We start from the raw sequence: 70,152 nt of genomic DNA, 5'->3' as shown, positions 1-70,152 counted from the left end.
GCTATTGCTGTCAAGCTGTTGCCTTACATCATTTGCATGTTTCCTCAAGGACGCAAAGGTGTCTTCCGTAATGTATCCAACTTGAAAGCCATCTCTTGTGCCAAACTAATCCTTCCTCCCTCAATAAGAGCTTGCTTCAAATTACTGAAAAGCTGAGCAGGTGGCCTAATTCCTTTGTCCAACATCTCCTGGAAATAGATGCAGGCTTCTTCCAGCCTGTTCTCAAAGCATAACCCGTTGATCAACGCGGAAAACATGTGCATACATGGGAGAACACCCTTCTCCTTCATTTGGTTCCACACCTTCAAGGCCATATCAACCCTTTCATTACTGCAGAACATACCAACCATTATTGTATATGTGTTGATCTGAGGTTCACAGCCACTCCTGCCCATTTCCTGGAAAACATTATAAGCCTCGTCTATCTTCTGAGATTTTATAAGATACTGCAGAATAATATCATAAGTCCGGGAATTTGGTCCAATTCCACTCTTTCTCATCTCATCAACCATCCCAAAGGCATGCTCAAACTTTGAGGATCTGCAGTAAGCCCCAACAACTGCATTGCATGTAGGTACCTCCATGGGAAACCCGCTGGACTTAGAAAGCTCGAAAAACTTCAAAGCTTCATCCAGCCTCTCCTCTGAACCAAGCCCGTTGATAAGCATGCAGTACACATGAGGGCTTGGCATGACACCAGTGGCTTCCATCTCATGGAACACCTTGATTGCCTCGTCACATTTGGCGGACTTGCAAAAGGCACTAATGAGCATCCCGTACGCCACGACATCAGGCTTAATGCCTGCATCCAGCATTTCTTGGTACACCGACTTGAGCATCAACAAGTCCTTCTCATGGCCCCAGCCTTCCATGAGGATAGTGTAGGTCTTCAGATCAGGCACAAACTTTCCATCCCTCTTCATGTCCTTAAAGATGGCATTCGCCTTCCTGACTTGCTTGGATTTGCTCAGCACATCGATCAGCCAGTTGTAATCTGACAATTCTGTTTTCAGCCCAAAACCGCCCATCTTCTCGAACGTCTCGACGGCTTCCTTGACCTTCCTTGCCCGGGCATACCTCCTGACGATGAGCCTGAATGTGTCCTTGGAAAGCAAGCCGCGGCACCGCATAGCCTCGACCAGGCTCCACACCAGCCTGAACTGCTTTATCTTGCCGAGCGCTTCAATCAGGTTGTGGAAGCTCTCGGCTGTGTACACGAAGCCTTCCTGCCTCTCGGCCCACCGGAAGAAGGTGAGGGCTAGCACGCCGGCGTTGCTCAGGTTCTTGAGCACCTCTGCCACCAGTTCCCGCGACATGGGCACCCCAAGCGCGTCAAGAGCCGGCGCCACCGTCGGTTCCGGCTGGGTGGAGAGAACGCGGCACACCCTCTCTGCCACCTCGGAGAGGTCAGAGCCCGGGACCACCGTGAACTGCTGGTCCACGGCGACGCGGCAGACCCTCTCTGCCGCCTCGGAGCCGTCGGAGCCAGGGACCACCGTGAACTGCTGGTCCATGGCGAGCTCGTGGGTGCCGGCAGATCCCGCCTGGGTGCAGAACCACGAGCCGCGCATTCCGTCGAGCATGTGGCCGGCGTGCACGCGCGGCGGGCGACACAGGACGGTGGTAGGCGGAAGAAGCATTTGGTCGAACGCCATGCGGGCTTCATTGGCGGGGACAGTCCTCGCGTGGCAGAGCAGGTGGGCGGCTGTGCGGCGGAGGGAGCGCATCCTGGTAGTGAAGCTTGGTGGCGGGCTTGTTTTTGTGGAGAACGATTTCGGAGCGGTGTGACCTGTGAGGAGAGGAGAGAAGAAATGATCTACCAACTGAGCGGCGGTGGCAGGTCAGGCGGTACAAAAACAAAAAGTTAGACCTAGGTTTTCTTTTTGAAAATCAAAAACTTAAATTTTCAATCTCGAAACATCCTGAAAAATATACAGGCTTCACTACCAGGATATAATTAACGAGCTGTATATTTTTCTCGGATATATGTGCTCGTGTTATTTTCTCGGATAAGAAGTTGCGTGAAATTAAACATGAAAATATATCTAGCACATGCTTTAATATAGTACAGTATTTCCTTTTTTATTTGAACATGGAGAGGCCCCCGAAGGGCATGAATACCACTAATTAACAACGACGGGTGCAACGGACAAGAGAAAATGAAACTATTTAAAAGTATTCCATAACTTCTACATAGAATACTCTGCAAAGATCCTCGAAAATGCAATCAGGTCCTCCGCCGCTACCGAAGAAAATGGGAATCGAATCATGACCATCTTCACCGGTGTCGGGGACAACACCAGTTGGCTTCGAGAAGATGGGAGCTTCGCCACGAGTTGCTCACAAGATCTCCACTTGGAATGTTGAAGAAACGTTGGGAATCATCATCACATTTAAGAGAGGCCCCACCACAAGATGGAGAAGCTTGCATAGCATCATCCGCATCCGAAGCCAAGCCATGAACACATGCCAAATTGTTGGAGTCTCTGACAACCCTACTTCTGATAGCCTTTGATACCCACCACGAGAAGAAGTATTGCCGGCCAACACCGGGCCCGCCCTAGGGAGCCCAATGCCATCCTCCCAACATAGATCCAAAACTCACAAAAAAGCTAAAACAGAACCAGGAACTGCGTCCGTGAGGATGACGAGGCGGGGTCTTTTCTAACAAGAAGTACAAGAAGTAGCTAGTTTAAAATTTGTTTGTTCTCGCGTTTGTTCTTGCAATTTGTATGTTTAATTTGTTTGAACTTGTTCGATTCGACTTTACATGGCATGATCAAACAATATATCGATTCTACTTCGTAGTCGTGCAAGCAATTTAGGAAGGGGTTCATGCAAGTTTCTCCAAAATGCATCGGACCTCTGGGGTAGCCTCCCGACGCAAACGAACAATTTACACCTAGCGACCATTTCGGCGTCCGCGGGGCCAGGCAAACGGACACGCGCGGACAATTTAGGCGTCCGAAATGCGTCGTCCCGTTGGAGATGCCCTGAATTCAGAGAAAGCAAGGCTCTTATTGTATAGCCAATGTGGATGAGGACGGGAGGCGAGATAGACGCGGTGATCATTGTGTTTGAGGCCGACTTCCGCTCGTCGACGTGGAATGAGGTGAGCGGCGCCGCCGTCCACGACCAGGTTTTGCTCGTTGGGTGGCGGTCCTCCAGGGCCGTGCGTGTGCAGGAGGAGCGCCCTACGAAGTGGGCACACCACACCTTCTTCCTGGAGAATGGCACAGGCGAGGAGTGACGCCTGAGGTCTCTGCGCTACTCTCTACGTGACGAAAGGAGTCGATTTCCCATGGTGCTGGAGGGAGAGTGGAGTCGCTTTTGATGTTGATGGTGTCGATGGATGGAGATATGGCTTGTCGGCCACATGGATTTTCCATGAAATCGAACAAAATTAGGCGTATCAACAATGGAAGTATCAACAATGGAAGGCACTCTGTGGCTACTAGGAGCACCGCCTTGAGTGCATCTGACAATGTATCTTTTATACTTCTGCTACCTCCATCCCAAAGCTTAAGGCTTATATTATTTTTAGAAAGTCCAACTATGTCAAGTTTGGCTAAGCTTTACCAAAACCATTAACATGGAAAATACCAAATTAATATCATTAAATAGATAATAAAATATATTTTCGCATAGTATCTACAAAATATAATATATTTTTATAGATTTTTCTAAAAGTTTGGTCAAACTTTACTTGATTTGATATTTTTTTTAAATATAAGCATTAAACTTTGGGATGGGGGTAATATATTTTTTTTCGATAAAGGATGCTTTATTACTTTTGTGGAAGCAATTACATCCAGCCTCTGCATAACCAGGATGCACACAGCCGTTTAAAGTGTCTGGATTCAAAGTATATGAAACTAGGCGGAATACATATCGGAGCGATGAATTATATAACGCCTAAGGTGTGGGTGGTGCTGCAATCCGTAGACTATGCTGCCACCCATGTTGGGAAAAAGTATCCCTCGCCGTAGCCTCCAACCGTGTACAGACCTCCGTAAATAGGTCTTGGTTCTCCATCCGCTGAAGAGGTAACCACAAACGGAGAATACCTGTACATCCGTAGATGACCTGCAACAAAGAACAATTTTTGTCATTAAAAATCTTGTCATTTCTACTTAGCCGTAGTGCCTGTGATAATCGCTAGCGCCCCACCCTAAGAAGCAACTTAAACCTTGAATCGATACCGTGAAGCCAGTTGCCAAAGACATTGGCTACACTAGTAGGGGGATACAGGGTAGATGCTACTTGGATGACTGACCAAATAGATCTCGCAAAGTGGCACTGAAAAAAAAGGTGTTTAATATTTTCGTCTTGGTGACAAAAAACACACCTAGAATTTCCATGCCAATTCCGCTTGACAAGATTATCTTTGGTAAGAATAACTCCGCGACGAAGATACCATCCAAAAATTTTAATTTTTAATGGTATTTTCATCTTCCAGATTTTCTTGTTATTATCGACCGGTATATCAGAATGAAGAATCGCATTGTATAAAGATTTGACTGAGAAAGTGCCATCTACATGAAGATTCCATCTAAATTCATCCGGTTCAAAAAAAAATATGTCTTAGAAGTTCGTGTTTCTCTGTCTCAAAAAAGAAAGTTAGAATTTCAGTCGAGAAAAAAGCGAATGACTGCTTTTAAAGTTTAATGTGCTAGTCGAGAGATCATCATGGGAGGAAAGCCGAAGAATCATAGCACTCATAAGGAAGGAAAATAGATGGTCACTCAATCACACACAGGACAGAATTCTTTCATAAATTCTTGGGCTTCTACTTAGAAAGAGGATACCCGGCCCAACAGGATGGTAGTTGATGGAGCTAAATACGGAAGGCCAGCGCCTAGCGGGCGCCACTGCGCACTAACACATAGTGAAAGAATAGTACCACCTCGGAAGTTTACGGATGATTAGACCAGCTTAAATAGCGGACACCACAAGCTACAAGCACGACCTTACTTGAACAGGATCTGTTCTATAGGATCGTACCGTTGCATCCTTGACTAATAAGGAGGCAAGCACTTAAGCCTGGTTGATGAAGTCTGACCTGTGGGCCAGAGCGTGATTAACGGCTCAGATTACACCCGTCGGTGTTGGTCTATGGCTGTAGATGATCGTTCCTGTTCAGCTCTGCTGGTTAGGGTGGCCCACAGGTTGTCTGACAGGTCATAATATTTTTTGCTATGTCCTAAGTTTCAGACTATCCTTTTGTTCCCATTCCACAATCTTGTGTTTTAGAGAGAGCTCACACTTTGAAGACATAATTAACGATGGACATAACAGACTAACTACAGGCTGATGAATCTTTTTACGACCAGTCCATGCATAGCCTTTGCAGAAGTCTGGCTCAGACCAGATGTAGGCAAAGAAAGATCATATGGAAAGAGATGGCAATACTCACGCAGGGACGAATTCACATCGGAAGTAAAGCCGTTTCGTCCTGGGCTCCCGCGAGTCCCAGGGCGAAACCCTAGTCCGCCGCCGCCGCCAGCTCCGTCCTCCTCTCCCCCGCCTCGCCGCCGCCAGGAGGCGCCACCGGGCGAAGCTCGGTCGGCGGCGGCGGGGCGCCTCTCTCCTCCTCGCGGTGATGGCGGCGCGGGCGGCATCGGCGAGGGAGGCGCGGCGCCGGGCGGGGGCGTGGCGGCGCGGGCCGTTCGACGGCGGCGCGGCGGCTCGCGGGATGTGCGTGCTCGGGCGGCGGCGGCTTCCGCGGAAGCTTCGCCACGGCGGGCGGCGCGAGCTCGGCCCGATGCGGTCCGATGGAGGCGGGCGGCGCGGCGCGAGGGGCGGGCGTCCACGACGCCGGCGGTCGGGCGGCGGCGCTACGACCCGTGAGTGGAGCCGGACGGGCAGCGCGGCCGGGCGGCCGCCTCGCGCGCGGGCCGTGGCAGGGCCCGGGCCCGGCCGAGCCCACCAAATCCCCGGATCTAGTGCCACAGTGCAGCCATGGGGCTGCGGTGTGCCGCTCCGGCCACTTCCGAGTCCGTGGTGGTGCTCGCTGGCCGACGAGCGCTCATGGAGGCGGATCCCTTGCTATGTGGTCCTCCGGGCTCCCTCGGATCTGCGGCGGGCGGAGTTTGGACGCCGGGCGGCGGCCCCGGACGGTGGGTGGCGACGTCGACCGGAAGGCGGGTGGCGTTCGCGGTGCCGGCCGATCTTCTTGGCCGTGTGGACGGTGAGGAGTCGGTGGGTGGCCGGGTGCGGCGTGGTCGTGCTCCGGCGCGTTCTTCGTCTCGTTCGTTGGCGTCTCCACTTTCCGATCTCTCCGCGCCGTATACGGCATGGTTGGTCCTCGGACCGCCCGCTCTGCGTCCGTGCGAGTTTGGTGGGGAGCTGCCGGGGAAACTCTTGGCCGGCTCGGTGCCGCCCACATCGGCAGCCGACGATTCTATCGCCGTTCTCCTTCTTGAAGGGCTGGTGAGGTAACCCTCCCCTTTTCCTCTTCTTCCCGGGTGAAAACTCAGGCTACGGCCGGGCGACGATGGCGCAATGCGTCGTTCTCCTCCTTGGAGGCGCCGCTTTGGGTTGAGGGGACAGAGGGCTATCGGTGTGGTGACAATGACGGTGGTGCGGTTTGCGTGTGTCTTTGGTGAGGCCTGTGGCGGCAGTCAGCAAGTTCAAGGCTTTTTTGGGCGCTCAACCACCTCTATGTTCTGTGTTGGCCGATGAGATGGGAAGGGTCCCTCCTTCGGCGGCAGCAAGGCGAGGCGGTCTCGGAGCCGGATCTTCATCTTTGACGCTGGTGCTTCTCCTCTTGGCTTGGCACGTCTCTTTCCGTCCGCGGCAGTTCTCCGTAGCTTGTACTTGTGGGCTCTTTGGTGGCGGTGCCGAGTGGAATTCTCTGTAGTTCCTCTAGGGCTTTGCCTCTTTCTTTTACCTTGTTCAAGTTTGTGTAATCAGCACCATTGTATCCTAGCCGGTTGATGGCTTTATTAATTTAAAGCTGGGCTCTCGAGCCTTATGTTTAAAAAAGAGATGGCAATAGAATATCCACAGTTAAATTTATAGCTTACTGACAAAAACTCAATTCTTCATGGAAAACGGGATCCCAACCACTAAAACCTATATACCCTAAAGCAGTTTTCTCCAACCTTTTTCTTCAGATTTTTTTAAAATGAAGTAGAGAGACAACACTAGCAGTAGCAAGATCATTTTTTGCTGCTCTTCTTGAAGCCGGCGCCTCCGAGGGCGCCCTTCTGCGCAGCTTTGGCCTTGAGCTCCTTGAGAGCCTTGTCGCAGATCAGTCTGCAAAAGAGAAAGAACAGGCTCGTCAGTATTTTAGCCTAACTTGCCTGCATGCCATTCTAGTCTAGCTATAGATTCAACTCGAAAACAATGCAAAGTCTGGTCTCAAGCTTTGTAAAATAAGAGTGCCTTCTGTAACAAGACGCGCAACTGAATTATACACAAAGTTTTCTTATGTCTGACTTGTCTCTAATCTTTCTGCACTTCATAGTATATGAATGCATCGAATGAAACCAAAGCGAGGCAGAAGAGCCCAATTCTCTGAACCTAATGCAGGAGCAAATCCGTAGGTGGGTCTCTGAAACTATGTACAAGCTTGAAGCTTTAATAACTACGCAGAAGCAAAACAAAAAAAAATCCTGCTACTTTAATTCTTCAGGTTTCATAATTTTATAGCAAGGTACCAAATAAACTATGGATTGCAGGGATACGTCGGAGTCGGACGGCTCATAAGACAGGAAGATTTGCTCCACAACAAGTCAACAACGACAGTAACTAGTTGAATGCCCGTGCGTTGCTACGGTCCAATAAAGTTACCATCATCACCCGACATCTCCTTGCTCCTAATGACTACCTCCCGCTTTTCAAACTTTTGTCCTCTCTACACATTTAAAATAATGCACATGAAAATTGCATACTCATGCTTATGCAGTTTTTGCTGATTGCGACCTCAATTTTATGTCACTTATGTTTAAGTATATAAACGAAATATATGTCTTTTACTTGTGAATATATTTAGGGTGTCCTTGTTCTCATATAGATTTCCACATCCTTTTATAACGGATAATTTGTCTGGTAGAAATGCAAGAGCCGAGGAAATCCATGTATGAAACGAATGTCGACAATATACCTGTACATGTTCAGTGAACAGAAAAATAAAAAAATTCAGGACACACCAATGACCAAACTGGTTGCTGCTAATACAGTGGATATGACCACCCTACCATCATGTATAGATAGAAAAAAGTATATTCTTCAAGTTAGTGTCGTAAGAATTGTGAACCTTATCAATCAGTGATCATCTAGTATCTATTACAAAGTTATTAAACAACAAATGGTTACCCAGGATATTTTCTATCAGGCTACTTGACGGCCTATTAAGAGATTAGATGATGCCTAGTTTGCTTAGAAGTTTTTTCTTTTTTCGATGGTTGATTTTTATATCGACTCGTTGATCCTTCAATTTTAAACTTTTAAATATTCAGCTTCTTAATAAAACGTTGTGTGCATCAACCGATGCAGAGGCCGGGGTACACCCCATTTTGGAAAAGAAAACTATTCGCTGAAATGTCGCCAATTTCCATGACTGGAGACATCATTGGAATCATCAATATTTTCAGGTCCTCTTCATTCATGCCAACTGAGATGATCTTAGATACATTTCTTATCATTAATGCAATCAATTCTAAGGTTGCGAAGGCTGTCGCGGCTGCACCATCACAAAAACGTTGCATTTTACAAATTGTTTGCGCCGATTAAGAAAGATCCTTTTGTACAACGATCGTACTTGCAGGATTTTTTTGTTTGGCGTGAGAAGAGATGAGTAGGGAGGATGGACGGGATCTCGCTCCCTTTATTTGGCAATAATTTTTTCAGCGGAAACAAGGGATCACATCCCATTTATGTGAAGGCATGCACCTTGTGTAAAAAGGAAAGAGACGAGCGGTGGAAAGGATGGGATCTCGCTCCCTTTATTAGGAAATAATAATTTGGTTAGCTGAAACAAGGGAGTCACATGCCAATTTTTATTTGAATACATGCATCTTGTGTAAAAAGGAAACATACGAGCGGGGAGGAATGATGTGATATTGCTCCTTTATTAGGAAAAAAAGAATTTGGTTAGCGGAAATAATGGGATCACATGATTTTTTTTTTTAAAGACACATTGTGTAAATAGGAAAAAGCTGATCACATCTCGATTTTGTTTTTGCGGACGGTAGGATAGACAATGAAAAGATCGGACGGGCCAGATGCTCCCAATGACGACCATCAAACGCGTTGAGTGTTAAACGACCAACTCCAATTTAATAGTAAAGATTAGAGATCGTCCAACTTCTGTAACAGACACAAATAAGTCGGATTAGTGCGATATGCTTTGCATAGATTAGTTAGTTATCATACCTCCTTCGTACTCTTTCTCCGGTGGCATGGCTTACAACGAACAACGAAGTTACAATTTCACTCTAGAAAAGAGCAAATGACTGGTTTTTTGTAGAATGGCTCATGAGTTTAATGTGCTGGTCGAGAGATCATCATCGGAGGAAAAAAAAAGGCAAGGGATCACTCATACGGAAGGCAAAAACATGGTCAATGAATCACGACAGAATCCTTCCATAAATTCTTGGGCTTCTACCTAGAAAGAGGACCCCCGGCCCAACAGTATGGTAGCTGACGGAGCAAAATACGGAAGGCCAGCGCCCCGCGGGCGCCACTCCGCACCAGCAAGTGAGCAACTAGTGAAGAAGATAGTACCACCTCGGAAGTTTACGCCTTATTTCACCAGCTTAAATAGCGGACTCCGCAATCTACTAGCACGACCTTACTTGAACAGGATCTGTTCTATAGGATCGTACCGTTGCATCCTTGACTAATAAGGAGGCAAGCACTTAAGCCTGGTTGATGAAGTCTGACCTGTGGGCCAGAGCGTGATTAACGGCTCAGATTACACCGGTTGGTGTTGATCTATGGCTGTAGATGATCGTTCCTGCTCAGCTCTGCTGACCAGGGTGGCTCACAGGTTGTCTGACAGGTCTAAATATTTTTTGCCATGTCCTAAGCTTCAGACTATCCTTTTGCTTCTATTCCACCGTCTAGTGTTTTACAGAGAGCTCACACTTTGAAGACATAATTAACGATTCAGTGCCGCCAATCCAACTACTTACATGAATGAGCAATGTCTATTCTATCAACAATTATAAATGCACTTGCCACTTAGCAAGGTTTGTTTGATACATTATAAACAAACACTTTTAACCTATTGTACTGTTGGTGTTCTGACATAAAAGCAATGCCCAAGATGCATTTGCATCGCAACAAATTTTAGTTTTATATAAGACTCTTAGATGTTTCATTTGGAAAGAAATATATAAACATCACATTCTTACTTTTCGAAATCAGTCTACGGTCTCTCACCAGTTAGAGCAGGTCTAACAGGCCCCTTATAACCCGCCCACCCCGTAAAATTCCGGCGACATACGGGGCAGGCGCGATTTGGGCCGTCTAGCAGGCCCCGTATTCGGGCCGCCCCGTTTCGGTGGAATACGGGGCCCAGGAAATCGGCCCCTCCGCCCACTATTTATATCGGCCGCAGGTGCGAGTGCGGGGTTAACCCCTCACTCGCTACCCTAGCTCCGCCGTGCGCCGCCGCCACCTCCACCCTGCTCCGGCGAGCAATTACTTCCTCCCCCGCGCCGCATTCGACCCCAGCTTCGGCATGGACGCCCGCGGCCGCGATGAGCGCCTCTCCGGCGAGCGGATCGAGCGATCCCGCTCGCCGGACAACGTGGTGGACGCGTGGCGCTTGAAGTGCAAGCGCTCCGCCGCGGGTAGCCGCCGTGCGGCCTGCAAGTACGCCGCCGCGTACTACATGCCGGAGTCGCTCCGGGACTTCGCCGCCGGTGGGTGGTGGTACCGACAGGATCCGCCGCTCAAGCCGATGAGCGGCGCCGACTTCGACGCGTGGCGCGCTGAGTGGGAGCGCGACCACGCGGCGAAGGCGGCATGGGCGGCGCGCATCGGCAGCACGAGCGGCGGAGAAGGCGGAGGCCGCGCGGAGGAAGAGGAGGCGGCAGCGGAGGAGGAGGCCTACCGGCGTGCGGTGGCCGAATCCGAGGCGGAAGCCGCCGAGAAAGCTCGGCTGGAGGCAGAGGACCAGGCGGCGGCCATCGCCGCCGTCCAGGAGTTCGAGGCGCGGAAGGCGCAGGAGGAGGCGGCCTCCATCGCCTTCATCCCCGTCGTCATCCTTGACGAGTAGACGTAGGTTATGTAGTATGATCCGTAGTATGATCCGTAGTATGATCGGAATGTTTGTATGATCCATAGTATGATCAATGAAGATGAACTTCCCGGGGTTTTTATTTTTGAAAATACGGGGCGAAATACGGGGTCTGCTAGACGGAATGGCTCGAAATGAAGCAGTTTTTCGATACGGGGCGAAAAGCGAGCGTTATACGGGGCAGCGGAATACGGGACCTGTTAGACATGCTCTTTCATGTGATTCCCCTTCACTCTTCGCTCTGTTACGACACACCGGACATAACAGGTTAACTACACGCCGATGAATCATCTTACAGCCAGTCCATGCATAGGATTTGCAAAAGTCTGGTTCAGAACAGAGGTAGACAAACAAAGATCATATGAAGAAAAAAGATAGCAATAGAATATCCACAGTTAAATTTATAGCTTTACTGACAAGAACTCAATTCTTCATGGAAAAGGGGATCCCAAACACTGAAACCTATATATCCTAAAGCGGTTTTGTCCAGCCTTTTTTCTTCAGAAATCTCTAATTAACTAGAGGGACAACACTAGCAGTAGCAGCATCATTTTTTGCCGCTCTTCTTGAGGCCGGCGCCTCCAAGCGCGCCCTTCTGCGCAGCCTTGGCCTTGAGCTCCTTGAGAGCCTTCTCGTCCTCTTTCTTCTTCTTCAGATTCTCGAGATCAGTCTGCAAGAAAGAAAGCACAGGCTCGTCAGTGCTTCAGCTTACTTTTTTTTTTTTGCATGTGATTCTAACTATATATTCAACTAATATATACTGTATATGAAATCCTCAAAACAATACAAAGTCTCGTCTCAATCTTTGGAAAGTACGAATGCCTTATTCATAACAATTTTCAGAGTTCCTGTATAAGGGGCGCAACTGAATTATAATATCTCTAACTCTCTGCACTTCATATACGTATGATCAACATTAAGAGGGGCGACTACAAACTAAACATGTATGCACTGAATCAAACCAAAGTGAAGCAGAATAGTCCAATCCTCTGAACCTACTGCTACAACAAATCCGCCGGTTGATCTCTGAAACTATGTACTCCCTCGTCCTATAAAAGATATCTTAGATTTTTCAAAATTGTTCTGCTATTTCAGTTCTTCAGGTTTCATAAGACAGAGGCCGATTTGCTCGACAGCAACTACGGTAATTAGAGATCGCCCGACTTGTGTAGCAGACAAAAATAAGTAGGATTACTGCAATATGCTTTGCATAGATTATTTAGTATAAATAATCATACCTCATCGTACTCTTTCTTGGCCACCTTGGGCGCCTTAAGAGGCTTCTTCGGCGGCATGGCGTACGACGAACAACGAAGTTGTCGAACTGAACGAACCAAGCTCTCGTCTATATCGACGAAAAAGATCTTACTAATACGCGGCGGCAGGCGATGGAACGAACGGGAACTGTGAGGCGATGCAGGCTAGGTGCGCGGACGTGTGTGTATATATGCACGGGTTGCCCTAAGGAATTACGACTCGTGTCGGACACGTACGCGTCACGGCAGGGGTACCAAACATGTTTCGTCACGAATTCGGAGAGAGGGGGCGTACGATCGGTCATATTAGGGCCCATCTTGATCAGCGTCATGGCTCGTGAGCCTTGGGCTTGACCTTGGCCTGTTTAAAGATCGGCAGTAGTTCAGAACTTAAGGAGAGCCCAAGGCCTCTAAAGAAAAGTATTAGTGTGGATCTATAGTAGGGATGGAAACGGATTGGATGCGGATAATGCTCTTCCCATATCTGTTTTCATATTTTTAAAATGAATACGGATCTGTTGGTGCTTGACAGCGGCAGGGAGGAGGTGCTGTGGCGCTCTTGGTTGCGGTTGTGCGGTTGCAGGTCGTCGCCTGGCAGCTCGGGTGGTTCGAGGTGAAGGATCCTGGGAGAAATCCTTGTCCGGGCTTTGGTTCGGACTGGCGACGGCGACACCTGTGGGTGCCGTTGACTTTCTTGGAAGCGTCGTCCGTGGCTCCTCTCGTCACCTCGGAGTTCCGCCTCCGGAGGGAAACCTCGGATTCTTGGGATCGGATGATGGAGGCGCTCACGCGTCTCTCCCTCGTTGAGGGCATCGTCTCGGAGTGAGCTTCGTCCCGGGGACTCGAGGATTGATGGTTGCTGAGTTGCCTTGCCGGGGGCGCTACGGGCAGTTTGGCAACGATGAGGCGTCAAGCGTAGTTTGGGTCGCGGCTTGGGCTTCGATAGCCGACGGGTCTTCCCGTGCTTCGCCGTGGAGCCGTGGAGTCGGAGCTGCGGTGGAGGGTGCCCCTGCGGCAACGATGACCAAGCAACCGGTGGTGTGGTGGATGATTCGGTCGGCGCAAGCCCAGCATAGTTCTCTTGTGATGCTCGACGGCCAAGTCGGAGCCGTCTCTCGTTGGCGTGTGTGGCCGACCGTTGGCATTTGGCCGGGTCGGTCGGGGTTTGTGCCCAATATTGTCATCTCCCATGACGATATTGGTGCATTTGTATCGGTTTTTGGCCGGTTTTCCCGTTAATAAATCGGCCGTCTTCTTCTTTATCAATGAAAATGGCAAGTCTTGCCTTGTTTCAAAAAAAAAAAAAATGAATACGGATGCGAATACGGATATTGACGAATACGAATTCGGAGCGGATGTTATTTGAATACGAATACGGATCGGATGTTTTCTAAATTCGGAGCGGATACAAATATAAGGAAATAATTGACTCATGTCATATAATGAGCTAACTATATAATGGTATAGTGATAAATATATAGATATAATGCATAGTAGTTTCAATTTCAATCACATAAAAGAACATTTGGTCGATTTGTTAGTTTCTCTAGGTTAGGTAATTGCCATATTGGGGTTGAATTTCTAAATTTGGCTAACATAATCTTATTCGGATATGAATGTATCCATTTACATATCCACATTTTCTTCAAAATTCAATACCATATTTGTATTTGTTTCTAAAACGGATTCATATATTTACCATATCCATTTCCACGGACGTCCGGATTCGAATGTTACCATTTCCATTTTCAATTTCTCGAATACGGTCGGATAATATGGACTATCCACTACCAGTCCCACCCCTAATCTCTAGAATATTTGCAAGAAATACCTTGCCATTCATTTTAGGCAAGGTATTTTCTTCCAAATATTTTGATTCTTCTGGTTCCATAAATTCATATCAAGGTATTTTTTACGAATTTTAGCAACAAACCAAACAAATGTTATAGAATCATAGCCTGCCAATACTTTGGCATCACAAATTTTGGCACCAACAAAATATACCCTTAGGGCGTGTACTATTCTAGGGTCTACCGCCTCAGCCGGTGCAGGCAAGAGCCACGCGTCGTTTGTGGGGCTTGCGGTCACGGTAGTTTTGTCAATTGTATTTGAAGGTGGTTCTTTTTTTTGTCAAAATACTGATAGACTGATCTATAAAAAATTCCTAAGCGTCTAGCCTTCCTAAGTTGCTACACGTGGGCATGTAGGACACAGACTTTTTGATTGCATATCAGCAACAAGAATCATGGAACAGAGGGAGTACTACCTATGTTTATAACCGAAAATTTGGGCTTTGATACCTTATTGAATTGTACATTCCGACCAGTTCAGAGAGAGGGAGAGGGAGAGGGAGAGGGAGAGTGGTCAAGAAATTATACTCAAACAAAAAAAAAACGGTTTTAGTCAATTCAGTTTTGATGAATTTGCCTATGTTTATGCTTTCTTTTTTCCGAAAGGAGTAAGGAAGCGTTTGAAATATTTTGTGTCAAGATTCTTTTTGGCAAACCGATGACACAAAGAAAATTTATAGATTAACAAGGTGAAATATAGTCTCTCGTCCTAAGGAGGGCTAGTGTCGAAGTTTTAGAATTAGAAAATAAATGTTTGCTCAGTAAATGGTTGTTCAAGATACTCACGGAAGAGGGAGTATGGCTACAATTGATGCATCAAAAATACCTTTAAAAATAAAAATAAAAATTGACAAAAGTGGAAGAACAACCAACAATCTCCTTTTTGGGAGGGCCTCATGCGGGCTAAAATTATTTTTCCGTGAGGTTTTTTTTAAGTTGGGGATGGACCTTTTTTTTTTGGGAAGACATTTGATTAGGAAACTATCCTTTAGCGCATCAATATTCATCATTGTACAACATTGCTCAGCAGAAAAATGTACGGTGCCAAATATTATAGCACAAACTGCTCAGAATATTGATTTTAGAAGGGCGTTAAATGAACATAAGTGGAATGAATGGTTGCACATATGTCAACGGTTAATGACGGTCTAGCTCACAAACAACCTAGACAAATTTTTGTGGAAACTTACATAATATGGAATATTTATGGTAAAATCTATGTATGTAGACTTAATGAATGGTCATGCTAGGTTCTTACGTAAATACTTATGGAAAATGTAAATATCCCTTAAATTTAAATTTGCATGTGGTTCCTAAATAACAAACTGTTGTTAACTAAGTATAATCTAGCTAAACTTAATTGGAATGCTTGTCAAATGTGTTGTTTTTCTGATTCATTGGAAAGCGTACAAAATTTGTTTCTTTCATGCCCTTTCATTCAAATCATATAGCACATGGCTTATTTCACTTATAACATACCACCATCAACTAATATTACTAATATATTTGGTAACTGGTTAAATGGCGTGAGTAAAAATGATAAAGATAGGATACATATTGGTGTCTCAGCTTTATGTTGGTCAATATGGACATGCGGGAATGATATTGTTTTCAACACATGAAAGGGAATTAACTTTTTGCAGTTTATTCGACGAGTTGAGCATTGAATAGAACTATGGACGTATCTTCTCCCGGAGGATAAGCGTGAGCTTATGGCTATTGTGTGCAACCGGTTGCACAAGAATTCTATTTACACTTGTTGTTGATTTTTATAGCTTCTTGTTGATTTTTATTTTCGATGGTTGATATATATGTCTTAACCTTGTGTGATCGTAATTGTGAAACTTTAAATTGGTGGCACGATAAAATAAACGAAAATACTGAGGCCAGGAGGTTCCCCATTTTGAAAGAAAAAAAAGTTGAAAAGTACATTTGTTGTCCAAGACAGAAGAGGTAAATTCTGTGTCATCTCATCACTACTGGCATTCATAAACTGACATGGAAAAAAAATACTCCCTCCGTTTGAAAATGTAAAATATTTAAGCACTTTTTTTTGGTTCACATATTTTAGTATGTATCTAGTCTATTTTTAATACGTAGATTCGTCCATTTTAGTTTGTATCTAGTCTAGTACAACATCTTAGATTAATGACCCCGCAAAAAAAACATCTTATATTAATGCACATATGATAAAACGCGAATAATTGGCAGGATCGCGGCCAGGTGAAGGAATCGAAAGCTCATGGAGCACAGCTTGAGACGTGGCAAGCAAAACAAGCGACTAGCTAGGGTTGTAACGACATTTGTTGCCATCGCCAACCGTTTGCTACATAACCTAGCGAACCCCGTCAGGCCCCCACATGAAAATCCCATATCTTCCAGATTTGCGCCAAAACGGAATTCAATATCCGGTAAATCCTTGTGATCCAAGAAAACAATTAATTAGGACGTATCTTAAGAAATTCTTGCGTCGCAAGCAGAGCCTAGGTAGTTACGTGCTCAGAGTGCCCGGTGTACATATAAGTGGAAGAACTAGAATTACACACACGAACACGTAGGCAAATCGATCGTCGGAGCTGAAGTGATGGCCACGCGATGGCGGGTGCACGCGTGATCGCGTTCTGCCGCTGATGGTGAGCAACTGGAATCCATTAATGGCGACGTGTCTTGTTTTTCGTTGCTGATTTCTTGCTGTTTGGTTATATGCAGGGTCTCCTGCCGCTGTTCCTCCGGGCGGTGGCGAGGCTGGCGGCGTGCGTCGCGAGCAGGCCGCCGGCGGCGGTGGCGGCGACGGTGCTGTACCACGGCGGGGCGCTGCCGAGGGACCCCGCGCTGCAGCGGCTCGTCTGCGACGGCATGCTCGATGGCGGCGGCGGCGACAGCTACATCCTGCATTTCGTCGTCGGCGTCGTGAGGTCCCTGGGCTAGCTGGTCGCCGCAATCTGCGTAATGTATAACTGTAACATGTTTTTGTTAGGAGAGTTCATCTGGTGTCTGACTGACTCGGGAGTTCTAAATGACTTGATGACAGAGGAAAGAATCTCATCAGCCTTGTGCTAGTCAATTTGGTACGCACCCAAACTAATTTGAAGGTTCCTTAGAAGAACGTGTTTGCATTATTGCGCCGACGGGCGACGGCCACATGCATCATCTTCCTAGGACAATCACCATACCTGCAGTTGAGCCGAACTCTACCTGGCAAACCGAAAAATGCACCGAATCAAGAACATGTAGTCATGTGCCAGCACAAGGCTTCAATTGCTCACGCCACAGTTGGCAGAGCGAGGAGTAAGGCATCCACCTCCAACTACGAGTTAGTACTAGCACTGGTAGTTAGCATGTGAAGGGGGTAAACCCCCTCCAGACTCAAGGTAACTCACATTCAGACATGGTAGTAACAACAGAAACAGAGAAAGATCGTCACTTCATTATAGCCTCATCAATGGCATCTATACACTGACAATTAAGAACATGAGTAAATCAAACAACCACATCCACTTCAGCACATATCGTATGGTATGCCTATCAAATCTCCCATTCAACTACTCCTACCAATCATCTACCTAGACATCACACAGGGAGCAATGCAACGCAATGCAAGCAAGTATACCACCAAAAGAAAGAAACAAAGGTCGAAACAAGGCCACCAATGAAGAGCATGCTCTGATTCATGTGATCTGCATCATGAGATCATCCTCTGATTCATGTGATCAGCATCATGAGATGCTGTGATAGAACACGGACAATACCGATTGCCGAAGCCTCAAGAGTGGAGACAGACCGGTGGCAGGCAGCTCACGCCCTCTTCAGAGCACTGATTCGTGCAGCCAGCTCGTCAAAGTCCGGCATTCTCGGGTGCACGTTGCCCCTAGTCGTGTCCGGCTGCAGTGACATGGACCGAGCAGGAGGAGGAGTCTTCGGCTTTGCAACTGGGGAGTCAGATTCCGTGGGCAGAGATACGGCTCTTTCAGGATGATCTCTGCTGGATCGTTCTTTGTTGCCATCAGCAGGGTGATCGGCTCGAGGGCGAGGGGTCCGGGATTTTGTCCTTGTCCTGTGCTCCTCCTCCCTCTCCATGCCCTTCTTGCTGTAGTGCCTCAGAAGCTTGTCCATCATCCTTTCCTCGTCATCATGGCTGCTGCCTTCACGGGGATGGGCACTCCTGCTCCTGTGTTTCCGATGCGAGCTAGGTGCTCGAGGCAGAAGATTGCCGAAGTCAATCGCATTGTCCGTCTCATCTTCCTCCGTTTGGTAGTCACTGCCGCTTGCCGATCCATTCTGCCTGCTTGAGTGTTTTCGTCGTTCGTAGTCCTCATGGTGACCATTCCTGTTGCTTGAGCGTCTTGTTCGGCCACCAGGTGTTTGGTTTGCCATATTTTCATCATTAGTCGCTTCATCGTACGCTGAGCGTCTTGTTCGGCCACCAGGTGTTTGGTTTGCCATCTTTTCATCATTAGTCACTTCATCGTATGGAGAACCATGTACAGGTGGCTTTGCGCTTTTCCTTCTGACTGAGACAGGCCGAGGTGCATCATCAGCAGCCAGACCATCTCTCCGGTGACCTGTTGCTTCCGAACCATTGTGCCTGTACCCATGAGCAACTTCATTTGCCGGATTTTCATGCACTGATTTCATGTTAGTGTTGGGCTTAACATAGGGAGGCCGCATATTGGCTGCCTTCTTCTCTGGCATTTGCTGCTTATCTTGCACCGTCTGTCCAAACTCTCCTATATGACGTGCTTGATTATACAAACCAACATTATCGTCTTCAGAAGGCTTCTCACTCATTGCTCTGTATGGCTTAGAATAAGGAGGAACTTTGTTTGCTGTTTTACCGTTCAAGGTGCTAGCTGACTCACTTCCTTGCTTCTCCAGGCCCAGAGTTTTAAGCCCCAAGTCAGCATGTCCCCAATTATGATCAGTGCCACCAGCCATGTGGGATCGATGGTACCCATTTTTCTTCTCGGTGTCCTTTAGTTCAGTGTATGGAGGAACTATCTTCTTGATTTCTCTCTGAAGAGGTTTTGCTGCAGCAACCTCCTGTTTCTTTGAGCCATTAAGATCCAACTCCTCTGCATTCATCAGTTCCCTCCAAGATTGACCACCCTTTTTCTCATCTTTCTTGACCTCTGTTGGACCATTCCTTCGCTTCATGTCCAAAGGAAGGACATCATTATCCATATGTTTCTTCTCCGTAGGTTTATCTGAATAGTTCTTCCTGCTTCTCTCGCCAACTTGACCAACACAATCAGGAACAACATGAATATCTTTTGGCTTTATCTGAACTTCCTGCCTCCGGTCACGCCCTTCAGGTATGGATTTGGATTTCCTTTCAAGCACAGCATGCTTATCTACCTTGTGCCCATTGCGCCCTGATGCTTCAACCTCTACACCATTAAATGAACCCTTCTTCAGAAGATCCTAATGGAAAAAAAAACACAAGTAAATAACCACACACATAATAGTGGTTGATCATTCCAGTAGTTACTAAAAGGTTGGACGATATAATTCGGTAAGAGCATGTCTAACAGGCCCCGTATTTTTTCGCCCCTTAAAACGCGAGTAGAGGGCCCTGTATATAAAACGCGAGTACTTTTAACCGGACAAAAACGCCTCCCGTCTAGCAGTCCCCGTATACGAAAACTGTAAAAGAGCATATTCTAAGAATATGCTTCTTTTTTCATCTCTTCGCGCTGCAGCCCCGCCGCCGGACCTGCCACCCCGCACCACCGGACATGCCGCCCCGAGCTGCTGCCACGCGCCGCCTCGCCCCGCTTCTCAGGCCGCGGGCGGCCCCCGTCGCCTTGCGCCGCCTCAGGCCGCCATGGCCCCCGTCGCCTTGTGCCGCCTCAGGCCGCCATGGCCCCCGTCGCCTTGTGCCGCCTCAGGCCGCCATGGCCACCCTGGCCCTGCCCCGTCGCGGCGCACCCGCCCTGCCCGCGCCGGCGCCAGTTCCGCCCCGTCCCCACCAGCTCCGCCCCGAGTGGGAGAACGCGGAATTTTGCTTCAAAATTCATCTAGTTTTTTCATTATTTGATAGAAATCTTGATGGGTTGAAAGAAATTGGTAGAGATTTGATAGAATTTAGAGCTCGTTGGCTGGAATTGGTCGCCGGAGTGGAGTTTGTTTGGCGGCGGCGCGGCGAGGTCCGGTGGTGCAGAGTGCAGTTTTCACCCCCTATATGCCCCTCCACCCTCTACAAGTAAGGGGCGAGGGGGAAAATTCCCAGGGCCCTGTATATTTTAGATACGGGGTGAACCGTTTAGGGGGGCTGCTAGACGGCCATTTTCGCCCGCACCCCGTATACCGCCGGAATTATACAAGTCCGGCGTGGTTTAGGGGGTCTGTTAGACCTGCTCTAAGCTAACTAAAATATACCTTTTTGTTTTGAGGTACACCAGATATCTTCCGTTCGATTTCCTTGATATTAAATGGGAGTGCCAATTCTTCAATAATGTCTTGCATCACTAGCAACTTCTCCTCTTTAGTAAATGACTTGTTCTGAAGCTTCTGAACAAACTATCCACAGAATTGTTAAGTTAATCAGCATGGTGCAATAAAAGGGAGCAGCTCAAACACAAAAAGGGACAGGATGATATGTACCTCAGAGCTAACAAAAGGTTCAATGGAAGCCCCATATCTCTCTGTGAATACATGTCGGAGGTCACACAGTTCAGGCAAGTCAGGGTATCTAGCAGCAGCGAAAATCAGAGTTGACACAGGTTCCAAGGCTTCGTGAGGGCATTCACTGTAAATAGACCACCACAGATTAGTGACCAAAGGAACTTCTGTGATATTAATTGAATGCAATCAGAAGCATTCCTAAGTTCTGTATGGCGTGCAGACTTAACCTGATAATATGGCCAAATATAAACAAAACGCATCTAGTAAAAAAGTTTGCATATATTCCATATTTCCCTGATAAGGTAAGTTTCGACAAAAAAAATAGTATGAATTATCCGCAGCTATAAGAGTTGGGAAATATACATGGGCATCAGCACAATCCTGCGAAAACTAGTATATGCTAATTTGCAGTTTACAGATTCTCTACAACTTTGGAAACTCTATCCAAGAAGTTACAGAAAATAGCAAATGCTAAGTTGCTTGATTCGCTTAGCTACATTGACTGAATTTGATTCATTTAGGTTTCAACCTGGAGGAGACATGTTCATGACAAAATTGGAGTCAGAAAAATAATTCAGGGATGAAACACATGACAGCCACAACAGAGTTGTCAGGGGTTTGAACCATTATTCCACATGTCCTTTGTTAACAATCTCATACAAATCGCAGGTACCTCTGTTTCTGCAGGATGTTGAGCTGCTTGGCTATGTACTCGCAATACTGCTCGATGACATCGTAGTTTGACGCCTGGTTCATCTCCACAATCAGTTCTTCCATCTGCATTCCAGGAGGAAACATTCATCAATGTATACATACTATCTTCATGCTCAGCATCGTGAAACATTGCGCTGTTTGCGCCAACCTAAATTCCCTTCTAAGTTCTAAGAGCACTAGTTGGTGATAATTACTGCTGAACAATGCAAGCTGGTGAGCTGGGTACGCAGTCTGTACCCGTCCGAAGGCGTGCGACTCAAGGCCGTTGGTGATGAGGTCGGCGACGTCCTTCCTGAGGAACTTGACCATGGCCTGCTTCTTCCGCCGCACCAGATCCAGCCGGGTCCGGGTGCATTTGATCGCGTGCTTGCTGCATCAGACGGCGGTAAAGAAAATCAGCAGTTAGAAGGAGAGGAAACACGGCATCGAATCAGGACAACTGCGACTCTAATAGAGGATGCAGCAGCTCGAGCAAGCAACACAATCCCCAAAACGATAGATTCCCATCCCAGCAAAGCTGGAAGAGCAGCCATAGAATCAGCAGCAGAGCTGGAACGCATGTAAGCAACAGCGACACGAATCAAGAAGCAGACGAGCACAGAAGATGGGGAAAAGTAGGCGCGTACGAAATTCAGCTAAGAAATTGAGAAATCCGGGCAGCTCAAGAACCGCGGTCGCAACAGCCCAGGAACGGAACGAATGCCGGCTCCTCGCATCGGTAAATCGGTGCCGTACTAACTCGAAAAGCTGAACAAATCATCTTCCAAGAAAAACAGCAAGCCAGCCAGCTTCAAGGGCTGAAGCTCCCGCGAACCGGAACCGAATCGGCAGAAAGTAATGGATCCATGGTCATACCATTTGTTGTGGAACTTGGAGTTGAGCAGGCTGTCAAACATCTTTCACCTCCCTTGCCGCCGCCTCCTTCCCCTTTCCTCGCCGCTTCTGTTCTCTCGCTTCGCCTCCCTCCGCTTGGATTAGCGGCCGGCGAGAAGACGAGGGTGGAGAGAGCAAGCGGCTGCTGCCAATGGTGGAGAAATTGGGAGCAGAGAGATGGTGGGGTGGGGGGAAGTGGAGGTGGTGGAGAAGAAAGACCAACAAATCTATGTTAGCTAGCTGGTGCTGAACAGGGGCCAGGTGTCCCGGAAGCCTCTCCCTTCTGTTTGTTTGTCTACAAGATACAAGATTTTGACTGGATTTTCTTTTCTTGGAGGAAAATTTTGAGAGGAAGAAAAGCTTCTAGATAGAGTCAGAGCGAATAACTGCTCTTTGGAAATTTATGTTCCTTTCAGTTACTACATTGTCCATTTGTGGCGCAATTACCATGCGATGATGTGTTAATGGTTGCATTGCATGGACTCCCATTTCATTTCAACTTCAACTTCAACACAAGTTGTGCAATGGAGGCACAGACAAAAAGTTTCCTAGGAGACCTAACCTCCATGTGCAATTTGGACAAATTTAAAAAGCTTCTACATCCATGCTCGATGATCATGGCCAAAATGACAACAAAATGTGTGGAAGGAAAGTAGAATGGTGAAAAGTTAGGGTTTTTTTTCCCTCTTCTCTCCGGCATTTAAGGATGACTTCCTGTTTTGCTGCCTTTCTATTTAGCAGATAAATTTACTCTCAGTTTGTCGGTGATTTCAACTTCAAAAACTATAGGTAAAAAATGAATATATAATGCATTTAAGCATGTACGTTTTGTACAGCACTCACCGACTGGACCCCCACTCAGATTAAAATAGGAGGGGTGCCTGCCAACAAACGGTTGTGCGTCACCACCAGCATATGTCCACTTTCAAGACTTCACATGTAATCCATGATAGGTGAAGAATCTTAATCGCGCTGAGTACTCTTATTTAAGGCTGTCAGTAGTGCTAGTACATGTACATCGCATAGAAGATTACAGTATAATCTTATTATCTCTCCACTCCACCAGACATAATGCTGACTAATCCTGCCGGCTCCAGTCATGAACCGGTTGATGGAAACATATCGGAATTGGTCCTGCTTTGTATGTCCTTGTTTTGTTTGTGCGTAGATGCTTCTAGGATCGCGATAGAGATAAAAGCGTTTCTACTATATGTTTTATAACTATTGTTTACCTATATACTAGAAAAAAGGGAGAACAAATGGTTGGATGGTCACGAAGGCAGGGCACTTCATATTGTTTTTCCTTTCTATTGAAAAGCATCAAACACCTCCTCTCTGATCTCCTACACCTCATTTTCCCCAATTTCCATGCCAACACTGAATGCCTCAAGTAGTGTGCTAGCAATGTTAACCTCATTTTCCTTCAACATGTTCAAATCCAAGGTAGTAACCAAATGCAAATTTAGACTACACAATTCAAAAACTGAAAGAACTAAACAACATGACCAAATTGTCTCACCATTTCGTCAAAAGGGGAGAAACTCTACCTCTCTCGCATTTTCTCGAACATGCTAGGGGCGCGGCCGACGTTCATACGAGCGTCGGGCACCATGGTCGGCGATGGAGTTGGCTAAAGCTTTCGTCCTCGATATGACACCTTCTTTGTCTTCGTCGACCCGTTTGACACTGATTTCGGTCGTCCCCTAGACGACAACGCTTTGCCAATGATTGTCGCCGCTACCATCGAAGTGAGGGTGCGCTCGGAGCTCGCACTCGCAAGGGGACCAACTCCTTGCACGATGTGGTTGCCCCGCCACTTTCGCTTCATCATGGAGGCGATAGGATTGGGTGGCGCTATCAGGGCGCCGACGTCGGGAGGCTTGGGAGAGCCATGATGGCGATTGAGCGTTGCGCTTGGAAGGGGCGGTAGCAGGGAGATTGGCAGCGGGTGAGCGACAAGACGCCGGCCCCAAATCATCCCTTCCACCAACAACCGTGAGTGATGGGTGAGCAGGAAATCCGACAGGGTTTTTGTGCGCCCAATTCCCAACGCTTCCAAAAATTACTTCCGGGCCAAAATGTATTTACTAGATCTACCTAAGCCGTTTTTCCTCAAAATCGGAAAGTAACTGTTATTTTTTCAGGCCCAAAGTTATGTGGATATGCTAGAGATCCTCTGAGATTCGGGCATGTAGTGTAGCGTGGTAGCACGTTTGGTGTGGTCCGTTGCGTGGTAATTCTCGATTAAGCATCGACGTGTCATCATACTTAAGGTATTTGATTCAAAGGATTTGTAAAAGAATTTTGTAGGATTCATACCCATAGAATTTTTTTCTACAAAAGTCATTTGATTCAAAGGATTGAACCATTTAAAATCCCTATGGATCTTCTTCTTACACTACAATTTCATAAGATTTCTAACAAGAGGTTGGACCTCTTGTAAAATTTTCTATATGTCTAGGGCAACTAGGACGTGCACTCAATCCCTCTAGAAAATTTCTGCATTTTTCATGTGATGCAATCAAGCGTTTTTATAGGATTCACATGTCATGACATACAGTTTCTACGTTTTTCCTATTCCTTTGTTTTAAATTCCTTTTTAAAGCAAACAGGCCCTAAAAATGGTAAAGGAAAATGAATGAATTTTTGGACAACTACAGAATCTTGAACTTTAGACGACAAATGCGGAATGAGCAACAGATCATTAGATGGAATGGGCAGCAGCTTTCTTGACACTACATCTCATCTAAGCCAGTGTCCATTAAATCGACACTGTGCACCATCAAGATTAGTTGGCAGAGGTACCAGATCTATTAGCCTCTCTTGTCAGGCTGCAAATTAAGTAAAGTAGAGTTGATTAATTGGTCTCTGGACTGGCTAACCGAAGGAACCCTGTCAGTACACCTCCGGGTGACAGGCAGGCAGACAAGGGCGTCAGGAGGCTCGACGCTGCCACATGCTTTGCTGCCGCCGACCAATGCGCATGCATGCAGCTCACGACTTCCGGTGATGGAAAGGGAAAACGTGGAGCTTTTATTTTCTTGGAAAGAATTTCATGTGACTAATGTTTTTCTCTTTTATACGTTGTCTGATTGTAAGATTATCCTTTTGTACTTTTTCGCCGAAAATTAGGCTGGTTTATATTCTGAAGAACATTTTTATATACTCAGACGCCTAACTATTATTGCTTTTGTTGCATTTGTTTTTGGCGAAGAAGTTACACGACATAAATTAAAGTAAACCCAACTCTTGCAAAGCCATCTTAGAATAGAAAGGAAATTACACACATGTCCTAGGGAGATCACCTCCGTCTTTCTGAGGCACTCGTTAACGGTACACCGCATGTTCTCCTTGCTGCATGTTGACCTTTGGACCACATCGTAGCCAGGAAAACAGCGTTGGCGTGGCAACCAAGAAGTTGTCGGTCGAAGTCATAAGATGACGGCAGTAACGATGTATGAAATAGAGCATTGTCCCGGAGAAGAAATTGATGAAAAGGGTTCGATGAACCACCTCGGATCTAGCCAGACAAATCAACTCGAGACTGGACTCACTAAGCCGATTGGAGAAGAATCATCTTTGAAAAGGAAACCTAGATCCACAAGTATAGAAGAGCAACGGCCAGCCGATTAATCACCTGCCCTCCTCAACGTCATTGGAGAAGAGAGCACCATCGACAAGGTCGATGAGGTTTCGGGGAAACCTTATTATTGACGCCACTACCGTTTAAACATAACCTAACTCTTGAGACCTAACTCCGCAAATTTTTGATGCAGCCAAATTCAATTAGTGATCCATTAATTTGTGCTTCGAAATTGCGTGAACCGTGAAATCAAATACAGCTGATCTAAGCGGATTATACCTGATGGTTAGTTTACCGTTAGAACATTCGAGTGTGTTGGCGCTACTCCTGCTAGTATGTGGAACAGTGGACATGATTGGGTGCCCTGTTCGGATATCCTCAACCAACCGTCTGCGGTGCATACGCAACGACGCACACAGGACAGGACAGAAGTGGAATTGGATGGATTGGGAAGAGACGCTGGGGAAAGCCGGAAAAGTGGGCAGCACGACGGATCCTGGGTGCAACGGTCAGATTTTGGGTCGGAAATGATGGGCGGGGAGGACCACCGGATTAGGACGAGGCGAAAGGTGATACCCCGCCGGCGGCCGAGCTCGCGCTCGGTGCCGGTGGTGGTGGTGGAGCACCACACCACAACGTCGTCCACGGGTGGTCCACCGCCATTAACAAAGTGTTGAGTGCGCGTTAAAAGGTGGCGTGGCGTGCGGACGGAGGCCGCGCTCGCTCGGCTCGGCTCGGATGACGACTGTCGGGCGCGGGGTTGGGTTTCTGACTTTGTGTGCGCTGTGGGGTAGAGGTTGTGGACTCGTGGATGTGGTCCGTCCAAGCCGATCCAAATCATCGGCTCCATTTTCCCGTTTGTTTCGCGTGCACTCGCCCAACGATTCCGTTCGAGTGGAAGAAGAAACGAGCTGAACTTGCGCGTGGGCTGATGGACCTGGAAGGCTGGACCTCCTTTTCTTAGGAAAAAACGGCCACAAATGTTTTTCCTCTGGGCTGCTCCCACGTTACAGCCAGGGACGGCCCATACTAGCCAGATTAAAAAAACGAATAGTAATTACTTGCCTCCTAGAAAAAAAAAGTAGTACAGTACTACAACAGATTGAGTTCAAAAAAACACACACACACACACAATTATCCTGATACTACGATCAAGCAATGCAGCAGAACTACCAGCTCACATTTCTCGGCGCAATTTTATGAACTAGCTTTCTAAAAACGCAAATAATGCCGGGTAAGGGCATGTACAATGGTTGATAAGACCGTCTTATCTTAACTTCACCACGTAATCTAGATATAACAACAAAATATGATGTACAATAGGTTAATTTTTATTCTTATCTCTAGTAGTGAGACATCCCTAAATATGTGGTGAGAGAGATTGTTGTTAAGAGATCATATTGCAGCTAAGAGAAGACAAACCTCTTTTTTCTATTTCTCTCTCCTCCACGTCATCAATTAGCCTACGTGGCATCGCTAAGATATAACCATTGTACATGCCCTAAGTTGGTTTCGAGACGGCTAGATGGGTCCCGAGCTAGCTAAATCATTGCCATCTCTTTGTTTTTAAATGTTTTGGTATATATAAGATGGATACTTTACACTAGTTTCTCTTGCACAAGTAATAATCAAATAAACTCAAGAGAACAACAAACATACGAGTTTTTCTACTGGAACATTACACAAGTAACCAAATCGAATCAAATAAAAAAAAACAAACTTAAATTTTCACTCTAAATACTCATGCATGTTAAAAACGTTACGATACCCTGTCTGATTAGACTGTCTCATGGACGCTGAGTGACAAAACTATCAAAGGATGGGAAGGACAACTTTCACCCAAAAACAAATATCACATACCCGCCAAAAAAATCACATGACAATTTACTTATTGACCCCTTATTGGCCTCATACATTTACCTAACCTTCATAGTCTTATATACTAAGAATACTACTTCTACTAAACTCTCAAGTTTTTTTTTTGTTACCCTACAACACTCTGCCAAGATTTGCAGATATTTAAAGATATTATGGGCAAGTATAAATACAAATGCACTTTAATACATTAGAAGGGCTTCAGTTTTAACAAAATATTCCATTAACATCTCAAATTCAATTAAAAAATAAAAATCCTAACAAAATATAGCTCCAGATAGCACATAAAAAACATGGTTGTAATTTATCTAAAAAACATAGCTGTAATGATAAATAGTAGAATGGCATTGAAAACATGCATCTTAATATATAATACTTTCTCCGTTCCAAATTAATTGTCACGGTTTTGGTCAGATTTGGTCTAGATACGTATCTAGACACGTTTCAGTCCATATGTTGGCTCATTTTGCAAAAAATATCTGCGACAACTAATTTGAAACAGAATTACTATTATTTAAAATGTATTTAAGATTGCAATATTGAAGAATGTATAAAAAGTGACATACATTACCGCGAAAATAAATAATGACAAGGTTAAAAAGTTTTATATAAATAGACAAGAAGGGCGGATTTTAATCTACGTTTGGATGACACATTGGACCATTCACCCCCTAGCGGACTTTGTCCTTGATTTTCCAGCATACATACATCATTCAAGCATGCAATACACTACCATTAGGCTTTAGGCCTCGTCCCAAGCGTACATATATCATTACCGAAGCTACCTTGGCCACATCCATCGACACATACCCCAACTCGTCGCCACATCTCCAAATGCGGATCACGCACCCTCAGTCCAAGATGCCAAGGTGTTTAGTACAGCCACACCTCTTCATCGGGGGAGGTGCACTCTCCCCACCTTTCAATGAAACAGCTTTAAAATAAAAAAAATGTCTGAATGTCCATTCATGCATGGCAAAATATGGGATTAAAGTTAGTCTTACATTGCTAACGAAAGAGAGTTGGACAATATACTTGAATGAGATTTTTTTGGTTATCCACTAGGAGCTTGAGAAGAGGAGCGATTCACGTTAACTCCTAGGCTGACCTGCCTTGTTACACCATGTGTATCTTGATCCGAGTGAGGAAGAGCTAATTCTTGGTGTTTGGCAAAGAATCGGATTTTAGCCGGTCGTGGTGTTTCGAATGCGAGTTTTTCCCTACTTCTTATTGGAATATTATATAAGAAGGATGAGGGCAATCACAACATGAGTGTGGACAATTGGAGTCGTAGCTACTCCCTCCGTGCAGAATTGTAAGACGTCGGGGACGTTTTCCGACCAGGTGAAAAAGTAGTAAAAAGACATCGATACCCCTATCGAAATTTTGAATCCCGATCTCGATTCTCCCGTCGCCCCCCACCGGAATCGATCCTCCCCGGCCATCTTCTCCTCCAGGCAGCTCCTCCCCCACCGGAATCGATCCACCCCAGCCATCTTCTCCGCCAGGCAGCTCCTCCCCCAGGAGAAATCGATCCTCTCCACCAGGCGCGCGTGGCCCAGCTCCGATCCACCAAGCGTGCGTGGCCCAGCTCCGATCGATCCCCTGTCTCATCGCCAAACGATCCAGGCCTTCGCGTCCAGCTCCGATTGGTACCGATCGATCCCCTATCTCGTCGCCCAGCTGTACTCCAGGTCTAGCTCCGATCATCCACTGGCTCGTCGCGCTCGTCGCCCAGCTCGCCGGTTGTTGCAGTTCCCGGAAGCTCGCCGCCATCCCCTAGCCAGAAGCTCGTCCAGGGCTTCCCCTGGGGGCGCTAGGGTCAGGCCTGGAGGTCACCAAGAGGCGCCAGGGCCTGGAGGTCACAAGGACGCCAGGGCCTGGAGGTCGCAAGGACGCCAGTTGTTGGCAAAGCACTACTTCCCCGCTCATCGCTGCGTACAAAGGTCATCGAGGTCGCGCCTGTAGACAATGGTGCTTCCAGATCTCAATTTTAGTCCACCTGAAGAACGAGATGAGGATGTCAATCAACCAGGTACTGAACTACTGATCAGCACACGTCAATGAATTTTAATTTCTAGCAATGCTGTCATAACAAGCATCAGTAAAATAAGTGGAAATGATGAGCAATATTCTACAACATGATCTAGCAGCAGTTGTATCTATTCTATGTATAGCAGCACATGTTCATTGCTTACATGCATGATTGATACAACTAGAGGTAGAGGACACCATGACATGTGCTTGTACGATTCATTGCATTTGATCATAGTTCTGTCGAAAGTTGAAGGCATAAAAAAAGGATGCAATATGAGCATGCAGCATCTATTCAGATTCAGATAATAACTGGAGCTCCTGCAATAATGTGTGTGTATATGGTCATAATGTGTGTGTGTATATGGTCTTCAGAAGAGGCTCACATCTAGAAGCTCACATGCTGAATTAGTGAATGCCAGCAAGTGGGTCCATACGTGTCCCATGTCAATTGTCTCTTGTGTGTTTCAGTGCTACTAAATATGAGCATGCATGCATACCACGAACGCCACCGCCACGGGAGAAAGCTAACCTTATTAGATGGTGCGGGAGAGCTTGATCAGATCATCTGTTAGATTAGTCACTGTGGTCCATTAGGTTCTTTAATTTGTCATCCATTAGTCGACGGCTCATGAGTCTGCAGGAAACAAGTTCAATGTAGGTTTCAGCTCATGAATGTTTCTTGAGAGTAAGGTACGATTAACTTTCAGCTTGTGTTGCAATTATAAGACGATAACGTTGCCATGTCACTGTTAAACTAGCAAGCAACAATGCAACATACCTGTTGATGTTATGTCCTGCCCAATGGGAACATTAAGATAAGACCCAATCATAAAGACATGGTCAGTACTAGGGTCGTTGGTTCCAGCTCCTCCTTTTCTGGAACCGGATTTTTATCACTCGAATGGACGGGTTCATTGACTTCACTTCTCCATAACACTGCACCACAACAATGCCTTGGCACCTCCTCGGCCTCGCGCGCTCCAGCTTGCAGCCTCTCCTGGTGTATTATATACCTAAATTTGTTCTCCTAGGTTTAGTATACGATGTAGAGAATCTAAAGGAGATGCAAGGCATTTCTGAAGCGCATAAACTTTCCAATTTGATACTGAAATTAATTCATCCAGTAAGAAGAGATTTTAGTTCCTGTAGTCTGTAGAGGAAATGCAGTCTCATTGCATGATTCATCAAGTACATATTACTGCAATCTTTAGTATCCATTTTATCACTAATTTACATATATTGTTACTAATACACAGATGATGATGAAGGTCAAGATGCAGTAGATGAAGAGGAATATGCAGTAGATGAAGAGGAAGAACCAGATGGTCATCAAGCAATACGACATAGAAAAATCCTCCCTGACCAACACAAGTACGCTGCATATGTAGCTATGCATTCACTTTGCATGAAAAACGGAGGGAAGTTCGATAGGAATGATAAGAAAGATGTTGCTGCATTTTTTCAAGTAGATATCCAAGTTATGCAAAGAATCTGGAGACAAGCTATGCGGCAAATAGCAGAAGGTTTGGAAGTGGATGTCTCTAGCAAAAGAAAAGGAAGGTGCGGAAGAAAACGAAAAAACATTGATCTAACCATTGTTCCAAGTATACCTCTAAATCAAAGGTCAACTATCAGATCATTAGCTTGGCAGTTGGGAGTCAGCCCTAGCACATTATTCACAAGATTCAAAGCAAAGCATATCAAGAGGATCTCAAACTCTCTGAAGCCACTACTAACAGAAACTAATATGTTGGCGAGACTCCAATTTTGCCTCTCAATGCTTGGTGAGAATAAGACAAAGAAAGGAGACCCAATTTTCAAAAGTATGTACAATTGTGTACATATAGATGAGAAGTGGTTTAATCTCACCAAGAAAAACAGAAAGTATTACCTGCTACCAGAAGAGGAGGAGCCTATGAGAGCAGTCACAAGCAAACAGTGCATTGGCAAGGTCATGTTTCTTACAGCAATTGCAAGACCAAGATTCGACAGTGCAAAAAATGTGACTTTTTCTGGTAAGATTGGTGTTTGGCCATTTGTTAAACAATTGCCAGCACAAAGGAAAAGCGATAATCGGCCTAAAGGGACCCTAGAGACTAAGTCAATCAAAGTCACTAGGGATGTTATGAGGGAGTTCCTAATAGATAAGGTGTTGCCAGCAATTCGAGATGCTTGGCCTGCAGAAGATGCTGGACAGACTATCTTTGTACAACAAGATAACGCCAAGCCACACATACTACCTACTGATCAAGAATTCAAAGATGCTGTAGCTAAAATTGGAATGGACATACAGCTGGTGCAGCAGCCAGCGAATAGCCCAGATTTGAATGTTAATGATCTAGGGTTCTTCAACTCCATAGAATCCCTAACAGACCGCAGAAGCCCTAGAACACTAAACGACCTCATCCGTGATGTGGAGGAAGAGTTTGCTGCATATGATGCGCCTACCTTGAATAGAATTTTCGTATCTCTTCAAACCTGTATGACTGAAGTGTTGAACAATAGTGGAGGCAATGGGTATAAAATCCCTCATTTGGGCAAGATAAGCTTAGAAGAACAAAATCTGCTACCTACCAGCATTCCTTGTCCTGCTCTAGTTTACGAAAATGCCCTAAAGGCAGTAGCAAAGGCACTGCAAGCAGAAGAAGAAGCAAAGCAACAAGAAGCTCAAAAGAAAGAAAAAGCAAAGCAAGAGGAAGCTCGAAAGAAAGAAGAAGCAAAGAAAGCAAGAGAAGAAGCAAAGCAAGAGGAAGCTCGAAAGAAAGAAGAAGCAAAGCAAGAGGAAGCTCGAAAGAAAGAAGAAGCAAAGCAAGAGGAAGCTCGAAAGAAAGAAGAAGCAAAGAAAGCAAGAGAAGAAGCAAAGCAAGAGGAAGCTCGAAAGAAAGAAGAAGCAAAGCAAGAGGAAGCTCGAAAGAAAGAAGAAGCAAAGCAAGAGGAAGCTCGAAAGAAAGAAGAGGCAAAGAAAGCAAGAGAAGAAGAAAAGCAAGAGGAAGCTCGAAAAAAAGAAGAGGCAAAGAAAGCAAGAGAAGAAGCAAAAAAAACAAGAGAAGAAGAAAAGCAAGAAGAAGCTCGAAAAAAAAAGAAGCAAAGAAAGCAAGAGAAGAAGCAAAGAAAGCAAGAGAAGAAGCAAGTAAAAGCAATCAATCTAGCAAGCGCAAGAGAAAAGAAGGAAATCATGCAGAAGGAGAGCTAGAAGAAATACCTACAACAGAAGCAAGCACAAGTAAAAAGCATAAGCAACACAAGAACAAGCAAGCACAAGTAGCTACATCAGAAGTGGAAGCAAGCTACAGGAATTTGTTAACAGAATTTGTTGCAAGCAATCAGTGGAAACAAGCTACTGGAATTTGTACCTATTGATCTTCAACCATTGACACCAGAAAATGCAAGCAAATTCACCAGCTGCTACTACCGCTATTGTTGTTGTTACACAAACTACTGCTGCTAAAATGTTGTTCTTGTTACACAAACTACTGCTACCATTGGCGGCGCCACTAGTGGGGCAACAGGGGGCGGTTGCCCCCCCTCGATTTTGGGCAGAAAAAAATTAGATACTACGACTCGTATACGAGTCTACGATCACTCGACCACGACGCAGCGACCTAACCTTCCCAAGCGCTTCTCCGCCCTGCAAAGCTCTCCGCGCGCCGGCGCCGGCCACCGCCCTGCCCACCCCGGCCGCCCTGCCCCGCCCCGGCGCCCTCCTACCCCGCAAGGTCGCCCCGCCCGGTGCCCGGCAAGCTCTCCGTGCGCCGACACTCTCCGCCCCCATCACGCCGGCACGGGCCACCTCCCTGCCCATCCCGGCCACCCTGGCCCGCCCCGGCGCCCCGACCTCCGTCTCCCTGCCCACCCCGCCCTCGCCAGCCCTCGCCCGCGCCGCTCATCTCCTGGCGGCCGGCGCCCGCCCCATCTGAGATTCCGGTGGCCGCTGCTCTCTGATGGATTCCGACGAAGAAAGGGAGTGGATAGAGATGTAGGCCGAGGAGGACGAAGCTGCAGCAGCCTTGGCTCTAGCTCGGCAAGAAGAATCTGCAGCGATTTCCAGAAACCTCAAGAGGTTACGCCAGATTAGGTGAAAGATTGATTTCAATTTCTGTGTCTATTGTCTAGTGACCAGTAGTGTGTAGGAGATGTTGCTGAAAGATTGATTTCAATTTCTGTGTTGCAGGATAATCAACAATCAAATGCTGCTGAAATTTTTGATATAGCAAATGTTGTTGCTGATCCTGAAGTTCGGAGACCAATTGATGAATATGGTACCCCTGAATACACTTGCTTTTTTGCCTAAATTTTGTGAGCTATAATATTGTGAGACTTCGACTTATTTACATTGTTCTTTCCGTACAATTGTGGATTACATGTGTTGTTAAAAAAAAATTCGCCGGTGGCACACCTTTTATTGTTCGCCCCCCCTCGTCTCAATTCCTGGCTCCGCCACTGACTGCTACTGTATTGGTGTTGTTGTTATAACCGGAATTGATCAAATTCCCATTCACAGATCAAAGACAAGAGGTTTATTCAGGCCATGCTAATGGATGTCTAAACAGATTATTGTTTATCCAGGAAATCATTCAGCTTAGCATTAAGTACTTCAATACATATTGTTTATCTTACTGTGACTGAGTATTGACTCGGATGACACACGTACTGGTGGCCTAGTGCTAAATTGACTATATGGTCAGAATAAAACAACTGCTACTGTATTGTTGTTGTTACAATGATTTAATTAAGGTAAGTCGCCATCAGGATACATCAAATCACGATTAAGTGCTTACCGCAGATGTGCCCTTGGCTACTGTTCATTAACATGAACTATCTGTTCTTTTAGTAACACACATAACATGAATTGATCAGGGTGGAGATGAATCTTTACCTTTAATTCCACCAACAACTGCCCTTTGATAAACACCAGCAACTAATGTTGTCTCCATCTATCTTGAGCATAATTATTGTCTTATCTGAGTTGTCCAGGCCACTGTAAAGTTTCCATGAGTGAAAGACCTACCAGCAATGTTATCAACCAGTTATGTACCAGTAAGTATAGTGTACCAGTAAGTAAGTATAGTGTATCAGTATCGGATGGATATGGCCATGCATTCCAGAAATACAGAAGCAGTGTTATCCTTTGATTACTGTTGTACTACGTACCTTTGATTAGAAGCAAAGTGCCCTGAGCACCGAGCATGGTTACGATTGGAGCTCCGCATCAATCTGGCATGCTTGGACATGGGAGCCGCTGCTACCGTCGCCCCAGGGGTACCTTGCGCTGAACCACCTCGTCCGGCCGCCGCTCTCATTGGCGGAGCCGCCGCATCCGCGCGCTGCTGCAGGGCCCGCAGCTGGTCAGCGAGCCGCAGCTGGACGGGGCCATCTCCTGGGGGCCATCTCCTGGGGCCGCGCCGGCAGCAGCTTCGTCGTCCGGGACCCCTCCACCTTTCACGCGCGACAACTTCTCCAGTAGGAGGAGACGGCCGCGGAGCGGGCGCGGGAGACGGCGCCGACGCTAGCTGCGGGCGACGGCTTTGGTCAAGATCTGGGAGGAGGTCTTCTCCGGCTACGATTCGAGCTCCGCACCACCACCACCACGATTGGAGCTCGGCCCTCACCTCTGCTCCATAAATCGATCACCGCCGGAGCAGATCCGGCCGTGGGAGGAGGAAAAATACGACCTTTTAATCTCGATCTTGATGCGACACTTTTGTTGGAGAGAGCGGAAGAGGCGACGAAGCGTGAGGAAGAGTGCGGCGACGCACGCCTGCGAGAAGGCGCCGGCGACGCGGGCGGGCGCCGGCGACGCGGGCGGGCGCCGGCGAGGGAGGTGAGAGACGGGGAGAGGGAGATGCGGGTGAGAGGTTGTGAGTGCGAGCGAGTGGGCGACGACGGGGGCCTGTCGGTTCGAGCACGGAGGGGTAGAAAAGGAAACTCCTAAAATTAGATAGCACAAAAATATTTGACCGTGAATCCCGCCGACGTCTTACAATTCTGCACGGAGGGAGTACATGTAAACATTTATTTTTGAAAAGTCAAAGTTCATATATACAAGTTGGAAAGAAATGAAAAATATTTGGACGTAGTCAATAATGCATCGTAAAAACATGAAAAAATCCTAATATCAAATTCTTTATATTCTATGCTACAAAAAATAAAAATTGGACATTTAATAGTTTTGAAATGTGCACATTTGCTATACTAGAATTCAAACTTTTATCATTTTTGTGTAGCCTAAAATATAAAGTTGCGCATATTGAAAATTTTCATGTTTATAGCATACATCTAGACTTGTTTTTCTTTTCAGAATTTTTGAATATGATTTTTGATTTTTGTAAATTGAAACGCTTGGTCCAGATTTGAAGTTTCGAGCTCAACATCACCTAACAAATGGCATTTGCTCTCGCTTAATTTCTTTGGGTACGCTGCAATTTGTAATTTCTTTGGGTACGCTGCACTTGGCTTATCCATCTATAAGATGAAATGAAATCAACTAATTTGGATCTTGAGGGAGTACTATGTTCCTCTTCGTTCATTTTAATTTCCTAGTATTTATTTGTGTGTGAGGCCAACAAGTATTTGCCCCTGGAATCATTCATTATTTGATTTGAACAGCAAATCGAAAATTCAGATAAAATTGGGGTGCGTGCTTTTCGTTGGCCCTTTTTACACAACCATCCTAGCGGCAAGCAGGACACAGGGAACGGGTCAGTACTCAGTAGACACAAACGCACGCGCCCATCCATCGTCACAGTACAAGACTTGAACGTTATAAGACTGAAAAAAGTTACTCTAGCACGACAAAGTTCTGCAGCTCCCGGTCCTCGTCGAGGGCGGCCTCCCTGACCACCCGGAGCACGTCGGTCAGCGACACCACCCCGCGCAGCAGTGCCTCCTCGCCGTCGTCGACGACCCACAGGCGGTGCACGTGGCTCGCCGCCGCCTTCTCGATCACCTCCCCGAGCGTGCTGTCCATGGAGCACGTCACCATCTCCCGCGGCCGCGGCGGCTTCTCTTCGTTCCCGGTGCCCACCACGATACCAGCGTCCACGGTGGTGCCGGTATCGCCGTCGTCAGTGGCCTGGACGCCGGTCGCCGCGTCGAGTGGCTTGCTGCCATCCCGCCGGTACTCGGCCACCTTCTTCTTGAACTCCGCCACGGTGGTGCCCAACCACGACCGCAGCTGTGCCACCGGGCAGTCGCGCAGGTCCGTCGCCGAGAACGTCTCCACCACCTTCTTCCCTCTCCCCTGCACCACAAACAAAGCAACCAGTTAATCACATCGATGAAACACAAACAGAGCAACAAACAGTGTTGAGGTTGAGGCGGTGAGGAAACAGAACTTACGTCTTGCAGGATGTACGCGTCAACGGGGGCGTCGACGACTGGGACGGCGGTGAGCGACCCCGCCCGCATCGTCCTGATGGCCTCGATCACCTTGGTGCGATTCGCCACCGCGAGCACGGCCTCGCTAGCCGCGCCGAGGTCCCGGACGGTGCGCGACAGGACGCCGCCGAGCTCGGCGCCGTGCGCGCGCAGGAACCTTACCACGTCCATCTGGGTGAGCATCCTGTACACGGGCGCGGACTCCACCAGCTCCACCGCCACCACGTTCTCCGCCGAGCTCTCCAGCGGCACCAGCGCGCGGTGCACGCCCTTGCTGAACGTCTCCATGCAGTCCAGCAGGCTAGAACCGCAGTTAATTGATCAGAACAATGCCAATGTGTCAGTTTCACGATCTGAGAGATCGAAGTGCTACAAAAGTTACAGGTTAGGAAGTACTACGTAGTTATAGTACCTTGTGTTTGGGTGGAACGTCCAGAGGGTGAGGCCCTCTAGGGAGTGGCCAATGACGGAGGACACCGGCACGGACATGCGGCTGTCAAGGTCGATGGCCTCCGGCGGCGCGGCCTGGCCATTCCCGACGGCGGCAGCATCATCATCGTGGCCGGCCTCGGCGATGTGGGTGAGGATGTCGAGCATGTTGACCATGCCGATGTAGTGCTTGCGGGCGACGCCGGTGGCGGGGTCGGACTCGACGATCATGGACCCGCCGGCGCCGATCCAGTGGCCGGGCGGCGCGGCAACGGTGACGGCGGAGACGCGGCCGGCGAGGAGCGCGTTGGCCGCGTTGGCCAGCGTGGCCGTGTAGGGGACCTCCACCAGACGCTGCTTGGCGCGCGCCAGCTCCAGCACCTTGCGCTCCCGGAGCACGCCGCAGAGGCCCGCGCGCGCCTTCTTGTTGCTGTCGCCTCCGCCTGCGCCGTCCTTGTCGAGCCCGTGGCCATGCAGGGCTTCTTCCTGCTGCTGCTCATCGCCGAACGCTCTCATCTGCGCCATTGTCGATCTGAAGGATTTTTGGTAGTGCACTGCACCAGTACTGGAGTGAGGAAGCGAGGAGATCAGCGTGTGGAGTAGATGAGTTTTTAATGGCTTTCGGATCGAGCGCTTCGAGTGAGGCTGTACGTGGCGAGCAGCGAGGCTGCATGGCCTGTCTAGCTGCCGTGTGGAAAGCAACGTGGTGCAGCGAGCCACCGACCACCACGAGTCCATGGCCACGTCCAAAGTTTCGCTACAAAACTAGACCTGTAATATAAATCGATGCATCGGTTCTCCCAACGGATTTTCATAATTTTTTCACGTCTGTTTTCATAATCACTGTTGTAGCTCAGACGGCGTTTTAGATGATACGAACCTTGTAAAGTACAGCACACCGGGTCCACTTCTAAATTAACCAAGAACTAGCAAATAAGCCTGAATTCTGAAATATAAACTGCAACAATTTTTGATACTCCGTATGTCATTTCTTAGAACATAGTAATGCCTGGTAGCATCGCAAACTGCAACCTTAGCAGAGTCGCAAAATCATTCCATGGCAATGGCCAGCCACAATGATGCATCCAGCCACAAACTTATCAGGTAAGGCACACTTAAGGAGTTCAAGCTCTTTCGCAATGCACTGTATCTCATGAGCTTGTTCGACTACAGAACGGTTGTTCACCATCCTGATGTCATGGAAGCTCTCCATGATGTACAGTTCACTGCCTGCATCGGTTGCACCGAATTTAGCATTCAGTGCATCCCAGAGCTCTTTACCGTCTACTATGTGCATATACACATCACATAGACGATCAGCAAGAATGCTCAGTACGCATCCGACAAAGAGAGTATTGTCTTCCTTGAACTTGTTCTGATCTTGGTCAGATATAGTTCCTTCAGGAAGACCATTACTCACATGGAACACTTTCAAATGAGTAAGCCAGAGCGTGGCCTTAATCTGCCACCTCTTAAAGTGCACACCGGTAAACTTGTCCGGCCTCAGTGCATCAGCAAAACCAGCCATAGTTAACTCAGGAAATTGCCTACAATTAGGTTTTTGGATTGTTGGATAATTAGGCACAATTTCCATGATTAATTCCAGAACATTAAGCATGACGACAGCAACTACTAACATGTGAAACTCGAACATACTAGATGCATTAATCAACATGAATAGTAGCATGGCAAACGATACAACATCCATCGCTGAATAGATCGAGATATGTCGCACGTACCGATCTGGTGGAGGTGGCGGTGGAGGTGTAGCAGATGATGTCGCAGACGGTAACGTTGTTGATGACAACGTTGTTGACGACGAGGGACGACGGGTCGAAGTAGACGGCGTTGAAGACGACGGTAGGCAGCACCGCCCGACTTGGACGGAAGGCGACCCGTGATGAAGAGCTTGAGCAGTCGCGCAGAGCGCTTCCCAAAAACCTAATTCGCCCTCTCCCGTACAGGATCGCAAGGACGAGTGGTTCCGGAGACCTGCTCTCCCGTTTGCCGATGCACGTCGGCGCGCGGGATGGAGTAGACTACGATGGCGGCGCAAGCAGAGAGAGGTGGAAACCCTAACTCGTGTATTCGGTGTGTTTCTGCGGTAGCCGGGCAAGAGATTATATAGGCTCGGGAAACCCTAGGCAACGTGGGCCACACCCACGTCGCACGAACGTTTTGAGTCGGTTACAGATAGCCCACGATCCGGGAGCGACCCGAACCGACTAACTGTGACGCGTTCGTCTAGAACTCTGTTCGTTTTCCTGAGCTGCAAAAAGTAAGGAAAGTCTCGGCTCGAGGCTCAATCCACTCACCACGAGCGCGGCGCGCGTCGTGTCGAGTCGAGACGAGACGAGCGAGCGAGGAGGAGGAGGAGCGCGCGTGTAGCACTCCTATTCTCACTCACTTACTAGTGGTGAAACAACCCACCTTATAAGGTGGTCTAACTTCCTCCCAACTTTCCATGTGGGACTAAACTTCCCACCTCTTGCCACTCACTAGTGAGCTGCCACCAACTTGGGCTCAAACTCACAAGGCTGCCACTATGTGGGCTTTGAGATTTATAGGGAAAACTGAAATCTAATTTGGGCCACTAAAAGTGGGCCCAATATTTCAACAATCCCCCACCGGATCTCAAATCCCCATTTAGAGATTTACCAATACTCGTTGCTTGTTTATATACCGGTGTTTCGGCGGAGACTGTTAAGTTGAACTTCCGCCTAGAACCTTGAGCTACATCCATTCACACTTGAACAATGGACTAAGCCTTGAATTGCAAGTTTTGCGTGAACGGGGTTTCACTCAAAGTCATAACCGGTACATGGCTGCCGGTAGCCTACCCCGCGGGTGAAGCATATGCGTCATACTTCATGGTCTCTTCATGAGTTTACTAGAGATCACCCAAATCTCATAGATTGCGACGTTTAACAATCGGACTCATATAGGTGTGTTATTTCAAGAATGCTCGTAGGACAGACATCTTTGCTATAATAGCCAACATAAACACATTAATGCTTGTCGCCAACCTGCCTTACAGCAATTGAGAGTTGTGCATCTTCACATAGAGAGGATTACATAATACTCTCCTCAATTAAACCACTAGTTTGTTCTTCCCAGGTCCTAATTCACGGGATCTCCGATCACAAAGGTTGGGTTACCACTATGGTATAACATCAACGGGTCTCAAACCCATCTCCCTCGATGCACTTTCTATCACATTACGTGATAGTCCCTTTGTAAAGGGATCTGCCAGGTTTTTGTCTGTTTGAATATATGTAACAGTTATTACTCCGGAGTTTCGCAATTTCTCGACGGACTTCAAACGTCTCTTGACGTGTCTTGATGACTTCGCGTTATCCTTAGAATTGTTCACTTTGACAATTACGGTTTGATTGTCACAATTCAAAAGGATTGCCGGAACAGGTTTTTCAACCACGAGGCAAGTCCACCAAGAGCTCGCGCAACCATTCTGATTCAACAGTGGTTGTGTCTAAAGCAGTTAGTTCTGCTTCTATAGTTGACCTCGTCAATATGGTTTGTTTGCAAGATCTCCATGACACTGCGCCACATCCAAAGGTAAATACATACCCACTTGTAGCGTACAAATCAGCTACATCTGAAATCCAATTCGAATCACTATATCCTTCAAGCACAGTGGGTGCCACTGAATAGTGAATCCCATAACTCATTGTACCACATAGGTAGCGCATGACCCTATCAAGTGCATGCCAATGATCGGTACCGGGTTTGACATGAACCTACTCAACTTGCTAACAGCAAAAGAGATGTCGGGTCTAGTCGCGCTCGCTAAGTACATGAGTGAGCCAACGATCTGAGAATATCTCAATTGATCTATGGCGATTCTCCGGTTCTTGCGTAATGTCACACTGGGATCATAAGGTGTTGAAGAAGGCTTGCTATCAATATAGCCGAACCGGCTCAAGATCTTCTCAACATAATGGGATTGCGTTAGAGTAATCCCACTCTCGTTCTTAATCGGCTTGATGTTCGGAATCACATCGGCTTCTCCCGGATCTTTCATATCAAAGCTCTTTGACAAGAAAGACTTGACCTCGTGTATTACTTTCATGTTTGTACCAAAGATCAGAATATCATCCACATACAAACATAATATAACACCTTCGCCCCCACCATGGCGATAGTAAACGCACTTGTCGGCCTCATTGACAACAAAGCCTACGAGAAGTTAAAGTTCGTCAAACTTCTCATGCCATTGCTTAGGTGCTTGTTTTAGGCCATATAAAGATTTTAGCAACTTGCACACCTTTCTTTCTTCACCTTTTACTACAAACCCATCGAGCTGATCCATATAGATTTCCTCTTCCAACTCTCCATTAAGAAAAGGCTGTCTTTACGTCCATTTGATGAACGATAAGACCATAGGAGGCAGCCATGGATAGTAGTACTCGAATGGTGGTAAGTCTAGCGACAGTGAATAGGTGTCGAAGTAATCTTCGCCTTCTCTCGTGTGTAGCCTTTCGCTACAAGCCGCGCCTTGTACTTCTCAATAGTACCATCAGGTCTTAGCTTCTTCTTGAACACCCATTTACAGCCCACAGGCTTGCATCCATGGGGTCGTTCTGATAGCTCCCAAGTTCCATTAGAAAGAATCGAGTCCATCTCATTATGGACAGCTTCTTTCCAGTCATCTCATTATGGACAGCTTCTTTCCAGTCATCTGCATCTCAGTAGAAATTCTAGCAATGCTATGCATATCTTTCATGTGAAACATATTCTCAAAGAATGTTGCATCACGAGATTCCATAATAGTGTCAACATGCATATCAGGTACTTCAGATTGAACTACTAAAAATCTATAGCCTACACTCCGCGGAGCATAACCTAGAAAGATACAATCCACTCGTCTTTGGTCCGAGTTTGCGCTTCTTAGTAATTGGAATATTGACTTTCGCCAAACATCCCCATGTACGCAAATACGAAAGTGATGGTTTTCTCCCAGACCACTCCTCGTAAGGGGTTTTATCTTTATTCTTGTTAGGAACTCTATTCAGGACATGACATGTAGTCAACAAAGCCTCCCCCCACCATGCCTTTGATAAACTAGCAGTGGCTAACATGGAATTCACCAAGTCAGTCAGCGTGCGGTTTTTCCTCTCGGCAACCCCGTTTGATTGGGGCGAATAGGGAGGCGTCCTCTCATGAATAATACCATGTTCCTCACAGAATTCATCAAAGATTTTAGGAAAATATTCACCACCACGATCGGACCTAAGACGCTTGATCTTTCTCTCTAGTTGATTTTCAACTTCGGCCTTATAAATTTTAAAGTAGTCTAAGGCTTCATCTTTAGTTCGCAACAAATAAACATAGCAAAATCTAGTCGCATCATCAATCAGTGTCATGAAATATCTCTTTCCACCTTTTGTCAACACACCATTCATCTCGCATAGATCAGAATGTATGAGTTCTAGAGGTGCCAAGTTTCTCTCCTCGGCCGCCTTGTGAGGCTTCCGAGGTTGCTTTGATTGCACACAACTATGGCACTTATAACCTTTGGCAATGGTGAACTTCGGAATTAAACTTAAACTTGGATAGCCGAGACATTAAACCAAAATTAATGTGACATAAACGAGAATGCCAAACACCGGTATCATCACTAACATTGCCACAAATATGGTTCACGGACTTATTACTGAAATCGAAAGCGAAAAGCGGAACAAGCCTCCGCACTCATAGCCTTTACCAATAAATTGTCCAAACTTGGAAACAACTACTTTATTCGACTCTAAGACAACCTTAAACCCATCTCCGCATAGAAGGGAGCCGCTAACGAGATTCTTGTTCATAGTAGGGACATGCTTGCACGTTCCTCGACTCGCACGATCTTCCCCGAAGTGAACTTCGGATCTACCGTGCCAACACCACGAACGAAGCATGTGACCCATTCCCCATCAAGACGGAAGAATCCCGGGCGACCCGGTAAGAAGTGAACATGGATATGTCGGCACACACATGAAATTAGCACCCGTATCAATCCACCAACATGGAGATTGAAATACCGAAAGAACGATAAAGAGATTACCGTACCCATCGGCATTGCTAGCGGTCACCGTGTTGACTTGCCTCGCCTTTTTCTTGCGGTCCGCCCTCTCCGGACAGTCCTTAGAAAAGTGGCCGGTCTCTCCACGAGTAAAGCAGCTCGGATCTGCTTTGTTTATCATCTTCTTCTTCTTGAAGGTTGTAGTCTTCATAGGCTTATTGAAGGAGGGCTTGTTATTCCCTTTGTTCTTGGTTGTAGGGTTTCTTCTGCACCATGTTGGCGCTAGACTGACCCTCTCCTTTCTCAGTAGTATCCTTAGCCCGAGCTTTCTCCTCAACATCAAGAGACGCTATCAGGTTTTCAACTGATATCTCCTGTCTCTTGTGTTTGAGAGTTGTGGCAAAGTTCCTCCATGAAGAGGGCAACTTAGCAATAATGCATCCAGCCACAAACTTATCAGGTAAGGCACACTTAAGGAGTTCAAGCTCTTTCGCAATGCACTGTATCTCATGAGCTTGTTCGACTACAGAACGGTTGTTCACCATCCCGATGTCATGGAAGCTCTCCATGATGTACGAGTTCATCGCTCGCATCGGTTGCACCGAATTTAGCATTCGGTGCATCCCGGAGCTCTTTACCGTCTACTATGTGCATATACACATCACATAGACGATCAGCAAGAATGCTCAGGTACGCATCCGACAAAGAGAGTATTGTCTTCCTTGAACTTGTTCCGATCTTGGTCGAGATATAGTTCCTTCAGGAAGACCATTACTCACATGGAACACTTTCAAATGAGTAAGCCAGAGCGTGGCCTTAATCTGCCACCTCTTAAAGTGCACACCGGTAAACTTGTCCGGCCTCAGTGCATCAGCAAAACCAGCCATAGTTAACTCAGGAAATTGCCTACAATTAGGTTTTTGGATTGTTGGATAATTAGGCACAATTTCCATGATTAATTCCAGAACATTAAGCATGACGACAGCAACTACTAACATGTGAAACTCGAACATACTAGATGCATTAATCAACATGAATAGTAGCATGGCAAACGATACAACATCCATCCATCGCTGAATAGATCGAGATATGTCGCACGTACCGATCTGGTGGAGGTGGCGGTGGAGGTGTAGCAGATGATGTCGCAGCAGTAACGTTGTTGATGACAACGTTGTTGACGACGGGGACGACGGGTCGAAGTAGACGGCGTTGAAGACGACGGTAGGCAGCACCGCCCGACTTGGACGGAAGGCGACCCGTGATGAAGAGCTTGAGCAGTCGCGCAGAGCGCTTCCCAAAAACCTAATTCGCCCTCTCCCGTACATGATCGCAAGGACGAGTGGTTCCGGAGACCTGCTCTCCCGTTTGCCGATGCACGTCGGCGCGCGGGATGGAGTAGACTACGATGGCGGCGCAAGCAGAGAGAGGTGGAAACCCTAACTCGTGTATTCGGTGTGTTTCTGCGGTAGCCGGGCAAGAGATTATATAGGCTCGGGAAACCCTAGTCAACGTGGGCCAGACCCACGTCGCACGAACGTTTTGAGTCGGTTACAGATAGCCCACGATCCGGGAGCGACCCGAACCGACTAACTGTGACGCGTTCGTCTAGAACTCTGTTCGTTTTCCTGAGCTGCAAAAAGTAAGGAAAGTCTCGGCTCGAGGCTCAATCCACTCACCACGAGCGCGGCGCGTGTCGTGTCGTGTCGTGACGTGACGTGACGAGTCGAGCGAGGAGGAGGAGGAGCGCGCGTGTAGCACTCCTATTCTCACTCACTTACTAGTGGTGAAACAACCCACCTTATAAGGTGGTCTAACTTCCTCCCAACTTTCCATGTGGGACTAAACTTTCCACCTCTTGCCACTCACTAGTGAGCTGCCACCAACTTGGACTCAAACTCACAAGGCTGCCACTATGTGGGCTTTGAGATTTATAGGGAAAACTGAAATCTAATTTGGGCCACTAAAAGTGGGCCCAATATTTCAACAAGAATCACGATTCAGACAAGGTAGATTATCGACTCCGTTATTTTTACAATGTTACGTTTTTTCATACGCGAAAGCTAATACTAGTGCAAAACATGGAGAATGCATCAAGGCCTGATTATTTGCTACCGATAGGCACTCGTTCAACTCTATGTTATGTTTGCATTCTCTAGTTTTTGCAATTCTAACTCTATTTATTTTCTGTGGTCCTAGGAGACTATTTTATCTGTTATTTTTTGAAGTATTGAGTTTTTTTTTTCATACCCGAATTTGCTAGCGCTAGATCAACTCTATTTTATGTTTGCATTCTTGAGTATTTTTATTCTAACTTTGTTTATTTTTTGTAGCATTGGGAGATAAGTTTTTTAATCTTGAGTTTTTTCACATGCCATTACTAGTGCAAAACGTAGAAAATGCAGCAACGCCCAATTATGTGATACCGCTTGCTCTGTGTTATGTTTGCAGTCTTGAGCTTTTGTAGCCCTGAATAATAAGAAAAAATCAGGATGAACCTGTGTATGCATACATCTATTTTCTCCAATATTAGAAAAATGCTATTTATTTTAAAAATTGAAATAAATTTTTACATGTACATATTATATTGATACTTATTTGTGTAAGTTTGCACGAAAAAATACGATTGTACGTGGCCTACACGAAAATGACAAAATATCCCAATAATACTATAATGATTGGGTTTGTACTGTTCACGGAAATAAGAATTCCTATTTTCACATTTATGTGTAGGTCACACATAGTTGTTTTTTATGCCAAAATACGTACAAGTAAATGTTAATATAATATATACATGCTTACTCATTTTAAATTTTTCTGAAACATTAAAATAGCATTTTTTGAAAATTTTCATAACGAGGTACACATGCACCCAGCTTCACATGGTCCCCAAATAATATCCTTTTTTATGTAGTAATACTACTATGGACAAGACATTTTGGCTCATAGGTGTAGATACACCTATTAGGAAAAGTAAAATTTAAATTTATTTTAAAATATTAAAAAAATTGAATAAAATTCCTCATCGTGCATCCAAACATCCTATGTTACCCCATGAAAGTTTTGCGGGACAAAAATATTTCATGTGGCCTATGTAAAAAAGACAAATAAATGTCTCGTAAAAAACTTTTTTGGAGCATCAGAAATTGTTTTTTTGCACAGGTCATAGAAAATAATATTTGAGTAATTTTTTTTAGATATTTTGAAATATGTTCTTTCAGTAATAGGTGCATCTACACATATGAGCCAAACTGGATTTCCACACTACTCTACTAGTCTTTGGGAAGCTTTTTTTTGTTTTCTGCAGCCACTAGTTCAGCGAAAAAGTCCCCAAAAAATTTGGGTAAGATCCGCCGAAACGGGTAGCCTTAACCGCAATGTGCTAGAGGAAAGTCCGAAGACCATTCCCGTCCCTGTCAGGGGAGATGCCAACCGTCTCTCCTTTTTACGAACACGAGACGTGGGGCAGCGCTTCCCCTTATAAACCACTCGCCGTGCCTCCGAAGTAGCGAGGTGGGACTAAAAAAGCACTCCCCGCACCTCCTGCAACCCCGTCCCTGGACATAGAGACTGACGACGAGAACAACCACTGAATACCGCTGCTACACTCGCAATCAAAATGCATTGATCCCGCCGGTCGTCGTGATGAGTAAACCCATGCAAATAATGTAACACCTAAATCGAGATTCGTGCTTCTACAGGGCGTGAACCCCATAGAACTGCAGAGGTAACCAATCCCTTCGTCTAATCATCTGAAGTCTGAACACAAAAACCTAATATTAGCTGAAGAGCCCAGGAACACTTACTGAAAGTGGTACTCCGTATCATATGAACAAAATCAAATAAAGGAAAACTGAAACACTAGCTAGCTTCTAGAGTGCGTGAACCCCATAGAACTACAGATGCTCTGGTTGTCACTTGTGAACTACAGTCTACATAAGAACTACTCAGTTTGTTTCAGGCTCTGCACATGCAGGGGGTGAGTGGGTTCTCCCAGAGGTCGTAGCCGGGGAAGGTGGGCTCAGGGAGGCCGGCACGGGCCTGGTGCGAGATCACGACGTCCTCGGCGAAGGAGGCCCAGCCCAGGTACGGGTCACCGAGGGACCTGGACATGAGCCCCTTGTCTGGCTTGATGGACTTGAGCCGGTGGCGCCCGCTATACCGCCGCGCTCCGATGATGAGCTTGGCGAAGTTGCCACCATGCGTCTGCACGAACACGTCCGACTTGAGGCACACCAAGAAGTCTAGTGCTGCCAGGCTTGTCACGTGCTTCCGGAAGTGCTCCATCTCCGCCGTGCTCGCCAGCTCCTCCTTGGTCACCTGCAAGCACATGTGCAAAGCTTATGTCTGTTTCTGCTGAGGCTCATGCATTCAGGGGAAGAGCAGGAAATGATTGAAGTATGTTTTGCCTCTCCTGACTACTGTGTGAGTCTAGAATCGGTCCCGGCTTCAAACCGGAGATTCAACACTCTCCGACTCATGATTTAAATGGTTGTAGGGTGGAATGGACTTGCTCAGTTCCTCCAAAAGAAAATTAATGAAATGTTGCAAACTTGCAATGTCTCTGCAGGGGTGGTGGATAAGCACTTTGGTTGAGCCATGGAAGAACTCACCAAGTTGGGAAACATGTTCCTGAGGGGAGCCATCCTGTTTTTGCCGCCATAAACTTGCCCTGATGCAACGTATATCTGTGTTTCCCTTGGGTATCCCATTGCTCGCAGGATCACAGCAATCTCACCAGGCTCAAGGGGGCAACGTCCTTCTTTTCTCTTTTGCAGTGCTAATGGCCACAAGTGAGATCCATTCTGCACATAACATTGAAAACTGTTAGAATGTTATGTTGTGCACACCTCTATGTTTGAAGACTTGAACTGAGATAACTGCGAGAAAACGGAAATTTGAGATGACCTTATAGCGGCGTGGCCATTCCTTCTGTCTATAAGCTGCCATCATTACTTTCTCCTCACGTGTTCCAGCAAAGTCGCAAAAGGACAGTCCCACCATTCCTTTCTCATATCTCAGATGAAGTGCCCTTTAAAAGATGAGACTATTACTTCATCATCAAATAAGCACTCCCTTTGAAAACAATGAACTCCAGACAGTCTAGACATAAGAGATTCACTGTAGCTTACATGTATGGATTCCCATTGCCAGTTCGATTCCTCATCTTTGTTGCCAGCTTATCAGACATTTCTTCGATATCAGGTAGGAACTTTAAAGCGTGATAATTAACTCTGCATCTTAGCCGGTTGATCTCCATCGGAACATTGTCATATCTGAAATTGAAGGTTTGTATTATGTTTGTTTATACTACTACATCCATATTAAAGATTTTCTACGATGTAACTGTTGTGGCACAAATTAAAGAAAAGCGAATAAAGAAACAGCAACGGTCTCTTTACATTAGCATGGAAGCAGATTGGAATTTTGGGTTAAGAACACACATGTATGAATGGTTGCCACAACATAGTTGATTCAGTTGTTGACTTACCCCAACCTGTCGACAAATGGCTTAATAGACATTATTGTTTTCTCTTTGATCCTTGGAAGTACATTATCAATGTAAAACTGAGCAGATGCATACTTCGGGATGTTCTTCACAGTACGCCTGTCATATACAACATTCCAATACTATTATAAACAGAAGATATTAGAGCAATTCAGTTGCTTGTTATTTACACCCGATATAAGCACTTAAGCAGAATAGAAATTTATACTGAGACAACAAGAAAACAAACAAATTTAACTGCTTCAGATCTATCAGAATACCCATGAAAGATGAGCTAAGAACAAACAAGATTTAAAATATATATCAAGATGAATGTAACTTTAGACTTCCCTGTACCTACTGAAATACATTTGTTGGAACCATAAATAAATCTCACTGGTGACAGAAATTTCGAATTCAAAAAGTTCAATTAGTGTGTTGTGTGTTATTCTAACGTAAATTTCAGAATGGTAGGGGTAGTGGCCATTTTGATTCAATTCTAAAACACACAGGAATAGGATAATCGCATGATTACAATGCCACACCTTCTTGAATCCTGTAGCGTTGATTGCAACGTAAAAAATCATAACATTTTTCTCAAGTATTATTCAAGGAAATTTTCCGACATGTGAATGAGTGCAGAGGATAAATTCATATGGATCATAACCACATAAATAAAATAATCCATATAGAAAGATCTTACAGATTACAGTCCTACATTGAAGCAGAGAGGCACTAAAAACTTAAGGCAAGGAACAAAAGAAAATATATAACCTACTTTATACTGGTGAAGAGCTCATCTTTTTCTGTGAACCAGTCAGGGATATCTCGGATAATGCGTACATCATCCTTCAGATAGTTTATAAAATGATCCACATCAAAGATATCTTCAAATTTACTGCAGAGGAGACAAATGATCTTAACAATCAAAATAGTAATGGCAAACACAATGTATTTAACAGAGTAAAATCAGGTGATACTGCAAATAAGAGAATTATGAATCCACATTATATCCAATATTAATCAGTTCATCATTCAACACCCAGTATAGGAGCAGGAAAACTTTGGACCTGCTAAACATGATATTGCAAGTTTTCCTGCTTATAAAATTCATAGTACTTCAATATGCATTTTTAATCTACATAATTTTTTCCATTAGTCCCTACTTTGCTACCGAAGCAACAAGGAGGATTTGCCCATAATCATAAATAAGCATGAAGATGGACAATGTTTTTTGGAAGCACGTATTTTGGTCATTCAAGTAGTAGTATGAGAACGATATCATCTTTATAAGAGCCAATACTCACAAAAGATCTCGTGTCACATGCATGCACAAGGGCTCGGAGTAGAATAACTATAAGTTCATTTCCCAACATTCTAGTAAGACACTATCCTCAGTTAACATCGAATTAAATTTTCTGCGAAGCAAAATTTGTATAACAAAACTGTCAAGTAAAGACCACTATACCAGCAGGAAAACAGACAGGTAAAAAAGTTACAAGAGAAAGTAACACTTACGTCTGGTCTTTCCATATTTGGTCCTGCTTCAGAACTGGCAAAATAAGTGTTGCATCCATTATCTTAGCAATTGCGACAGCATTACATATCTGCATAAGCACCATAGACGGGAAATTAACAGATGGGTCTATGTAGTAACTGAAACTGCTATCTTAGGAAACTAATTACCACTGCTCACTGCTCAAGAAATTGCCATGATCATCTTACGCAGGTAACTAAATAAGCATTAAATGACAGGAGAGTCCTTTTTCTTTAAATAAGCAACAGCATATCATGGCAAAAATATGTTATCAAAATGAATTGTCAATAATGTATTGAAGGTATAGCCTGATTATGCTTAAGTAACAACTGGCTACATAGGAAAAAATAATAAAATATTCTCAGGTGACACAAGATTTGGAGGTACTGGCAGGTTGCCACAAATCTGTGCTAGCACAAAAAAAAAACATTGCAGCACGGAAACAAATATTTAGCTATCACACACAATAAGGAGAGAAAGGCTGGGACAACAGAAGTGCATACATACAGCTATTCGTTGCTGGTTCAGTCCACCCTCAGCATGAATGAAAATATACCCAGATGTTTCGTTCTCAGGTGGGACATCTGCATTATATACCAATATATTTTGACATCAATATCAGGGCCCAATCATGGAATGGAAGGAAACAAATGTTTGATGATGAAGGCACTAGTTGATGTATATAACAGAGGGTGAACATCTCTTCACTGGCAGAGGGATCCTTTCTTGCAGTGAAACACTATGGTTCTACAAGTAAGTATCACGAAACATGGCTAGAAGATGTCGAGATCATGAGATCTGGCATAGCACTTTACATGGAAACTATTGCGTGTTCTGACTCATTGCTCACAACAGAAGTCTATAAATGAAAACTGCATTATAATTTTAACTTCACATTACTGATGGAAAGATCATTTCACAGGGATAACATGGGTAAAGTTCGCCATATGCTGCCACATAAATCTGCAACATCATTTCATAGGAAATGGAAGTAAGGATCTATGGGTCACAATTCGACTCTCGAAGAACAGTGTAATTCAGGTTTTAGCCGTCCTAGAAAAATTAACACCACATCACAGCAATCAACAACCAAAAAACAATTGTAAAAGAACTACCACAAACCTAGCTGTGTGGTAACTAGCACTTAGCTAGTAAGTGATCTCACAATGACTGACCAGCTCAAGGCTACTGACGATTCAGCATATGCTACACTTTTTTTTGTGTGTCTTTCAAGCAATATCAATGCAGGACTTGCCTGAGGGCTCATCGCTTCGACGCTCTGCACAGGGTTTCCATGACGTGGTGGCAGCACGCGGGTTCTCCCACAGCGAGAGGGGTTCCTTGGTCTGCAGTCATCATTCATCAATACAATAAAATTCATAAGAACTACTCCAGTTTCTCACGCGAGCACAAGTTGTGAAAACGCTTGCTGAGATCAAAAGCACTTCACCTGAGGGCAGTGCAGCGTGATCCCCTCCTTCTGGCACAAGTAGGGCGCGTTCTACGATAAACCAAATATGAAACAAGGCAAAAACGTAGTAAGTGCGGGGTGGGGATTCCGATTGATTTGAACGGCATTGGAAGAAGGAGGTGGCCGGTAACTCACGAAGCGGGACCAGAGGGAGGGCGCGGAGAAGAGGGCGGCGAACAGGAGGAGCGCGAGGACGGCGAGCAAGATCCGGTAGGAGAGGGAGGCGGTGGGGGGCCTGGGGTCCTCGAGGGCGAGGAGGGAGCGGAGGGGAGACGGCAGGAGCTGCTTGTGGTGGTGGTGCTGCGGGAGGAGGGGGGAGGAGCGGTGCGCGTCCTTGTCGTCGTCGTCGCGGCCGCGGGCGGCGGAGGTGGAGGCGAATGGGGAGGAGGCGGCGGAGGCGTCGGAGTCGCGCTTCGCTGGGGAATTGGACGCGCGGGCGGCGGCCGCCGCCGTCGAGTGCCGAAGCTCCGCCATCGCTGGCCTGCCGCCGGCGGCCCGGTGCGGGACGGTAGTGGGAGTGTGCAGTCTCGGGATTTGGCTTTCGCTGCGTGGCAGTGGCAGACAATCCCACGAGCACACCCAACACGCAAAGAAGAAAAAAAAGAGAGGGCGGAGCCCATCTTGAGGCCCAGCCAGCTCTGGGTTTCTCTTCTCCACAGTACTCGATTCCCCTCCATCCCCAACGGAACCGCCACCGGCGCCGTCGCCTGCCGCCATGCTCCGCCTGCGAAGCTGCGTCCTCAGTCCTCACCCATCTCCTCTCTTCTCACCCCGCCACGGTAAGGATGATGTCTTCTTCATTCTGGTAACGAACTCCAGATGTTGTATTAATTTTTCGCCGTTCATAGTTGATAATTGGAGGATCTTTCCAATGCATGCCCCAAATTTAGATAAAAAGACTTTTGGGGAGCAACTCGAGGGGATGTTGCCTCCTGCTGTTACCAATTCCTTTTTAGGACCCTGGTATCAACTCACCTGGCTTTGGATTAATCTATTCTTCAACTGTGATTCCCTATATTACAACACAACCAAGAACATAGTGGCACAAACAAGTGGTACTAGGTACAAAGTACAAACAAGGACCCAGAACTGTTATTCCAGTATCAGGCCCCATATACTCAACATACTGCTTTCACATCTATGTAAAATTTACTCACATGACCTTCCATTCAAATGCCTTCATTACTTGCAGTTTCTGAACACAGTATTGGTGCTTTTCTGATTTTTTTTCCGCTGAAAATCGTGTCCTAACTTGCTGCACATTGCTTGTTCAGTGTCTATGGCAAGAATAAGCGTTGGTGTACAGCCTGCAGTTTCTGATCAAGTACTTGAAGGACTCAGATGGATCAGTTGTTGGTGATCGGCAAGCTGATTCGCCCGTACCTCTGCCACCACTTGTAGTTCCCATTTCCACCAGTCAGTTGCTCCCTTTCCTTGACCATATTTGGTATTACTATTAGGAGATATCTTTGTCTACACCATGGGGAATAATTAGAAAATAAGTGGTGTATGGCTGTAGCTACTGATTACCTTTTTCTCTGATTCTAGTTTTCTATAATTTAGGCAATGTGTGCTTGAGGTGCTATAATTGAAGGTATGCCAGTTGGTTTGACAAGACTTTCAGAAAGATTTGCGTAGAAAATAACACATCCATATCCAAATGAATGTATCTTCTACCGTAAAGAGTAAATGAATATATATATTCTACTATAAACAGTATGCAAACTTGCGTACATGTCTGATATGCAAAGCTTTTTGATACAAGCGTGACAATCATTCAGAATATGGTGAAAATGGTGAGGATGTCATTGGGGTTATAAAAGGAACTCTTATTGAGGTCTGGTGGTATCTTTCTGTCATTTCACATTTGAAATTTTATCTGCTAAACCAGTCAAAACTGATGTGTTGCTAACGGAAGAGCGAAGAAAAGGTAGAAAGCTAAGACAACATGCTAATTCTGTCTAGTGGACAAACATCAAATGAATCATCTATGATAGTGGAACATCACATACATTCTACCATAACATAGGCAATTGATTGTTGTTAACCACTCTATTAGATGTTATCGCAGCTGGTTCAAAAACCTTATGTGATTCTTGTTGGTCCTCTTTCAGATGACTGAGCCATTGTCAAGGCTGTTTGCTCCTGCTCATGGTGACATCTTCTTCTCTGGTGATGTGTCTCTCGTTGCCTCCTCCAGTCATGCTCTAATACCAAATCTTTGGCCAGCCTCAATTACAACACAGTTTCATTTTTGGCACTCACACATACATGGTAGAATACAAGGGCGATGTTTTGCGACGCATTAACCATGTGTCTTTTCTGCCTTTTTATTTTATTGAAGCTCAAAAAAACTTGCTGACTACAAGGCGATGACCCCCTTCATCAACAGAAAAACAAACACAACTCGGCCTCAACGTGAACGAGCACGCTTCTGACCCCATACAGACACACACATATACTCATTTCTTATTTGCAATGTGAAAGTAGAGAAACATATACGACAAAAAATAATACTGTACCATAAACATTGATCAGATGGAGATGCTGTTGGGGATGCCCTTGGCGGTGATCCCGGTGGCGCTCTCGCCATCGGTGTCAGAGGTGTTGGGGTAGAGGAGCATGTAGGGGAATTTTGCTGGACCATTCCTGTTCTTGAGACTCTGTTTCTCGTTCATATTGATGATTCTTCCTTCGATGTTGATCAGGTTCTGGCTGAACTTCTGGAAGGCCTTTTTAGCCTTGTCATCTGATGTCCACTGTGGCTCTTCACGCTGTCCCAGGTACACCTCATCGGAGGAGTGGTTGGACAGGACCTCGATTAGGGACACACCAATGATGCTTTGGAACTGGCTAGTGATGGTGTGGATGAAGGCCATGTCCGGATTAGTCTCCACCTCCTGGTACTCCTTGGTGCCTGGCTCCGGCATTGGGCGCCGGCTCGATGTGGGGCGGTTCGGGAGGTAGCCAGCATATGAGTACTGTCCAAAGTTGACGGCCGCGTGCAGCGCGGAGGCGATCCAGATGATGGTGGCGCATGACCTGACGAGCTCCTTCACGGTTGTCATGTTGGGCCACCAGGGCTGGTCCTTGATGTCGCCATGGCCGACTTCACGCACCTCCTTCCACCATGCCTGCAGCTCGACGTCGTTTTGAAGCACGTCGTCGGTGGGATAGTAGATTTTGCAGTACTCGTCGACCCAGTTCTCAATGGCCGACCAGACGGCCAGCCCATCCACAGCGTACGGGTAGTCCTTGATGAGCAGAGACACTCCGTAGGGGCTGTCTTTATCCTCCTTGGCCACGCCCCTCTTGATCAAGTCTACCGGCAGCGCCTGCTCGGTGAAGTTCCAGTTTCTGTAGACGTCAGAGGAGATTCTTAGCGCGTACTCACCAGGACAAACGGTCATCTCGAAGAGGCCGCCTGCGTTGATGAGGAGCTGGCGTGCCTGGGCGTTGATCATCATGGTGTCGCGGTAGTGCGGCTGCAGGAGCTTGTGGATGGGGTGTGTGACGCTGAGCTGCCGGTTGGTGGCTATGACGAATGGCTCGATCACCGCGTGGGTGTGGAGCCAGTGGCTGATGAGGGCGTGCCACGCGGAATCGTTGACGGCGGCGTAGGCCTTGGCCAGCTGCCAGATGGTGTGCTGGACCTTGTTGTCGGACTCGGAGGGGGGCGTGTAGACCTTGCTATCGGCGCCAACCACTTTGATGCCGAGATCGTCGAGGCGGGGCGTGCTGAGCTCGATGGCGATTGGCTTGAGGGTGTCATCGTCCTGGAGGAAGAGCAGCGTCCTGGTGGCATAGACGAACGTGTCCCAGAGGTTGTTGATCTTTAGGAGCTGAGGCATGAAGTTGTCGTGGTGGTCGAGGATGAAGAGCCTATTGTCGGCGATGGCCTTGTCGACAGTGAGCCTGCCGAGGCTGTGCTGGATGTGGTCCGGAGTGATCTTGCTGTTTTGGTCGCCGTAGCCGTCAAGGCTGCTCCTGGGAGGAAACTCCTGCAGGCGCGTGATGATGTGTGGGTTGAGGCCGGCGAGCATCTCGCGGGCGAACTCGTCGTCCGTCCGCCATGCGAGCTTGTCCTCCTTGATGACATCCGGCATGGGCATGTTGAAGAGGAAGTCCCCGGGGGCTGGGCTGATGCTTCTGAGCGGCGGGAAGGCTTTGTAGAGCGCGTCGAGGGCAGGGATGTCGGGGATCTTAAGGCCACCATCGTCGTAGAGCTTGTAGATGTCGTCGAAGTCGTCGAACTCGCGGGGCGTGATCCTGTCGAATCGCTCCCTGGCTAGGGGGAGGATGCCCCCTTTGACGGCCTTGATGGCGTAGGCGGTGAAGTCGGCCTTCTTGGCGTGGTTAAAGCACTCGTCGCGGGGGACGTAGAACTGCTGGAGCAGGGGCACCACATTGGCGCTCTCGCACGTGGGGTCCAACTTGGTGGGCTTCCTGCCGGTGCGGCCGCGGCGCGGGTAAGGGTACGGGCTGTCGGGGCCGCCGAGGGTGGGGCGAGGGTTGTTGTTGTCTGGATCGCCGAGGTCGTTGTAGAGGTCGTAGCGGTAAACACGGTCACGGTCCTTGTATTCGCCGTTCTCCTGCTTGGGGTGGTCCCCTCGAAGGATCTGGAGCTCGTCCTCTCGGTACGGCCGTAGCAACGCCGGCATCTTGCTCGGCAGGTACGTCTGAGGGTGGCATCGATCCCATGCTTGTTCATTAGCAAATTCATTGGTGTTCATGGAATGAATCGATGCAAGAAAGGTAGCTAGACGTACGTCGTTGGTGAAGAAGACTCGGTTGTAGTGGTACTTGTCGGTGTTGTAGACCCATGAGTTTGCGAGGAAGACGATAGGGCCGCGGTGGCCGGGGACTTGTTCAATGGTGATTGTCTTGAGGAGGAACTGGGTGGCGTGGTAGTTCCTGACGATTACGGCGCCGGGGATGCCGAGCTTATTCACGTCCCACTTGAAGGTGACATCGTAGGTGGAATCGCTGTGGATGATTGGTTGTAAGTGGAACACCGGGTAATCAACATGATGCTCGTCACCCACGAGACCCCGGCTCTCATCATCTGCATCCATACATACATGCCAACTCATATATAAGTCTCCGCTGCGAATTACTCCCTCCATTTCATATTAGATGACGAGGTTAGTAATTACTACTTACTAGGATCGGCGACGGTGGAGCTGATGAGCTGGCAGGTGACGCCTTTGGTGGTCAGCTCATCCCAGGTGTCGTGGCTGATGACGGCGTCTCCTGGGTGGTTCAAGTCGATGACGCTCCTGCGCACAAGCGTCACCTTCCCCTTGAGCCGCGGAGTAAACAAACCCAACATCTTGGATCGATCACTCTCACTCTCACTCCCAAGTTAACTAGCTCAGTGGTTCCTGTGCTTGGGATGGAATGCTCAGGAGCTGCTGCGTGCTTATTTATAGGAAGGAACGGCCGGACAAGAGTATGTGCTGGAGCTATAGCTAGGCGTACCGTACGTCCGTGCGTGTTACACGCCTACGGTTGTTGTGTGTAACGTACATGCCCGTCGTCCTCCTGCCTGTTGCCTTTTGTGTGGTCGCTCCCAAGTCCCATGGATTCAGTTGCTGCCTTGGCATATGTGTATGTGTGAACGTCCTAGACCACCCATATATCACCCGGAGACGGAATTTCAAGAAAATGCAATGCCTCGTACTGCAGGTACCTACACGCTGATCATATATCTGGTTAAAAACTATTCCCTCCATTCGGAGATAAGTGATTTATCTTTATCTAAATAAAAAAATATGGATATATCTAGACGCATTTTAACGTGTCATCCGTAATTTTTTTTCGAGAAAAGGAACCCCGCAGGGGATCCCCAGTTTCAATAGAAACTGCAGAACATTTACATGGTTCAACCCATTTTTCTACAATTTCGATCAAGTGTTAATGAAATGAAAAACAAGAGTAATAACACTTGTGGGGTCTCTCCGAGGCGAATTTTTTGAAAACAAGATTTGTTTCTTGTTTTCCAAATAGCCCATACAACCGCCACTGAACCTACAATTACAACCTTCCTATCTCGGCCTGAATACGTGTTGAACCAATCTCTATATAGATCAACAAAGCATTCAAATATCTTACTAATCCCAAAGAAACACTAACCACGTTCCAAATATATTTCGCTAGAGGGCACAAGAAGAACAAGTGTTCCTGAGTTTCGTAATCATCATAAAACTCACACAGTTCCAGTTTCTTCCACCCTAAGATTCTCTTTAGTTAGGATTCTATTCTTAATTACCAACCAGCAAAAAGACTTTGATCCTCAAAGGAAGTTGAGGGTCCACATAGTTTTATAGGGGAAATTAACCTTTTTTGCTACTAAAAAGGAATACATTGATTTAACCAAAAAAGTACCAGATTTTGTCAACGGCCACGAAACTCTGTCAGGTTCATCTTTTAACTGAACTTGACTACAAACGTCCAAAAGCTTACACCACATGGCTTTGGTTTCCTCTCTTAGAAATCTTCTAAACTTTAACATATCAAAACCTTTGCTAAAAACAGTATGAACTGTAATAAAATGACTATAACAGAGATTATAGAGTCGCAGGAAACTTCGACAAAGTGGCTGGTGCCCAACCCAACTGTCTTCCCAGAAAAGGGTTTTCCTGCCATCCCCAAGAACTCTCTTACAACAGCTATAAAAGATGTCTTTTATCGCCACTAGATCTGACCGGAAATGGGAATGAGATGGACTAGGCTTACATTGAGAAAAGGTACATTTTTTTAAGATACTTTGCTTTAATTAGGTCTTGCCATAGACCCTCTTCATTTTCTAAACGCCAAATCCATTTACACAGAAGGTTGACATTCTTGAGATGTAATTCTGTCACCCCAAGGCCCCCTTGATCTTTTGGCTGACAAACATCAGACCATTTGACCAAATGATATTTCTTAGCATTTACTTTTCCTACCACAACATGCGAGCCCGAAAGAAATCACATCTTTTCAATACCCCTTTAGGCATAGTAAAGAAAGACATCATATAACTAGTAATGCTTCTCAAAGAAGCTTCTAACAAAATGAGTCTAGATCCAATCGAGGTAATGTTGCCTTTCTAGCAAGCATTCTTCTTTTCAATCCTATCTTCAACATCCTTTCAATCACTATTCAGCAAACGCTTAAAATGCATGGGGATCCCCAGATACCTAAAAGGAAAATCTCCTTTTTTACAAATGAAAATATGAGTGTACATCTCTTGCTTATCTAAGGCAGCACCGAAGAAAGACACTTCACTTTTGTGAAAATTATTTTTTAGACCAGTGAGTTGTTCAAAAATACATAGGATAAACTTTAGATTACGAGCACTTTCCAGACTATCCTCAAACATAAAAATAGTGTCATCCACATACTGTATGATGGCTATTCCATCATCCAGCAAAACCGAGGCTAAACCCGTAAGTAGTCCATTTTCCTGAGCTCTCTTAACTAAAACCGATAAAACTTCTGCAGCTATGTTAAATAACAAAGGGGAGAAAGGGTCACCTTGCCTTAGGCCCTTTCTTGTTTGAAAGTATGGACCCAACTCATCATTGACCATAATACAGACCTTACCATTATTGACTACATCCTTAGTCCATTTTATAAACAACTCAGGGAACCCCTTCATGTCCAGAACAGAGAACATGAAATCCCAATTTATTTTTATCATAAGCTTTCTCAAAGTCAACTTTGAAAAAAAAACCCAGCTTTTTTCCTCCTATGCATGTAATGTAAGGTTTCATGTAAAACCGTAACATTATCTAGGATAAACCTTCCTTTTATGAAGGCTGATTGAATACTAGAGATAACTTTATCAGCTAAAGCAATAGCTTTGTTATTCAAAACTTTGGTAAAATTTTAAAAAAATCACATTTAGTAGACAAATGGGCCTGTACATCTGGAGCTTATCTGCCCCTTGACCTTTGGCCATCAAAATAATAATACCATAGTTAAAGCGTTTTATATCCAAAGAACCATTGTAAAAATCAATGAACAGAGCAAGAAGATCCACTTTTATCAACTCCCAAAACTTCTGAAAGAACTCAATAGGAAAACCATCTGGGCCAGGTACCCTATTATGTTTCATTGAAAAAACCGCATCCTTAATTTCTTCTAAAGAAAAGGGGCGAGTGAGTAAAAGTTTATCCTCTTCATCCAAGTCATTAGATAAAGGTACATCCAAAGAAAGAGGGAGAAGCCCAACTGGACCAAATAATTTTTTATAAAAGCCTGTAGCATAAACAAGAATATTTTTATCTCCTTCAATAACGCCTTCATCTTGGCAAAGCCTAAAAATCTCACTCTTACGCTTACCACCACTAGCTTTAATCATAAAATACCTCGTATTTCTATCTCTCTCAAAAAGATCTCGCTCCTTAGCACGTTGCAACCACTTGATTTCTTCTTCATGAAGAATCTGGTTTAACTTGTTCTGGAGATAGCATCTGTATGCTCATAGTCAGCCACAGACAACCCTGCAAACTCACTCTGCTTATCTATATAATCTAAATGTTTAGAAATAGTATCCCTTTCTCTTTTATATTCACCCTCTATATTTAAATTCCAACCCTTAAGGTTTTTCCGAAGATTAGCAAAACGAGAATGCCATCTATCTAAATAACTCTTACCACTACATCTACTGTGCCAGATTTTAGAAACATGATCCTGCAGATCCGCTCTAGTAAACCAGCAGAGCTGAAATCATCCGTATTTATCATTATATTTAAACAAAGCTAAATCCTTTATTTCAGAACAAAAGTTGTACTACTACTTAATTATTGCTATTTGAATCTGAAAGCCCAAGACCGAGCCTAGCGAGCACGACTGGAGGAGGGCGGCCATACATGCATGATACTCACTCAGCACCAACTCACTCCTCCTCACTATCTGGTCGTTAATGCATTGTCATACACGGTGGTCGTGATGCACGCTTCGACATCACTCTATATGCACCGGCCGGCGGCCGGTTGCTTTTGCTTTCAACATTGGTCAATCCTTTGCATCAATTTATTGGTCCAGAAACAAGGTTTTGACGGTTACAAGAAGTGCCTAAAATAAAACAAAGGGGATTTCTCAGTTTCAGCTAGCCGAGATATAGCTTATGTCTTAGTCACGTGCTTCACCGTTGGATTTTGTTTCTGCTCAAAGATTCGTGTTTACATTTTATCTAGACCCGCATTGATACACGCTGATGTAATTTGATTGAGACATAACTTAAGTCTCAGTCGACTGAGCGTTAGAGACATCATAAAACAAAAGGTCAACTCTCACAACATAATGGAACTCCAATGTTTCCGCTCCACGATATTTCAATTTTCTCTAAATTCACGTGTTTCTTTCTTCCTTTCTTTCTGATTTTCTCGCTAGCTACTCAACATGATGCACGAAATGGATCCATTATGCTCGCCGCCTTTGACATTAATTGACTACAAGTCACAAATGCTAGCCACCAAGGGAGTAGACAAGGGTAACCCTGACACTGTTGACTCGTCACTCACAACCGTCTTGGTGGTTATAACCTGGACTAGATTACGCCTTACTTGGCCTACCTTGGTGATAGAGAGCTTTCCGATGACAAGTTCTCAAAAACGGCAGATAGTATGCCGCGCTAAGGCTTAGACCAACATCAATGGGAAGCTATACCAATGGAGCACATGCAACATATTCTAGAGATATATTTATCCGAATGAAGGGCGAGAGGTTCTGCAGGAAACTAACGAGGTGATGGGATACATAGAGTCTATTTTGACTGAGCCGACGCGCCCTGCCAAAATTTTAGCGAAGGATTCCGTCGCCCTCCGCTCGCCCAAGGATTGGCATAAAAGATACTTTGGCATGTACTGGCTGGCTTGGGCTCACCAAATAATTGGACCCTAACCAAACAGAAACAAAACGTCATTGGTGGGTCAATATTTTGGTTGGGCTTGCGCTGGCATAGAACCAAACGGACCCATAGTACCCATAGGTCCGCTAAGATGAACATGCCGTCTAGGAGTCAGCGTTGTTGTGGTGACCACGTACACCACTACATGTTCTGATGTACAAGTCGTTGGCTTAACACTAACGGAACATCGTTCCTAAATATTGCACCCAACTGTGACAACAGAAAAGTAGCATGTCCAAAGGTGTGTGACTTTCCGGCGCAAGTGGACTTTCATCTCAAAAGATCCTTTACAGAAAATCTCAAAAGATCTTTGACATAAGATCTCCGGAACCTCCATGGCACAGTGAACTTTCCAGGTAAGTTCCTATTCAAACCAAGATCCAGAAGAAGAAACTTGTCGACTACTCCATGACGAGACCTATTTCGAGTACTACTTGGCTAGTGATTTCTGCTAAGAAATACTCTAAGGATAGGTTCTATGGTTTGGGGATTGGTCCCCTCTTATTTCTCATCTCAGTTTCCTCTAACTCTAACAACGATGTTGTTGCCTACTTCACTTATTGTGTCTAACTTCTGCTCCTCGCAGTGGTCCTCGTCATCGTCCTATTGGGTTTGGACGGATATCCTCGTCTCTTCTATGGTCTAGAATGGGATGATCAGATAGATTGAGCACGGGTGTACTTGGCAAGCTCAACTATGTGGGTGTTTTATGTATAGTCGTGGATCAGGGGTCGTAGGCACATGATGGTTTTCGAAAATGTTTTTTTAGAGAAGTTAAGTTTAAATTGTGAAAACTATGTCTATCAACCTTCAAGGGTTGTGAGAACTTCATGTAGTTCCTTTCCCGCGGTGATCGTAGTTCTTTCCCAGAACATGGAGTATCATGGCACATTTTAGACACTCTCAAGAGGTGCGCTAAGATTTTCCCACGGGCGTCTTTAGCCATGTTACACATCTGGGATTGCATGCATGCACTCCAGTTCAGACTTCCTATAGGTCTAAGTCCCGGTCTAAGGATGTAATATCCCAGGATTCCAGACGTTTGCGGGGTAGAATTAGAAAAGGGATGTGCATTGCATCACAAAACTAGGAAAAAATTTACGCTTAATTTCATAAAAACCTAAGAGGGAACAAGTTTCTCTCTCGACACCAACTAGGGTTAGGGTTTCGCGAGTGCGATAAACTTGGACATGATCTCTTTTGAATTATGGTTTTGAAAGAGGGGTGACGAGGGTGCTCCTCGGCAATGCCCACATTTTGGGGCTTAGGGTTGACGGAATCATGCAGGCTGACACGAGACATCGGATACCAAACAATCGGGGAGAGAGATTTACCCAGGTTCGGGGTCCTCGATGAGGTAAAACCCTTACTTCCTGCTTGTCTGACCTTGATTATTGAAACTATCGACTTACAATGGGGTAGCCGAAGGCTTTGACTATGATCTCGTCGTGAGACTAAGATTTCTGATGACCTAGCTCAAGACTTGCGGTGGTTATGGTTACGATGGTTGTGTGTTCCTCGGCAGACCCTCTCCTGGCCCTTATATTGCGAGCCAGGTCTCAAGAGTTCTATCCGGGTTCGACTAGGTTACAAAGAGTTCTACATCTGAACTTTCCTAGTTTCTTCGTCTTCTTTCCTTGTTCGTCAAGAATCCTTCTTTGGAACCGACATATCGGCCCACCTTGATCGGTGGATGATCTTCATGGGCCCCTGGTTGGGCCGTATGAGGTAGCGTAATACTAGTTACTCGAAGGATAATGCCCACATCAGTAGCCCCTGAGTGACTGGTCAAAGAAGCTTCGAGCAGGGACTAAAATTGTCTTCTGTCGAACGTTCATAACTGCCGAAAGATTTTAACTTCTTTGAAATAGAAATTCCTTTTTTATCGGGTGCGCGTCCAGCGCTCCCGATGGGAGTAGTCCCCGAGTCTAGCCACGGATGCTTGCAACCTTGTGTAGACTCAAGTTGTACTACTCAAATGTTTTTATGCTGTCGATGTTTTCTGCAAATTGTCTTGGTCATTCGACAACTTTTTTTATATCGGGTCTTCAATATCTTCGAGTAAGGTCATGCCTATTGATAGTACGTAAAGGATTTTGAGTAACATGCCCAGATTTACTCGATAAATCAATGCTGGTTAACTGCCGATGGAAAAACATCGTTACTCTACTCAGAATCAAGTCCCCGGGCATGATCCTGGACCGTATGAAATTTTCGAGTTCTTAGTTATTATTGGTTGCGCGTCCAGCGCTCCCGATGGGAGTAGCCCCCGAGTCTAGGCACGGATGCTTGCAACCGTGTGTAGACTCAAGACAAGCAACTCGATGTTTCAATTTCCTTCGGATGCTTCATGTTGAGTCGATACTTCTTATGACATCATCAATGACGTTGCCACTGCGGCGGTTCGATTGACAGGACGTGGCCTGACAGGCCCACCCTACTTCTGCGCGGTCAGTTAGGAAATGACTAGTCCTTGTGCATTGACCGAGGTGCCTCCTCGATTTCCGCGTGTAGTGGAGAAAATGTCCTTTGGTATGATAGATGCAACGACACGTGGTGACCTAATCACAGATCTCCTTTGATAACCTTTGTTTTATAGACGAGGAGGAAGAACTTTACTCTTTCCATCCTCCCTTTTCGCAGTCCTTCTTCCTCGTTCGCCCTTTTTCCTCAAAGCTACCGCGCCGCCGCCGCCATTCTTTGATTCTCTTCCGATTCCCAATCACTCTCAAAGATGGTGAAGAAGAAGAACCCCACGATTGTCGTTAGCGCCGCAACCAGTGGTGTCACCGCCAAAGTCACATCTGGTGCGTCAAAGAGAGGCGCATCGGAAGTCCCCGCCGCGGCGCCCGCGCCGGAGATTTCTACCGCGGTGCCTGCGCCTGGCGATTGGCCTGCTTCTACAACGACCAAGCGTGATGAGAAGAAGGCTCGTAGCCTTGGTCTGATTTCCGCTGACGAATGGAACGTCATCCTTCCAGGTTCGGCTTCACGCCCCAATCCTCCCGCCGGTTTTACTGTGATGTTCATGTCATTCTTGTACCGTGGGCTTTCTCTCCCTGCCCATGAGTTAACTCCGGCGTCTTCTTCATGTGTATGAGATCCAGTTATGGCAACTGACTCCCAATTCGATCCTTCACCTTGCTATTTTCATTGCCCTCTATGAGGCCTTTCTGGGCATCGAGCCTCACTGGGGTTTATGGAAGAAAATCTTCTTTGTAAAACGTTATAACTGTAGTAGCGGTTCTTTTGTCACTGGTGAAGTTGGATTTGTTGTTCGCAAGGAAGCGAATTACTTCAATTTCCCAATGAAAGAGTCAGTTCAAGGATGGCGGCTGAAGTGGTTCTACATCAAAGACTCATCAGTAGCCAATATGTGTCTGCCAAAGTTTGTTGATGTTCTCGAAGCTGTGCCCAAAAAATCTTGGAAGAATTGATGACCCACAAGTATAGGGGATCGCAACAGTCTTCGAGGGAAGTATTACCCAATTTATTGATTCGACACAAGGGGAGACAAAGAATATTTGTAAGCCTTAACAGCGGAGTTGTCAATTCAGCTGCACCTGGAAACAGGACTTGCTCACAAGAGTTTATCGAGTAGCAACAGTTTTATAGCGAGTAGGAATAGTGAAATAACAAGCAGCGGTGAAATAAAGACAGCAGTAGTGATTATAGTAAACAACGGGATTAAAATATCGTAGGCACAGGGATGGATGAACGGGCGTTGCATGGATGAGAGAATTCATATAACAATCATGGTAGGGTATTTGCAGATAATAATAAAGCGGTATCCAAGTACTAATCAATCCATAGGCATGTGTTCCGTATATAGTCGTACGTGCTCGCAATGAGAAACTTGCACAACATCTTTTGTCCTACCGGCCGGTGGCAGCCGGGCCTCTAGGAAACTATCGGAAATTAAGGTACTCCTTTTAATAGAGTACCGGAGCAAAGCATTAACACTCCGTGAACACATGTGATCCTCACATCACCGCCTTCCCCTCCGGTTGTCCCAATTCTTGTCACTTTGGGGCCTCGGGTTCCGGACAACAACGTGTGTATACAACTTGCAGGTAAGATCATAAAACAATGCATATCATGATGAAACAATAACATGTTCAGATCTGAGATCATGGCACTCGGGCCCTAGTGACAAGCATTAAGCATAACAAGTTGCAACAATATCATAAAAGTAACATCTACGGATACTAGGCACCATGCCCTAACAATCTTGTGACTATTACATGATCAATCTCATCCAATCCCTACCATCCCCTTCAGCTCACAGCGGGGGAATTACTCACACATGGATGGGGGAAACATGGCTGGTCGATGGAGAGGCGTCGGTGGTGATGGCGGCGATGATCCCCTCCAATTCCCCGTCCCGGCGGAGTGCCAGAACGGAGTTTCTGGTCCCGAGACGGAGTTTCGCGACGGTGGCGGCGTACTGGATGGTTTCTGGCGACTTCGACTTCCCGTCTTGCGTTTTTAGATCGAAACCCTTAAGTAGTCCAAAGGAGGGTGTCGGGGGCCAGCCGAGGCGGCCACACAGTAGGGCGGCGCGCCCCCCTCCTGGGCCGCGCCGGCCTAGTGTGTGGGGGCCTCGGGCCCCCACCTGGCTTGCCCTTCTGGCTCCGTCAATATTCTGGGAAAATAGGACCTTTCGCATAGGATTTTCCTGAAAGTTGGATTTCTGCACAAAAACGAGACACCAGAGCAATTCTGCTGAAAACAGCGTTAGTCCGTGTTAGTTGCATCCAAAATACACAAATTAGAGGCAAAACAATAGCAAAAGTTTTCGGGAAAGTAGATACGTTTTGGACGTATCAATTCCCCCCAAGCTTAGCTTATTGCTTGTCCTCAAGCAATTCAGTTAACAACTGAGTGCGATAAAAGAACTTTCACGAACACATTTGTTCATATGATGTAAATATTCTCATGATATGGCAAGTGCTTAAGCAATTCATAATAAGGTACATGCAAATAAAGTCATCTAATAGCTGCATCAATCATGAAAGAGATACCAACAAACTAATAACAAGCATCATGAAACACTTCAATAAGCAGGATTGCAATGTTCATAGAAAGATATGATAAAGTGGTATCTCGCTTTCCTGTATTTGTACAGCAAAACATAAATGCCCAGGCACCTCTGAAGTTCTTAGAAAGACTAGAAGTAAATTTGTCAAAGATAAAAGTATCAAAGTTATACCACAGCTGATCATATTTCGGGACAAACATATTATACTAAGAATGACAGTTATGCTCTCAAGAAGGTGCTCAAAGAAAGGATGGTGACTCAACATAAAAGTAAAAGATTGACCCTTCGCGAGAGGAAGCGAGGATTAACATGTGCTAGAGCTTTTCATTTTTTCAAAAACAGAAGTAAAATTGTTTCGAGAGGTGTTTGTTGTTGTCAACGAATGATAGTGGGTACTCTAACCACCTCGCCAACCAGAATCTCAAGAGCGGCTCCCATGAAGGACGTTATCTCTACCAGCAAGGTAGATCATCCCTCTTCTCTTTTGTTTACACATGCATTTTAGTTTCATTATGGATGACACTCCCCCCAACCTTTGCTTACAAAAGTCGTGGCTAACCGAATCCTCGGGTGCCTTCCAACATTCACATACCATGGGGAAGTGTCTATTTGCAGGTTAAGTTGCTTACTGATGAATCAGGGCAAAACATGTGAAGAGAATTATTAATGAAGGTTAATTAATTGGGGTCTGGGAACCCCGTTGCCAGCTCTTTTTGCAAAATTATTGGATAAGCGGATGTGCCACTAGTCCATTGGTGAAAGTCTGTCCGGAGTAAATGATAAGGTTGAAAGATAAAACACCACATATTTCCTCATGAGCTATAAAACATTAACACAAATTGAGAAGTAGTTTGAAGGTTTAAAGGTAGCACATGAAAATTTACTTGGAATGGTTTGAAATGCCATGCATAGGTATTTATGGTGGACACTTTGGAATAACTTGGTTTTCAGTATTTGGAAGCACGAGCAGCGCTCCCGCTCAGTACAAGTGAAGGCTAGCAATAGACTGGGAAGCGACAATCAAGAGAGCAATAACTGTCATAATCATGCTTGCGACAAAATAAAATTAACGGAGGCATAAAAGTGATACAAGAACTACGAAGCAAAGTAAATCATCGAGGCTTAATTGACTTTTGGTTAGTCATATGCATGCGTGAGCATGTGCCAAGTCGATTCAAATGAATTATTCAGAGGAGGATACCACAATGTCATACCTATCTATGAATAAAACAATGCAAGCAAATATCCATGACATGCTACTCATTATTAATAGATTGGAACTAATCATGAGAGATCATAAACTACTAGACTTTCATTAAATGACATATACCTCACATTAACCAACTAAGCATGCTCACATGGATGAGTATATGTACAAAAATGAAAACAAATAGATTTCATACCAGCCTCTCACCGCAGTCAAATTGCCGTAGATCGTCATTATTGCCTTTCACTTGTGCAGCTTGAATAATAATATGGAATGAAATCAAGCTCCAACCACCGGAGACCTCTGAACTCCCTAATGAACTTTACAAAACCAAAGAAGAACAACAAATATTTTTGGTGTTTTCGGGTTAGAAACAAGAACAAAAGGAAGCAAGCAAACAAAGCAAAATCTGTTTGGATTTTCTCATAGCAAACCAACGATAGCAAATAAAGTAAAATAAGAACAAACAACTAAATAAATAAATGGTGAATAGAAACAACAGAAATATTTTTGGTCTTTTTGTGTTTTAGGAAAGAAACAAAGCAAAAACAAGAGAATGCAAACTAAAAGAAACACAGAAAAGCAGGATGGCAGAAATCTGCCAAAACCTGACAGCATGATACGAAATCGATTTTAACAAAAATCTTCCATTGCTCAATTCGAAAAGTGTTCAACTAATGAAAGTTAGATAACAACCTGGGGAACATGCACAAAAATTTTCAACTCAAAAATAACGTTCTGGCTGTGCGTATGAATTTTTTTGGTAACAGCCCAGAATCTGTTTTCGGACAGCACTTCCCCAAATATCATCTCCCTCTCATTAGAAAAACCACTTTAAGAAACTAAACAAGTATGCACAAGTATCCAGCAACCATAATATGCAAAGAATGATTGATGCCGGTATACCTCCCCCCAAGCTTAGGCTTTTGGCCTAAGTGGAGATCATTCCCACGGTCCCCATGAAGTGGTGTCTCTGTAGTATGACGAAGAAGGACCCTGTTCTGGGTATGTGCTGGAAGAAGCAACAGGATACGTGACGGTGTAGTCGTAGGAGGGCTCGGCGTCCTCGGAGTCATGCTGCTGGTGGAAGCCTTGTATCTTCAGTTGCTCATCCACCTCCTCCTTAGAGCGCGACCATGGCTGCCTGTGAACACTGAACAAATCGGTTTGGGGCAAGAGGACTTCCCTCTCATCCCCGTCAGCAAATAACATTCTATAGACAATATTATCCATACTAGAGTCAGTTGTAACAAATTGGTGACTCTTCATAGCAGCAATATCTAACCTAGCAGGGGTTAGTGATGTCTACGGGTGCTTCTATTCTTGTAGACAGTGTTGGGCCTCCAAGAGCAGAGGTTTGTAGAACAACAGCAAGTTTTCCCTTAAGTGGATCACCCAAGGTTTATCGAACTCAGGGAGGAAGAGGTCAAAGATATCCCTCTCATGCAACCCTGCAACCACAAAGCAAGAAGTCTCTTGTGTCCCCAACACACCTAATAGGTGTACTAGTTCGGCGAAGAGATAGTGAAATACAAGTGGTATGAATGAATATGAACAGTAGTATGGCGCCAGAAAAGTGCTTGCTGGCGTGCGATTGATGGTAGTAATATTGCGGGAAG

At 45.9% G+C, this 70,152-nt stretch overlaps 5 protein-coding genes and 3 non-coding genes across 8 annotated transcripts in view; 2 read left to right on the top strand and 6 right to left on the bottom strand.

The window, feature by feature from the left end:
* The window catches only part of LOC124689719 (pentatricopeptide repeat-containing protein At1g71060, mitochondrial-like), a 2,563-nt gene extending 836 nt beyond the window's left edge, over nucleotides 1-1,727 (bottom strand). Inside the window, exon 1 of the mRNA XM_047223203.1 lies at nucleotides 1-1,727. This exon is cut by the window's left edge and continues 97 nt beyond it. Coding sequence (XP_047079159.1) covers nucleotides 45-1,727 — 1,683 coding nt within the window. The 3' untranslated portion in view covers nucleotides 1-44.
* Nucleotides 1,728-4,964: 3,237 nt separating this feature from the next.
* LOC124693946 lies at nucleotides 4,965-5,183 on the top strand. Its single transcript, XR_007000385.1, has one exon. It is a non-coding gene; the product is annotated as a small nucleolar RNA U3 (small nucleolar RNA).
* Nucleotides 5,184-9,793: 4,610 nt separating this feature from the next.
* LOC124693943 lies at nucleotides 9,794-10,012 on the top strand. Its single transcript, XR_007000382.1, has one exon. It is a non-coding gene; the product is annotated as a small nucleolar RNA U3 (small nucleolar RNA).
* A 7,883-nt stretch (nucleotides 10,013-17,895) lies between these two features.
* Nucleotides 17,896-22,635, bottom strand: LOC124691739. The gene is made up of 6 exons (XM_047225012.1): nucleotides 22,554-22,635; nucleotides 21,936-22,068; nucleotides 21,658-21,761; nucleotides 20,964-21,108; nucleotides 20,739-20,879; nucleotides 17,896-19,781 (listed from the first exon to the last, which is right to left on the bottom strand). Exons 1-6 carry the CDS (start codon nucleotides 22,592-22,594, stop codon nucleotides 18,156-18,158), a joined length of 2,190 nt encoding a protein of 729 aa, XP_047080968.1. The 5' UTR covers nucleotides 22,595-22,635; the 3' UTR covers nucleotides 17,896-18,155.
* Nucleotides 22,636-36,844: 14,209 nt separating this feature from the next.
* Nucleotides 36,845-38,262, bottom strand: LOC124689718 (SNF1-related protein kinase regulatory subunit gamma-like PV42a). Its single transcript, XM_047223202.1, has 4 exons — nucleotides 37,856-38,262; nucleotides 37,405-37,744; nucleotides 37,109-37,306; nucleotides 36,845-37,069 (listed from the first exon to the last, which is right to left on the bottom strand). The coding sequence occupies exons 1-4, from the start codon at nucleotides 38,101-38,103 to the stop codon at nucleotides 36,845-36,847; spliced, it is 1,011 nt and encodes a 336-aa protein (XP_047079158.1). The 5' UTR covers nucleotides 38,104-38,262.
* Nucleotides 38,263-47,223: 8,961 nt separating this feature from the next.
* Nucleotides 47,224-47,346, bottom strand: LOC124693922. The gene has a single exon (XR_007000366.1). It is a non-coding gene; the product is annotated as a U6atac minor spliceosomal RNA (small nuclear RNA).
* Nucleotides 47,347-47,670: 324 nt separating this feature from the next.
* Nucleotides 47,671-52,861, bottom strand: LOC124686424 (protein PECTIC ARABINOGALACTAN SYNTHESIS-RELATED-like). Its single transcript, XM_047220375.1, has 11 exons — nucleotides 52,523-52,861; nucleotides 52,367-52,417; nucleotides 52,172-52,262; nucleotides 51,424-51,500; nucleotides 50,898-50,986; nucleotides 50,158-50,277; nucleotides 49,383-49,499; nucleotides 49,024-49,167; nucleotides 48,800-48,923; nucleotides 48,505-48,696; nucleotides 47,671-48,211 (listed from the first exon to the last, which is right to left on the bottom strand). Exons 1-11 carry the CDS (start codon nucleotides 52,859-52,861, stop codon nucleotides 47,849-47,851), a joined length of 1,707 nt encoding a protein of 568 aa, XP_047076331.1. The 3' UTR covers nucleotides 47,671-47,848.
* Nucleotides 52,862-54,692: 1,831 nt separating this feature from the next.
* Nucleotides 54,693-57,761, bottom strand: LOC124691738 (putative linoleate 9S-lipoxygenase 3). Its single transcript, XM_047225011.1, has 3 exons — nucleotides 57,551-57,761; nucleotides 57,157-57,452; nucleotides 54,693-57,066 (listed from the first exon to the last, which is right to left on the bottom strand). Exons 1-3 carry the CDS (start codon nucleotides 57,717-57,719, stop codon nucleotides 54,922-54,924), a joined length of 2,610 nt encoding a protein of 869 aa, XP_047080967.1. The 5' UTR covers nucleotides 57,720-57,761; the 3' UTR covers nucleotides 54,693-54,921.
* Nucleotides 57,762-70,152: the final 12,391 nt, after the last annotated feature.

This window comes from Lolium rigidum, chromosome 2 (genome assembly GCF_022539505.1).
Source record: "Lolium rigidum isolate FL_2022 chromosome 2, APGP_CSIRO_Lrig_0.1, whole genome shotgun sequence".
In the NCBI taxonomy this organism is placed as follows: Eukaryota; Viridiplantae; Streptophyta; class Magnoliopsida; order Poales; family Poaceae; genus Lolium; species Lolium rigidum.
The sequence above is the reverse complement of the archived record's forward strand: the minus strand, read 5'-3'. Positions and strand labels throughout refer to the sequence as shown.

Excerpts from the sequence above, each read along its gene's own strand:
- LOC124689718 (XM_047223202.1), bottom strand. The coding sequence starts at position 38,103 with ATGATCGTCGAGTCCGACCCCGCCACCGGCGTCGCCCGCAAGCACTAC. Across the intron at positions 37,745-37,855 it reads ACGTTCCACCCAAACACAAG|CCTGCTGGACTGCATGGAGA; the intron begins GTACTATAACTA and ends CTGCGGTTCTAG. Across the intron at positions 37,070-37,108 it reads ACGGCGATACCGGCACCACC|AAGCCGCCGCGGCCGCGGGA; the intron begins GTGGACGCTGGT and ends GGGAACGAAGAG.
- LOC124691738 (XM_047225011.1), bottom strand. The coding sequence starts at position 57,719 with ATGTTGGGTTTGTTTACTCCGCGGCTCAAGGGGAAGGTGACGCTTGTG. Across the intron at positions 57,453-57,550 it reads CTCCACCGTCGCCGATCCTA|ATGATGAGAGCCGGGGTCTC; the intron begins GTAAGTAGTAAT and ends GTATGGATGCAG. Across the intron at positions 57,067-57,156 it reads GAGTCTTCTTCACCAACGAC|ACGTACCTGCCGAGCAAGAT; the intron begins GTACGTCTAGCT and ends TGCCACCCTCAG.
- LOC124686424 (XM_047220375.1), bottom strand. The coding sequence starts at position 52,861 with ATGGCGGAGCTTCGGCACTCGACGGCGGCGGCCGCCGCCCGCGCGTCC. Across the intron at positions 50,278-50,897 it reads CAAATATGGAAAGACCAGAC|TAAATTTGAAGATATCTTTG; the intron begins GTAAGTGTTACT and ends TCTCCTCTGCAG. Across the intron at positions 49,500-50,157 it reads GAGCTCTTCACCAGTATAAA|GCGTACTGTGAAGAACATCC; the intron begins GTAGGTTATATA and ends TGTATATGACAG.
- LOC124691739 (XM_047225012.1), bottom strand. The coding sequence starts at position 22,594 with ATGTTTGACAGCCTGCTCAACTCCAAGTTCCACAACAAATG. Across the intron at positions 20,880-20,963 it reads AACCTTTTGTTAGCTCTGAG|TTTGTTCAGAAGCTTCAGAA; the intron begins GTACATATCATC and ends TTCTGTGGATAG. Across the intron at positions 19,782-20,738 it reads GTGTACCTCAAAACAAAAAG|GATCTTCTGAAGAAGGGTTC; the intron begins GTATATTTTAGT and ends TTTTTCCATTAG.